We start from the raw sequence: 71,760 nt of genomic DNA on the forward strand, positions 1-71,760 counted from the left end.
CGGTACTTTACATTTTGAAAAGTCATGAATGGTGTCGTTCTGGTCATGCTTCCTTTGGTAGGATGACTGTCTTAAAATCTTCTTAGACTTTTTCCTGTGTGTTTCAGGCAGACCTGTGTACCGAAAGCCAATAACCACACCTGTGGTTACAGTGGTTATCCTATTCTAAATGAGCCATTGTGTGTCGTGCTATGGGATAGAGGCAGATAATTTGTCTTTTGGGTTTCTAAGTCTCGGAATTGCAGAAATCCATATTCAAAACTGATGTAGAGACTAGCACACGTCGCTTCTTAATATAAAAACTACTATGCACTGCTAGAGAACCTAGCATTGCAGTTTGATACCAGGACTGGACAGGACTTTGGGGTTGTCTTCCTTAGGGAATAAGTAAGTGTATTTTGCCTGTGGGAGCCATGGTTCTTCTCAACGTCAACCTCACAGCAATAATTTGGGTCTATATATTATTTGTGGGATGTTACAGCTTTAGTCCTGATTTTTCTCTCACTCTTACCTGAGCCAGTTTGCGCCCAGTTTGAATGACTTTTTGAAGCCATAACTTCAACTACACTTTTGCCCTACAATGACTTATTCTATTCAGAGGAACTGACAATGGACATGACTGCCCTATGCTTGATTTTTTCCATGGCATGAGCTGAAGTACTCATCAGTCTTTCTTATATAAAGGTCTTTTACGTTTTGTTTACTTCTTTGGGGAATGAGAAGCAGCTGCCTCTGTCTACCCTGAAAATCCCCACATTTCTGGACTCTCTCCTGTCCATTTCCTCTCTGCTTGCTAACTGGCCAAATCTTTTCCGAACTCACAAATATCTTGTACTATATTGTCAGATGCAGCCAACAGTGGCCACCATACAATATAACAAGCTGTTTTTCAACCCTCTTCCTAGATATGCACGTTTTTAGGGATATAATCTGCCTTCTAAGTTATCACAGGTGACAGTTTTGAGAATATTTTTCCATTTGTAACATAGATTGCCTGCAATAACCTCCTATAAAGTTTCTTCAATACCTATCACCCGGCCACAGAACCAGTGTCACAAGTTTGTGTGTTTTTTTTTGGTTTTTTGTTTGTTTGTTTGTTTTTTTGATGGAGTCTTGCTCTGTGGCCAGGTTGGAGTACAGTGGTGCAATCTCGACTCACAATAACCTCTGCCTCCCAGGTTCAAGTGATTCTCCTGAATCAGCCTCCCGAGTAGCTGGGACTATAAGTGCGAACCACCACACCCCACCACACCAACCCCATTTGTATTTTTAGAAATGGGGTTTCACCATGTTGGCTGGGATGGTCTCGATCTCTTGACCTTGTGATCCACCTGCCACAGCCTCCCAAAGTGCTGGGATTACAGGTGTGAGCCACTGCACCTTGGCCATGTCACAGGTTTTAAGTTTTTACTTTTAGCAGCTTCTTACTTCAGTTTGGATAGACTTGATTCTGCTATGGGAACAAATCAATCCCTGAATACCAGAGGATTAGAGCAATAAAGGTTTGTTTCTCACTCATGCTACTATTGCTTCAGCTGGGGGCCAAGCTTCCTGCCACCTCACCCTGTAACACAGCTCACCCTGACAGAGCAGCCACCATCCTGAACAAAGCTGGTCATTGTGGTTGGTGTGAGGAAAGCTCTGGGGGCTTTCCCATGAGGAATTAAATATTTTGGTTCAGAAGTGACACACATCACTTCTGATTATAACTCACTGTCCAGAACTACTTGCCTGGTGCCACACAGCCCCAAGTGAGTGAGAGAGTAAAATTCTCCATGTTCCTGAAAAGTAGAGAGCTGGAGACATTTGGAAAACAGCATTAATGACTATCACAGGAGGGGAATTGGATGAAGATGCAGGCTGCAAACTTAGGATACTAACAAGCTCCCTTGGGATCCCCCCAGAAGGATGAGGAGTTCGTTATAGATTTATTTCTTGGCATGGATAGTAATTTCCTGAGGCTGTTGATTGGTGTGGCACAGATGTCTAATGCATTTCTTTTCTAATATACAGCCTCACTCAAGTGAAAGCTGTTAGATTTTTCTCTACTGAATTATGGAACATCATCGTCACCATCACTACTTTGTAATTGACGTCATCATCCTCATTAAAAATTGGACTAAGCAGCTAATTATAAATAGTGCTTTTGTATAGCACATGTGTTTGCATTTGCCCCCCTGACTCCATCCACTTGGCCACAGGGGAAGCCCAGGAGGAGGGAAATGGCCACAGTGCATCCAGAGACTAAATGAATAGAAGGGAACTTCAGGTCAAAATGTTGTGTTATCAATGTTGGCAGGGTACATCAATTAGTTTGTGGAACCAGTGGGTGCTACTGCAGGAAATTAACCCTTGAAGTTCAAGATATCTGACTTATTTTTAATGTAACTCTAAGATGACCAAATTTTTGGGGTGTGTGTGTGTGTCTGTGTGTGTGTGTGTGTATAGAGGGAGGGGAACAAAAGGAAAATAGCAGAAATTGACTGCAAAGTATAGAGTTATCCAGCCATCCATTTTTCTCCCTTCCTTCCCAGGATTCAATGCTGTCTTCTCTCTCCAGCAGAAAAAGTAGGAGAAGGTTAAGAGAAGGAGTAAACATGACCCAGGCCCTGGTGTAAGGGGTGACCGAGGGACCCAGAAGAAGGGGATTGGGCCAGGCAGAACACTGTGTTTGGACAGAGGGGCTTCCACTTGGAACACCCTGAAGAACTGAAGCTGGAGGGCAGAGCCTTGCCCAGAGTGAGATGGTGAGAGGAGGGACACAGGGTCAGACTCATCACCCCTGCTTCTCGCTGGCTCTGAGTGGTTTGGATTCCACAGTGGAAAGCTCAAGAGTAGGGTGGGTCATCCTAGGGAGGGTGTGTCTGTGCTTGTGCACGAGTGTTGTATTCTCTCAATAAGAGGTAAGGAAGCTGACTACCTGCCACCCTGTCCTCACAGCAGGGGCCTGTGGGTGACCATGAGGAGAACCATTTCCAGAGGTTACACAGAGAAAGAGGAAAACTTCAGGGATCCTATTACCAGAGTGATGACAAGTGCACACACACACACACGCACACATACGCACACCCACGCACACGCGCGCGCACACACACACGCGCACATACGCGCACACACAGCAAAATAAAAATGTAAAGAAGCCTGGAAGATAGATCATTTATGGTCATTTATGTACCATAAATACATAAATGGAATAGGTACATTTTGGAACCTAGGACAGAGGTCGGAATATAAATGGTTATCACACGATGCTTCACATTATCTGTGCTCATCTTGTTGGGCACATACATCCATTCTTAGGTGGTTCTTCCCATGGATGCCCCCTACGTACTCCTGACCTGTTGTAGATCATGTGTTCCACTGGAAGGCCAGCGTGGGCTCAGGAGGAGGGGGCCCCTGGGATCCAGTCCTGGTTGTTGGTTTCCGGGACCTCTCCATCTCTTGGCTTTCCTTTGACCTCACTGACAACCCCTCAGCCTCCTCTGCTGGCTGCCCTTCCTCTGACCTTGACCAGTAGATTGAAGACTGCTGTGAAGGACTTGGTCCTGGTCATTTCTCTTCATTGTCCATATTCTGTTTCTGCAGAAGACCTTAGTGCCATGAATTTATATATTTCTAGATGTTTTAAATTCATAAATCATAAATTTCTTTTTCATATTCCAGACCTAAATAAATGACCGCTTCCTTGATGTCTTCATTTGCATGTATAATTTCCTTCTCCAGTTTAATACATCTAAAGGTGAGGTCTTGATGCATCCCAACTTGTTTAACCTCTTGTCTTCTCTTTCTTAGTAAAGGGCAATACCTACCTGCCTAGTTGCTTGAGGTTGGCATTGGTGGCTTATTTCTCATGTTCTAGTGATGATCAATTCCTGCTGATTCTATCATCTAAACATACCTCCTCAGTTCTCCTCACCTCCTCTCCACTCTATCTCTACCCACTCTACCCATTCTGCCTTTCTCTGGCCTAAGTCACCATTATCTTTTCCCCAGATGACTGCAATTTCCTGGTCTTTCTATTTCTTCTTCTCCCTCTTCATAATTCATTCCCCTCACAGCCTCTAAGTAAATCACATCACGTCTCTCCTCTGCTTGAAAACCATCATTGGCTTCATACCGCCCTTAAGATAAAAACTGAGCACCTTACCCTACAAGATGGTACCCTTGCTAGTTCTTCAATCTTATCTTGCACCTCCCTTTCCCTTGCCCATTCTCCTCCCAGCACATGGCCTTCTTTTTGACCTTGAACACCCATGACCTTTCTAGCTCAGGGCTTTTGCACTTGTCAGTCCAGAATGCTCTTCCCTGCTTTTGGCACTGTGGCCCCGTTCTCTTATTTATTTATGTTTGAGATAGAGTCTCCCTCTGTCACCCAGGCTGGAGTGCAGTGGTGCCATATCGGCTCACTGCAACCTCCACCTCCCAGGTTAAAGCGATTCTCCTGCCTCAACCTCCCGAGTAGCTGGGACTACAGGCGCCCTCCACCACGCCCAGATAATTTTTGTATGTTTAGTAGAGACAGAGTTTCACCATGTTGGTCAGGCTGGTCTTGAACTCCTAACCTCAGGTGATCCACCTGCCTCAGCCTCCCAAAGTGCTGGGATTACAGGCGTGAGCCACCGTGCCAGGCTCCATTCTCCTCTTTGGATTGTCAGTTGAAATATTACCTCTTCAGAGGGAACTTTCCCAGCTACCCTTGCAAAGTTGAGTCCCCAAGTTCATTTCTGACATAGCATCCCATTTATCCTCCTCAAGGCATTTACTGCAATATGGAAATATCTCCCTTATTGTTTACTGTTAACATTTTCTGTCTATAATGTAATTTATTGATTATGTGAAAATGTATGCTTATCAAAGCAGATATTTTGTGTAGATCACTGCTAAATCCTCAGAACCTGGCACCATGCTGGCACCCAGTAGCTGCTCAATAAATACTTTTTAAATAAACGAATGATCGCTATGACCATGGCAAACATCTGAATCTGGATACAACAACAAAAAATAACAACGCAATCTGTGCTGGCATGAAATTGGTGCTTGGTGAATGCTGGGGAAAAATTACCTGACATTGGAAGCCACTTGGCAGCATCTATGGATAGAGTTGTGTCTTCCTTCACCTGGGAGCTGGCACTTCTGAAGGTGTGATTGTACTCATCCTTAACACACGCTGGGGGGGGAATGATCTAGGCATAGGGTTTTTCTGAAGCTAAGAAATGAGTCTGTTTCACAAAAGAACTAAAAACAGAACTCTGATTCATGCATTTGCCAATGGCTTTTCCTTCTCAGGGGAACCTCCCCGGGCACAGTGAAACCCCTCTTGGGACACAACCTCATGCTTGATGGAAGGTAATCACGGAACATCAACTCTGCCTGTAGGGTGGCAGGCAGCCCAGCCAGGCTTAACCCGAGGGGCACTCCAATGGAGTTTCTCAGCACCTTCTCAGGGTGTGTACACTTCTGCAGAATGAAGGTTCCTTCCCAGGCTTTGCCAGGATTGGTTTTGAAGAATTACTGACCTAGTTGACAGTCTTGTGAATAAAAATGGCAATGATGAAAAAAAAAACCTGCCAAGGAATCATTCATTATAAATTTGAAAACAAAAACAAAAAGAATCATGGGTTAGTCAATTTACGACTCAGAAAATAATGACAGATAACTGGATGAGGGTAAAGAGTATCTTTCGTACTGTATGTGTTGTTGGTTTCCTTTTCTTTTCTTTCAAAACAGTTTTGAAACACAGCAACTTTTACGTGGAGTCTAAATGGCTGAATTACATAGCCTGTCAGTGAGAAAACTCCGCTGGATGACTCTGTGTACTTGCTTTCTCTCCCTTCACTGAGACAAGCAAGGTGAGAGAAGGGAGTGGAAATGAGATAGGCAAGCATGAGATGGGCAAGCTGGCTGCTTTCCTGTTGTGATGTGGTTTGGAGAAAAAAGAACAAAAGTCCCTTACTCAAACTGTAACTCCAAGCCAGTCAACATCAAAAGCCCAAGAAGCTATTAACCACAAATTAATTAATCCCTTGCTGTAGAGATCCAGGGACCTTCCCGAGGTCCTGTATGCCTAGCTAGGCTTAACTTTCACCTCATCGTGAACTTTTCCTTATTTTAGTACTAAAAATCATGCCCGCAGGTGGAGATTTAAGGTGCCAATGAGACATATGTTGTGCGAAGCAGCATCTTAAACCACCACACATGTGCCAGAAAAAGCTCATCTCTATATGCCCTGACTTCCCCTTACTGCAGACCCCCGCAAAGGGAACCCGTGCCTTGACTTTGGAGAGCAACCCACTTCCTTTCTTGCTGTTTGGTCCCTTATGTCCATAAGCTTTCATAAAAAAATCTTTCTCTTTGCTCCTGTATGCTGTGATCTCTTTTGATTTCTATCCCGGGGGATCAAAAAAGCCCACAAGGCGTTGGTGCCAGAAATCAGCTGTGCAAGCACAGAAAGGGAGCAGAGGCTGTTGCCTGGCTCAACTGGTGAGGAGCAAGACTGGAGAATGAGTATGCAGTGAATTCAAAGGCTAGCATCTTTCTTACCCACTCAACACCTGACCCCTTCCCGACACATCTAGAAGCCTTGGTTCTCTCCTTCCTCTAGCCCTCTGAGAGTGAATGCTGCTGAGAACCACTGTGGTTTTAAAATACTCCATGCAACACAAAGAACTCTCAGATGCAACCTGTGGTTTCAGAGCACCTTTATGTGTCATTCTCATCATTAAACTCAATGAATGTGTACTAATCATCTAATATGCACCAGAAGCTACACAAAAACACTTTGTAGTTGTTAGCCAATTCATTTTGGCTACAGCCAGCCAGAAAAGAGGAAACCGAGGCACAGAGAAGCAAATGTCAACCCTACCTGGAAGTGTCAGTCTGAAATGATCAGTTGAGTCTTCCTCTACCAGACCCCAACTTGTCTGGTCTGGCGAAGAAAGACAGAAATGGATGGAAAACCATTCTCATCCCCTTCTTACTGGAGAGTTAGGGAGAGTCAACTGGTCCCTAACAACAAACTCTGTCCTACTCAAATACTGCCAAAGGGGTCTTCGTTGTAACATGGCTTACGAGCAGACGACATCTTTCTGGGAAAGCACCTAGAATGTGACTGGCACATATTCAATGCCCAGTAAACGTAGCTATTATTTTTTCAGTCATCACTCTTACATACCCCTTTTCCATTCACCCTCTTCTCCCCTTTTTTGGCTACCCAATAATCAGAAATTCGAGATGCATCCTCCCAGGTGGCTAGGAGCAAAGCATCCCCAGGAGGCAGTGTTTCCTGGGCTGAGGTATCTCTGAGGTGCTTCCATCTTCCGGGTCCTTCCTCACTGAGGTTGTTGCCTCAGGCTCTCAGGACTCCCCTGAAAAACTTCTGATGGGAAAGGCATTGATCCACTTGCCACCCTTTCTCTACCATCCCTTTGCAATTCTAAGAGAGTTGCAGCCTCACCCTCCCAGGCTTGCAAAGGTAGAGGGAGAATTATATTGGAATTTAAATTGGAAGCTCTCAAGGCATCTCAAAAATACTTTCTCTATTTTTTTTTTTTCCTGTAGATATTGGAGAGGTTGGCAAACGGGTCTTCCTAAAGACAGAAGAATGTATGATTTAATGTTTTCTTTAGATTTCTGGATGAGTGGGTGCACAGTGCTCCGTATTGTGTGGTGGGGCGGGGTGTGTCTTCTTATTGATGAAATACCACTGCGCAGGTCAACTCGGTAAACCGAAATGAGAAAAGCCGATTGCGGGGGTGGAGGGGGTGTGGTATGAGGGTGCCGGCGCTTGTGGAGGGGGGCGCGAATGTGAACGTGTGAAAGCGAGAGGCGTGCCAGGAGAGCGCGGGAAAGCTTACTGGTGAGGCGAGTGTGCGTCTATTTCCATGGCGCCCTGGCTCGCGGCAACCCCTGGCTGGGCGAGGGGTGTGATGTGGGAGTGGGGTGGGAGGGGGCAGCAGGCGGGGCCTGCCACGTCACTTGGAGAGTGTGTGTTGGGAAGGAAGGGCAGAGCGGAGAGCCGAGCCGCTGCAGCTGCGGCGGCGGCAGCGAAGCCTTGAGCGGTGGGGAGGTGGGTCCCCGCGCTGGGGCGCCGGGGCAGCCCAAGGCCCTCTGCGAGGCCTGCGGCGCGGCTCCTAGGGAGGAGGTGGCGGCTGTGGCCGCCGGAACCGCGACCTTGGCCGGACCCAGCCCCGCGGTGGACGCAGGGCGGAGGCCGAGCCCCGCCAGGAGTCTGCCGAGCCGGAGGGAGGCGCATCAGGCGCTTCAGTACCAGCGGCAGCCGGGGGTCCGGAGCGGCTGCAGGAGCGCAGTGGGAACTGGGAAGAGCCAGCCCGGCTGGAGGGCGGACCCCTGCGTCCGGGAGCCGGGTCTCAGGCACCGCTGGGGGAGAATCCACGCGTCTTTTCGGGCAGCCAGTTTCACACGCGCCCGTGTGCGGTTCCGGGCATCCCAGTAAGCTCTAGCACCGGGGCGCGGGTAACGGGGAGCGCAGAACCAAATCCCCAGCGCCCAGGTCACCTCCCCAGACCCAGCCTTGCAGGGACCAGGGCTTTAGGGCTCACGGACCCAACCGCCAGGTCAGACCGCGAACCGGGAGGAGCACGAGCCCCACCCTAAAGAGGGCGCAGCCGGGAGCCGGGGAGCGGGTGCCGCGCTCCAGAGGTTGTGTCGTGGGCGCCGTCCTAGTGGCGGGGAGCGCACCTCCGAGGGGGCATGAGATCGGAGAAATCCCTTACGCTGGCGGCGCCGGGGGAGGTCCGTGGGCCGGAGGGGGAGCAACAGGATGCGGGAGACTTCCCGGAGGCCGGCGGGGGCGGGGGCTGCTGTAGTAGCGAGCGGCTGGTGATCAATATCTCCGGGCTGCGCTTTGAGACACAACTGCGCACCCTGTCGCTGTTTCCGGACACGCTGCTTGGAGACCCCGGCCGCCGAGTCCGCTTCTTCGACCCCCTGAGGAACGAGTACTTCTTCGACCGCAACCGGCCCAGCTTCGACGCCATCCTCTACTACTACCAGTCGGGGGGCCGCCTGCGGAGGCCGGTCAACGTGCCCCTGGACATTTTCCTGGAGGAGATCCGCTTCTACCAGCTGGGGGACGAGGCCCTGGCGGCCTTCCGGGAGGACGAGGGCTGCCTGCCCGAAGGTGGCGAGGACGAGAAGCCGCTGCCCTCCCAGCCCTTCCAGCGCCAGGTGTGGCTGCTCTTCGAGTACCCAGAGAGCTCTGGGCCCGCCAGGGGTATCGCCATCGTCTCCGTGTTGGTCATTCTCATCTCCATAGTCATCTTTTGTCTGGAGACCTTACCCCAGTTCCGTGTAGATGGTCGAGGTGGAAGCAATGGTGGTGGTGTGAGTCGAGTCTCCTCAGTTTCCAGGGGGAGTCAGGAGGAAGAGGAGGATGAAGATGATTCCTACACATTTCATCATGGCATCACCCCTGGGGAAATGGGGACCGGGGGCTCGTCCTCACTCAGTACTCTGGGGGGCTCCTTCTTTACAGACCCTTTCTTTCTGGTGGAGACCCTGTGCATTGTCTGGTTCACTTTTGAGCTCTTGGTGCGCTTCTCCGCCTGCCCCAGCAAGCCGGCCTTCTTCCGGAACATCATGAACATCATTGACTTGGTGGCTATCTTCCCCTACTTCATCACCCTGGGCACTGAGCTGGTGCAGCAGCAGGAGCAGCAGCCAGCCAGTGGAGGAGGCAGCCAGAATGGGCAGCAGGCCATGTCCCTGGCCATCCTCAGAGTCATCCGCCTGGTCCGGGTGTTCCGCATCTTCAAGCTCTCCCGCCACTCCAAGGGGCTGCAGATCCTGGGCAAGACCTTGCAGGCCTCCATGAGGGAGCTGGGGTTGCTCATCTTCTTCCTATTCATCGGGGTCATCCTCTTCTCCAGTGCTGTCTACTTCGCAGAGGCTGACGATGACGATTCGCTCTTTCCCAGCATCCCGGATGCCTTCTGGTGGGCAGTGGTTACAATGACCACGGTAGGTTACGGGGACATGTACCCCATGACTGTGGGGGGCAAGATCGTGGGCTCGCTGTGTGCCATCGCTGGGGTCCTCACCATTGCCCTGCCTGTGCCCGTCATTGTCTCCAACTTCAACTACTTCTACCACCGGGAGACGGAGCAGGAGGAGCAAGGCCAGTATACCCACGTCACTTGTGGGCAGCCTGCGCCAGACCTGAAGGCAACTGACAATGGACTTGGCAAGCCTGACTTCCCTGAGGCTAACCGGGAACGGAGACCCAGCTACCTTCCTACACCACATCGGGCCTATGCAGAGAAAAGAATGCTCACAGAGGTCTGACCAATGAAGGCAGGGCCTGCAGGAGGGGAGCACTGAGCTAACAGTCTCTTAGGCTTCCTTCTCATTTTCACTACTCACTCTAGCTTCAGTTGACTTCTTGACTCTCTCCCCCTCACCCACTACCTGGCATCCAGGACCAAATACCTGGACTATCAACCTTGTTGCTTAATCCCTTGTTGCTTAAGCATTCAAGGTGAATCCATCTAATGACATTTTTAAAATTCCAGCGGTGCCACCCAATCATGCCCATCTTCTGTCATATGGATGAGATATACATTTATGTCTGACCTTCCCTCAAGACTGATTTTTCATGTCTGGGACTTACAATATCTCTAGGAACAGCAATGTCAACAGGATGGAAACCAGCCATACCTAAGTCTTCGCTCCCTCCTTAGTGTTCTTTGCTTTGGGTCATGTGCGCTTCCTAGCTTCAGGCCGCTTGGTAACTGGAAGAAGCTGGAGGACAGAAGCAGTACTCAACTTGCTGTTATTCCGGTGCCCTGTAACACCCGCTCGTCATCCTGCAGATGACCCTTGGTAGAGTCTTCATTTGCACAGCCTCAAAATAGGTTATTCATTTCTAAACTTGGCTGGAATTAGAGAAAATACAATCAAACTTTACCACTTGGAGGACACGGGGGTTAGTCCAGGACCAAAGGGGCCATGGATTTTTCAAAGTGTGGCTCAGCACAAGAGGCACTGGTGTTTGGTCTACATTTGGTCCTCCCTACTCTGATCCCCTGACTCTCTAGCTTCCAGGAAGGTTCCTTATCAGAGCCAAATACTCTTTTTGTGCAAGTGCCTTCCTGAGGAGAAGAACTGGAGAAAGGGAGCCACAGAACCAGGAGGGATGTCTGAATAGAGTCAAGCAACTGGCTTGACCACAGTCTGAAGCAAGGTGCCACTTAAACAGATGCTGTTTTCTCAAAGGGGCAGAGGAATCCTGTTGCAGATGGCAGCCTTTTCTCCCTCATTTCCCCCAAATTTTCTCTAGCCCTCTACCTTGCTTCCTGGGAATCTGATTTAGGATTGCTGTTGAAGGCTTCCTCAAGCAAACTCCAGCTTAAAGCCCTAGACAGGTAAAAGCACACATTGGATGGCAGCATGGGTTTCTTCCCATTTTATGGGCGTGAAATAGGTGGTTTAGAATAAGGAGCAAGTGTTATTCTTTTGCCAACAGCCTCACTCTAAGAGGTTTTTTTGCTGAATCAAGCAAACACTTGCCTGCTCTGCCCCTTGGAGCTGCATTTGGTCTGCTCTCACTGGTAAGGTGACGTGGTGGCGTTCCCACTTGATCTAAGCCATTTTCTTCCAGTGTGAGACCACTGCCATCTATCCACTGGCCCACCTACCCTCTTTTCTCTCTCAGTAACGTTGCCATTTGTTTTTTGCCTTTGATAAACTGTGATGTACTGTTCTGAGTTCTTTTGGGTGCAGTTCGGAAACTGAAAGGACTGTTAACATGTTTTTAATTTTATATCTATGCTTTCAGACTCTCTGATGATAATTTTTTTAAAACATTATTTGCTCGAAGACCAGCTTACGAGAGGACAGCCTTACGAGGGTTTGCTTGAGAGGCAGTGTTGCTTCTGTGACTGCCAGATCTAAATCTCGATCTTGCCATAACTTTACAGGGTAACTTGGGTCCACAGTCCCTCTTTGTGCCTCAGTTTACCCACCCATTAAATGGGAACATTATTGTCTTCCCCTCCCTACCTCATGGGGAATGTCTGGGAAGCTGGGGACATTGCTATGCAAATGTGTGAATCTTAGTCATGGATTTGATTTTTAGTTCTCTCCATACCCCCATAGGCAAGGCCTTCCCCCAGGGTTCCTGCCTTGGATCCAAAGCCTAAGAATAGGCCATTATGGACCATTGGCTCCCGAAATCCCTCCTTGGCCTCTTGGACTGAGCCCCTCAGTCTTTCTTCTTACCCTTCAGAAAGGAGGGTTCTCTTTAGATATGTTCAGGGGGATCCTTCCATGGCTGGAGGTCACCTTGACTAGGAGCTTGGCTTCTCCAAACCTGAAACACAGTAGAAGATAGAGATGTTTATGATGCACAAACCTGCTCTGAGGTCAGAAAGTGCTAGTTTTCCAAATCTCTCCCATTACTGCTGGCTATTTGGGGAAAGAAGAGAAAAGCCCATTCCAGAGGCAGAAGGGAAGCTCCCAGCGGAGGGTGAAAGTTGGGACATGTATGCATGTATCTCTGTATATGTGTATGTAATCACCCTCATCACCATCCCTGAGAACACATTTCCTTTTCAAGTCAGAGCACGCTTGAAAGGGTTTGTGGAGAGCCCAGCTCACCAGGGACTCTGGTTGCCGTAGCAACCTTCCAGACTGTTCTCTCTATCTTCTGCTTTGGGCATCAAGGGAGACCAGGGGACTACATCTTCCCAGCTTCTCAAATGGGAGCACCTCCCACATAGTGGCTTAGGGGCTGGGAGTGCCAGGACAGGGATGTGGGACTTTTGGAAAATGTGGAGGAAGCAGGGCCTCAAAGCTTCCTGTCTGGACTTTTCTTCCTAGTTTCCCCACCCAGTCATTGCAGCTGCCTCATCTTACTCCTGATTCTTCAGAAATTTGAATGTTAAGCAACCAGTTAAGCCAACGTCAGTGTTAATTTTTTCAAGCTGTCGAGGGGAGCCCTTAGAGGGGACAACTTCTCCTTGGAGTGGCAGCCAGGCTGGGCCTCACCAGGTGAGATCACAGTCTTAGGGCTCATGGAGTTCCCGTCTCCGCAGAGGCAGGCTCTTCCCAGCTCCACGAGAGGCGGAGAATTGCAACTTCTTCCTCCCTGGGAACAGTCTATCTAGCTCCTGGGAGGAATCTCAAAGATCTTTCTTCTCAAGACATCGAAGAAAAACGGAGAGGCTGTAGCTCGACCAAGTTTCTGTGAAGAATTTTGTCAAGTGATCCCTCTCTGACCTTAAGTCTCTTTATTTGGATTTTGTGCCCTGAGCACCAAGAGAATATGCACTCTGTGTTGCCTGGACAGCTGGGGTGGTGATTCACAGGAAGGGTCCAAGCCATCGCTACACCTGACTCAAGCTGGAAGGAGCTCCCAGAGGACTTCCTGGAACTGCCAGCCTCAGCCTGAGATGCGGGATATTCATCCCCACGGAGCGAGGAGGGACAGCTCGCCGTCTTTGCAGGTGAGGTGGGTTCTACTGGAGGGGAATTTTGTTTTTGGCTCAGTCCTGCAGGCAAAATTAGAACGGGGTGGGAGAGAGAGAGAGAAGGTGGGGAAGCGTGCATCTGGAGAGATGCAAGGGTTTCATTCTCCTTCCCTCAGGGGCTACCTCGCTTTTTCTGTGTATTTTTCTTTGACTCAATTGACTTCAGTTTTCTTTTTCTCTGTTTCTGTCCCCTTGATGCTGCTGGCCCCTTTAAAAAATTCTCTCTTTTTCTGTGCATTTTTCCCTTTCCTTCTTTTTATTCTTACTGTCTCTGCCTTTTTTCTCCTTTCTCTAGTTTTCTTCCTTCTGGTTTTCCCCCCTCTGTTGTTTTACCGTCTTCTTCCTTCTATGTGTGTCTTCCTGCCTATCTTTCTCCCTCTCTCCACCTTTTCAGTGACTGGGAGCACCTAGACTGTTGACGGCGAGGTCGCACATTGAAATCTAGGACAGCTGTGCTTGCTAAGGTCTGTCTGCCGCAGGAGTATTCCACTCTTTCCTGACTTCTCACTCTGCCATTCTTTCCTACCATGCTTACCTCTGTGGGGGCAAGTCCTGAACCTACCAAGCAAGATGAGACTGCCGTGGGCTCAGAAAAATGTCTCCCAGAAATTTCCTGAACCTGCAAGCATAAATGAGAGAAGGCAGGCTGGGGGGAGAGAATGACCCTGAGAAGTCTCAGACGAATCCTCTGCTGAGTAGCCCTGGACCACCTCAGGGTCTCCAAGCTTAGGAGGCTGGCAGAGAGGTCAAAGACAGAGGAACAGTAGAAATGTCAAATAAACAGACAAAAGAGGGCTTAGGAGGCAGGCATAAGGTTGGAGTTAGCCTGGAAAAAGCCTTACCTCGGGGATGACCTTAGCACTGCCCTTAATTCACTTGAAGGTTTTGTTAGTATCTGGCTGTCTCTCTCGGGTACTGAAGGCAGAACAAAAGGAAAGGACATAAATCTCAGTGGTACAAGGTGCAGGGAATCCTGACAAGGAGGATTAAGATTCACCAGGCAGTCCGCAAGGAGAATTGACGGACTCCTTGCTAGAAGTCTCAGAGCATGGGCTAAGTCCCACCTGCAGCAGGACATCAGGACAACCTGAGGGGTCCCCAGGGGGTGGAAGGTTGTGCTATTACAATTGGCCCCAGATAACTTTTGGGGGGTAATAGAAATGCTCTCAAACAGGATTATGGTAATAATCATACAACTCTAAAAATTGCACCCCCAAATCATTGAATTGTGAAAAAAAGAAAGCAATGAGTCTAATAATCTGGGAGTTTTCCATCTGGGCTGGAAGAACGGTTTGGTCCTATAAATCTAGAAGTTTGGCGTGTCTAAAAATGGACCAGACAATATCTAGAATAGAACGACAGTTTTTTTTTCTTCTGCCACATGGGGACACTTCAGAGCTTACATGCAGTTTATCCTTGCTATTCATGCACAATATCACGAACTGGTGTGTGTGTGTGTGTGTGTGTGTGTGTGTGTGCGCGCGCGCGCGCGCGCGCGCTTCGTTTTGACATCAAATTGTTACGAGAGTTACATGCGTTTTTCTTTTTTCCTCTAAAGATGTGTCATGCCAGTTTTTTGGGTAAGTGCAGGGCATAATTAGCATGCATTGAGCTATGATATATATGTTGAACATTATTCATTATGTAGGACTATGGTCTTGAGCTTGCCCAAGGAACTTACAGTTTGCTGGCAAAAAGAAAAAAACTCCAAGAAAAGTTCCTACAAACCAAAAACCCCACCAAATCCCTACAGCTGTAAACTCAGAATTCCTTAAGAGATTGCATAGGGCCCAAGGTTTTATTGATGTATCTACTATGGTTATTATTTTATTTTTGAATTTTTTGAAATTTTTTTTTGTGGGTACATAAAGGTTTCATTTTTCCTAACCCCCTCCCCACGCTCCCCCTACAGTTGTTATTGATGCTTAACAGCCCTATGATGAGGTCCCAGCAGTCTTTGGTGCTTTGGGTAAACAAAAGAAGTGGGCGGTAACGGCCTTCATTTGTCTTACTGAACCTTTCAGTGATTCTCTCCCAGACTCTGATCTCCTCTTGGCCTTCTTCACCTTGTGCCCACCGGACCCTCCCTTCCCTTCCCTTCCCGTGGTGCTTTCCTCAGATGCACCAGCCAGTCCTGCGGCTTGTCATTTCTCCTCTCCACTGGCTGAGCCCTTGCTTGCGGCAGAATTTCTATCTGCCAGCAACTCGACATCCATTCCAAGATAGATTCCCAGAGAGTGTGGTCCTTCCGGGACAATCTAGCTGGAGCTGCCATCCTGGCTCACATGGGTTTTGACTGTGTGTTATTGCCGTGGGAAGGAAGTGGGGAGGAAAGTGTACTCCAATCCTACCTTGTCACGGTCACTTAGGGGAGGAAAAGAAATCCGTTTACTAGGTGGTAGGAGTTCCTCTCTCCATCTCACTTCGTATTTTGCCTCGGGTTGCACAGAGAGCTCATGGCAGAATAAGGTCTGGAGCTTGGCAGTTGGCAGCGAGAGGGATCTTCCCAGACGCAGGCCGTGGGGAAGGAAGACAGATGGGCTGTTAGCCTCTCATCTTGCCAGGTCTCCTGATGAACCTTCTGTGCTGGGCTGGAGGTCTCTGTGCGGTTGGAGATGGTCATGTTTTTCACGTCCCTTTGCTCTGAACTTGAGAAAGTAGTTCACCCTGCCTCTTGGTCTTCTTGGTCCTCATCCTCCGGCTTCACCTGGTACCCTAAAGGGGGAGTGGAAACCTATCAGCCGCCGCCTTTGAAGGGTTATCAAAGCGGCGGCTGTGTTTGAAGGTGCACAGTAACAACAGGAGAGTGACTCCCTAGTTTTCAGAACAAAAGAGGAAAAGTTCCTACCCTACAGGAAGTATCATTCACACTGATCTTACCTTGGCTATCACTTGACCTGTCTGGGGACTAGCCCTGCTGGGATTTATTACAATTTTTTTTTTAAACCCAACTCCACCCTCATCATTGTTACTCTAAAGAGAGTTCCTCATTCCTCGGTCACGAGCCTCAGCAGATACACTTTACCTCCTCCTAGAACACATTTTGGAATCTTAAGCAGCTTCTGCTGTAGGCTGCAAGGAGCGCAGACAGACCCTGGCTCTTTGGTGAGAGCAAAGCCGACATTTCAAAAGGAAATTGCAGCCACGCAGTCTGCTGGCGCTGCTATTTTTGACATGCTTGCTGTTCTCTCAGGGCTTGACAACCGCTGTCTCCAGGAGACAGACAAACCTGCTCTTGGCAGCAGAGACACTGCTTTGAAAAAGAACATAGGAAGACAGTCCTGCAGCTGGGAGGGGCAGGGAGGACTTACCACTGGAAGTGTGGTACCTGGCTAGCGGGGCTGCAGATCTGAGGCTGCAGGATTTATCCTCACCCAGGGAATCCTGACCCTGCGTTGCATCATTGCCAGTGGGAACAGTCCTAGCAAGAATCAGAATGGCACCATTCATTTACAGAACATTTTCAAACACGTTCAGTGCTTTCAGACATCGTGCTATTTAACAAAGGGGTTAAGAGCATAGTTGCTGGAACCAGATCGTCGCAGCTCAAATCCCTCGTTTGCTGGGTGACATTGGGCAAGTTATGGAACAGTTCTGTGGCCTCAGTTTCCTTTTCTGTCAAATGGAGGCTAATAATCGTACCAATCTGATAGGGTTGTTTCGAAGATTAAAATAATTAATATATGTACAGTGTTTAAATGTACAATGTCAGCTGTTATTATCATCCTATAGCAATGAAATGAGGTGGTAGGCTAGGCTTTGTTTTTTTCTTTGGCAGGTAAGAAAATTGAAGCTCAGAGGGGTTGTGATGTACTTAAAGGCACACAGTAATGTGTGTTTAATACTCTTCAGGGGACATGGAACCGAATGGAATGCAGTGAGGGTCTAACTGTTATTGGGCAAGAAGAGAGAATGAAGCCATATCTCCTAAATGTGTATATAGACTTCTGTTTACATGCCAGCTTGTCTCTGATGGAACAGCAGCAGGTGTCCTGTGCTTTTGTTTCCTATGGGTCTCTGAGTGTGCACACACACACACATATGCATATACACACATAAATATATATACATACATCCACATATATACACACATATATATGCACACAAACCCACATATACACACACATATATATATACACAAACATAAATATACACATGCACATGTATACACACATATATGCACAAACACATATATACACACATGTATGCACAGACTCATATATACACGCTTATACGTGTACTCACATAGATACACACACACGGTGCTCTATATTCTATATGTGTGTAGCGTATATACGTGGAACATCTTTCTATGGAGCCCTTCCTCAGTACCGCCACTGATCTCCCTCTTCCATTGTAACATTCTCAGTGGTTGACACTCCACTCGAGTTTTCCTCACACACCTGCTCATGCCTTCTTCCTTGGGATGAATGCAGGGTCTTACAGTTAGCAGGAGGGACAGAACCCACAAACCAGACCCGGGCCCAGAATTTTCCTACACTGTTCCAGTGGCTTTCAAACTTCCACTGTCCTGGCCCTCATCCTCAGCATGCATTCTGTTCCCCAGTCACCTTCACGGCCCCCTTTGCAGGTGGGGGTACCCCTTAATCTCCCGTGAGTGTGTTTCTGCTTTCCTGGTCCTCCATTAAAGTGGAGGAGACAGGAGGCCCTGGAGTTGGAATAATCCAACTCCCCTGCCCTTGTGGGTCTCCACTGGCCTTCACTCCGCCTAAAGAGCATTTATGACGTCTCTTGTTAGGGGTCTCGGCGTGGGCCAGATTGCTGTCTTCACCCTCATCTCACTGCCATAGCCACTACGGCTTCTTACAAAGGTCCCATCCCAGGGCAAGGCGACGTGGCTGCCCTCATGTTTGAGGATTCTGAGCATGCTGGCTTGCCTGCCTTTGGAGTTGGAGAATTGGTCTGAATCACTGTTTATTAGCTGTACCTCATTTAACCTCTCCAAGCTTCAGTTTCGTCATCTGCAAAATAAGGAAGCTAACATCACTTGCCTTACACAGTTGCTGTGAGATTCAGAAGAGACAGCCAGTTACAGAGTTTAGCAGGAAATAAACTCTTAGCAAAGCATGGCTCTTCCCACTGCCAATCAGCAGAGGGACCCTCGGAGACACCAAACACCCACCTGAGAGTGGGGCCGAAACTACCTGCATGTCAGAGAAAGGCAGGGTCCCTGCTGACTGCAGTTTTGTTCTCTGAAACAAACGTTTAAATGAAATATGACATAAAAAATAGACTCAGGATAGCTAGCTATTTTTACCAGAAGGCTCTTTGCCTAGAGGATTCACAGCAGAATTTCTTTAAATAATTGCACTTACGATGTGATTTAATATACAGAAATATAATCTAAATATATCCTGGAAGAATAGGATGGATACACTGGTAATATGTATATATTTTAACAAAGTTTGTTTCCAGCCAAACTAGAATGAGAATTCTCGCTTAACCCTTCCCTCAAGCCTGGGAGCATTGCAGAGGGTGGTGCTGAGGGTCCCAGATGGAGGGGGCAGTCAATGCCTCTTTACGAAGAAGGAGACTGATGCGGAGAACTGAAATAATTTGCCCAAGATCACACAGGAAATTAGGGGCAGAGCTGTGCTTGGGACCCAAATTTTCTGACTCCAACTCCAGCATATTTTCCCATGGGAAATGGAACTATAAGAAATTATCTAAAAACACACACAAAACACACACACACTTAAAAATAACTATTCATTTTCTGTCCAACCAAACTCCCTAGCAGAGCTGTCCATTGAAAATGGAATTAAGTGATTTTTAGTTTTATCTTTCCCTCCCCTGAGTTTCCAGGGCACAGAGGCAGTGGTCGTAGCTACAGAAGCCCAGAACCAGATGACCAGCTTCTGGATTTTTAAGGAAGTACTAATGACTGAGGACTAGTGCAGACCAAAGGTATTTAGCACTAGACAAAGAGAGGCTCATGTACAGACTCTGGGCTTCTCATCTCACTGATTAAGGGATTCTTTAACCTCTTAAGGCTTTATTTTTTCTGTTTAATTTAGTGACTGGACAGAATAAAACTGTCATAGATTGGAAATCAGGAAAGCAAGGGGTTATCTGAGTCTTCTGTATTTTATAGAGGAAGGAGGGGATGCAGAAGGTCAGCATCTTACCCAGGAGCGTTGACTTCTGATGCCTTGGGAGGCAGAAAGCAGCTTCTAGACTCTTCCCTGCACTTTGTTGCCCTGATAGAGAAAGAGAAGTCGCTGTCAGTTACAGAGCTCTTTCACAAATCACAGGACCAGGGTCAGAAGGAAGAACGTGTCTAGAAGCCCTGGTTGTTGAGGCATAAATCAGCCAGGCACTCCTCAGCTGCTTTAAGGCAATTTGGCATTGGTGGAAAGAGAAACAAGTTCTGATATGGTGGGGAAAATAGCCGTGTTCCCTGCAGAAGACTGCTGTCTGTGCTTCAGGGGAAGGATCACGTTCACCCGGGAGAGCATATGTGTGCACACTCAGGCGCCAGGCACACCCTCCCAACCAGACCCTCTACTCACTTGGAAGTGTGTATGTGTGTGTGTGTGTGTTTGTGTGTTTTGTTTTTCTTTTTTGTGCATCTGCACTCTCCTGGTTTATGGTTTTACATGCCTCCAACAATTCCGAATTGCAATCACAGAGCACCTACCCTAAAACTGGGCAGATTACCTTGTAAGAGGTCCTCAGTTGTCACTTGTGGCTTGGGAGCCACATGGGACACAACATTAAGGACTATTGGAATATTTCACACACACATCTGACTTTTTGGTTTCTCTTCAAAGCAAAGGTCTGGGCTTGTTGATCCCGCACGTTTACTTTCCACCCCCTATCAGCAAAAGCCAAGGGACAGTGGCCCCCTGCAGAAGGACGTGGGTCCTCTTTGCCCAGTGCCCATCACTTCTTAGTCACTGCTGCTGAGGCTGGGCCGTCTGTCATTTTTTTTTTTAAGATGGCGTTTCGCTCTTGTTTCCCAGGCTGGAGTGCAATGGCATGGTCTCGGCTCACTGCAACCTCTACCTCTCAGGTTCAAGTGATTCTCCTGTCTCAGTCTCCTGAGTAGCTGGAATTAGTGCCCGCCACCAGGCCTGACTAATTTTTTGTATTTTTAGTAGAGAGTGGGTTTCCCCGTGTTGGCCAGGCTGGTCTCAAACTCCTGACCTGAAGTGATCCACCCGCCTTGGCCTCCCAAAGTGTGGGGATTACAGGTGTGAACCACCGCCCCCAGCCCGTCTGTCAGTTTTAATTGTGCCCCTAGCCATGTTTTTTCGTAGGTGGGAGATAGTTCTTTCTATGTACATTTCTACCAAAGCTTAGAAAAAGAAAGATGGAAAGAGTATCGTGTTTAGGGAAACCATATCTGGCTTATGTCACCTGGTAACCCCTGGGGATACAGGTGCTTGCGGCCATACTCAGAGCCTTCCTGTGTGACTTCATCTAGTGGCTCAGAATCAATTATCTGACTTAGAAGTAGCAGGTCAGATGGAGATGGGAATATGTGAGTTTGCTGGAAAAAACAGAAATGAGAGCAGAAATGAAGGCTGTTTGCCGGGAGGAGCCGGTTCCAGCTATCCGTGAGAGACGGAACTGTGAGGCTGCACAGTTCCGTCTCTCAGAAGAGAGACACTGGAGAGTAACAAGAGCATGCCATGTTCTGTGTCCAGGTAAGCAGGCAGGGGAATGTGTGATGTGATTCAGAACTCCCAACCGAAATGGTGAAAATGAGAAATCAGGCAAACTTCCGCGTTTGGAGATGTGTCCAATTAGAGAACCGCCTCCTGTTTCTGTGATCTCAGACTGTGGAGCACTACTCCACTCCTGCTGGCTAGGACCGAGTGGGCGTCAGAGCGGGGATTCATGAGTGGCATCGTGTGGCTTTCCTGATGACCACTGGCCACCCAGCCACGGGCTCTGCATCTGTCAGGTTGCTTCTGCGATGCCATGAGGCCCATGGCCATCCCCAGATTCGATCTTGCCTCTCCTGGGTTATTTCCAGCTGGTTTCAGCTCTCAGGTGGAATCTCCTGTCTTTGAAGCTTTTTGGTCAACAGGTAAATGACCATAGATTTGGAACCATGTCTAACATTATTTCCTTCAGAGGGAGATAAGAAAGGTTTTCCTTTTTTTTAAGCTTTATATTTGCCCTTTCCAGGAGGGCAGGAAATGTTCAATCAGGTTGGGGTTAAATAAAATCCATCATGAGCCTCACATTTGAATGCTGGTAGGCTTCACTTTTTCCAACAGATGCATTTCCAAAAAGTTGTTGTTGTTGTTGTTTTGTGTGTGTATAATATAATTATTTTCCTATCAGAGGCGCTGTTTAATAGAAGTGGGCCCTTTCGCATTAAAAAAATCTACACAATATGGTTACACTTAAAAGAGAGCATGTAGTCGGTGGAAAAATGAATGTAAACTAGCTTGTAATGTACTTCATGCGCTCGTGATTCCTTCCTTCAGTGGAAGGAAGAGGGATGCTGTGGCATTGGAAATGATGAGGACTGCTGATCAGACTTGAAAGGAAAAAGAACGTTTTTATTTTCATTGTAGGAACTAGGAGACATTTTAAAAAATATATGTTCAAAAATGGGAACTCCAGCTGGGTGCAGCGGCTCATGCCTGTAATCCCAGCACTTTGGGAGGCCGAGGCAGGCGAATCGGTTGATGTCAGGAGTTCGAGATGAGCCTGGCCAACATGGTGAAACTCCATCTCTACTAAAAATACAAAAATTAGCCGGGTGTGGTGGCGGATTTCTGTAATCTCGGCTACTTGGGAGGTAGAGGCAGGCAAATTGCTTGAACCAGGGAGGTGGAGGTTGCAGTGAGCTGAGATCGTGCCACTGCACTCCAGCCTGGGCGACAGAGTGAGACACTGTCTCAAATAAATAAATAAATAAATAATAAAATTAAATTAAATGGGGAATTGCAAGAAACTCTATCATAATCTCTCTTTTTCTTGCTGCATGCAGACTGTAAGTGATGCATTTGCAGGTGGGCAACACTGTGTTTCCCACACCTGTAGCTGTGTCAGGTGAGGCAGGACAGGAGACATGAGGACATGGTTCTGAGCCTCTTAGTCTATCTGTGAACAGTGTAGACAGAGGGTGGTATCTGTCCACCCTGAGGGAGTCAACTCCCAGTGCTGTTCCCCACTGGTGTCTACCTGTGTGACCCAGGGAGAATTCAGAATCTCACTGAGCCTTGCTTTTCTCCTCTGTAAAACTGGGCCATTAATAGACATCGCACATGGTGGCCAGTGAATCGGTGGAATTAAAGCAGGTAACGCTAACAGGCCTGGTATGTGGTAAGCATTCAGTAAAAGTTATCATTTCATGGTCTATTTCTTATTTGCCCACTTTGACAGAGTACTGAGGCATAGGCAAGGCCTCTTCTCCAAACGTTAGGTACAGTTAAAACCACTCACAGCTCTCCTAAATCAGTCTTTTGGGAAATATGTCTACCTAGGTAGACATATTTCTTTCGTTTCGTAGATTTGGACTTTCTGATCCAATAGTGACCATGATTCAGCTATTCAATCACCGAACACTTGGTCATAACAGAAGCGACTCATGTAAAGGGGCTTCCTACCCTCTTAGAGTGAAACTGTTTCCTTGCTAAAAAAGCCAGCAGCAGAGAATATCCAGGGATTTTGTTAAATTCCTAAAGAAAGAACATAAGCAATGAGGTGACTTACCCATTGAGAACCCTGAGATCAGCGAGAACGTCCCGAAAACTTGGGAATCCACAGAGAGATTGAAGGACTGAGTGTGGAAGGCTCGCATGACTCAGCTATTCACTTGGCTGACCTGTGGGCTGCCGTCAGCGGGAGAATGAGCGGGAAGAAATGCACAAGGGTGCGGGTAGGATGCTTTCTCCCCGATGCGTGAGGTCAACACTTTTCTTTGCAATTATAACACAAATCAGTGGAAAACAGACTCAACTTACAGAGGATGCATTGACTTTACCTTCAGCATTTCAGGGATGTATTTAATTTGCAAGCCAGTCAGCTGAACTCACTTCATATATCAATAGAGAATAAGGACAGATGACATGGAATAATTGAGCAGGAAGAGAATTCTAAAAGTCACGGAATTCATTGCCTTGCTGTGCATTAGAAAAATTTCTAGATTATTCCAGGCTTATTCTGAAAAATGCCCAGAGAAAGAGAATCCATAATATAGACTCCTTCAAGCGACTTGTGTTTGAGCACCCTTTGTCAGGGTGTTTTCCTCATTTCTCAGTTACACATCTCCTGCTGCAGTTTAAATTTCCTCCTCCTGTTTTGTCTTCTGCTGACATGGATACTCCAGTGACCATATTACCTAGAATAACTCATGCCAGAGTTCCTCAAATGTGATCTGCAGAACATCAGTCCTACACAGCTTTCCATGGAGAAAGAATCCCCAGGCACTATGTTTCAGAAATGCTGCCTCTTGGAGATGTACAATGCATACGAACATAAAAGTAAAGGCTCTGAGAAGTCCTGCAGCAGTAAACCTATTTCACTTCTTTAACCCAGTGTTTTTCAACTTTTTCGTTTTTAAAACTTTTTTTTACCACAGAATCTCCTTCCCCCTTTTATAGTAATGTCTGCTGACATACCCCCAAAACTCATCCAACAAATACATTTTGAAAAACTCGAAGAGATATGAAGCTTGTTGCGATGGATTTGAGTGCACGGAGCCTCAGCCATTAAAGGTTTTTTGAGTTGGACCATTTTGTGGCTTCTTACCAAGCTTCTTAAAGTTCTTCACGCCCCTCTTGAGTTGTGCAGAAACAGAAATGGTGTTTTGATAAGGCTCTGAATAATGTGATAAAAGACATCCTCTTCCTTATAGTCCTTATAAGTCTTCTTAAATAGAAGTCTTTGAGAAAATAACAGTAAGAGTTGGTCTTGTTAGGTTTAGGGCTACCTTGCTAGGAAATGTCCACAGATCTGATGCACTCTGCCAGGGGAATGAGGACGTCTGCATGCCTTACAGTGTAACAGCCAATTCCTATGCACGTTGTTAACCAAGTCAAAAATTGTAACATGGATTTTTTTTACAATCACTTTTCTAACGAAAACCTATTGATGAAAACATTCATGATAACCTTTACTAACTATCCTATTTATGAAATCTTCCTCACAATCTGAGAAAGATGCAAATACCAGCAGTGAGTTGTATGTAACTGGGTTTTCTCAGTATTCTTTTCCATCTTCGTAAACACTGTTTTCAAGTGTGACATTTGCCCTTTCTCCCTAAGTATTTTTGGTGCTGACACACCACAGTTGGACCTGGTTCCTCTGGTGCTTGGATTTCAGTCCCCTGGAAAGATGTTTTCTGCTAGGCGTTTTTGTTTGTTTGTTTGTTTGTTTTTGTTTTGTTGTTTTGGTGCTGCTGAGGGCTCTTACCTCTGACCCTCTTCTCATCCAGCAAGGCCTGAGGCTTGCTGTCTGCTTCTCACCCACTGGCCCAGGCTGAAATTCCTTCTTCCGTGGTGTCCCTTCTGTGCTCAGAGGCAAAAGCAGAAAGGATGTAATTGCTCTTGTCCTGTTGTTGCCTTTGTACTGATTCCTTTTCTGTACATCTTGAGCCATGAGGAAAAGTTTCTGGTATTAAAGCCACTAAAAGTCAGAAGTGGACTGTGGGGTGGGTGAGGATTGCATCCAATTCTGCGTCTGTCACTAACCTGCTGTGTGACCCTACGCATGTCACCTGCCTGGCCCTCAGCAAATGGTAGCCATTAGTATTGTTCTCCCACCAGAGTCTTCAGTGTAAAGTGAGGTCATTGGATTCGACGACTGGGTTTCTGCTTGAAAATTCTGCAGATACCCAAGTGTATTCATCAGATGTGCAGCTGGCTCCCTGAAAACTTGACAGACTTTATTGCTTGGCTTTTGCCACTGGAGTGATCTTTGAAAAAGAGAGTTGGAGTTACTAGGTTTTCAACTTGATGTAGAATCACTGAATTTCAGAGCTCATATACTCCAGTCTATTATTTTACAAAGATCTGAACTTACATTTAAAAATATACTGAGCAGGTTGTAGCAAAGTTTTGAAAGAGATACAATAATTTTTATCTGCTATCAAGGAATGATGAACGTCTTCCTTTTCCTTCCTTTCTGCCTCTATTCCTTCCTCCCTCCTTCCTTTCCTCCTCTCCTCCCTCCTCCCTCTCTCTTTCCTTCCTTCCCTCCCTTTTTTCCTCCCTCCTCCCCTCCCTCCTCCCCTCTCTCTTCCTTCCTTCCTCCTTTTTTCCTTCCTTCTTTTTCTCCCTCCCTCCCCTCCCTCCCTCCCTCCCTTCCTTCCTTCCTTCCTTCCCTTGTCCTTCCCTCCTCCTTCCCTCCCTCCTTTCTTTCTGTTTTTCTTAGATGAAGTCTATCCTAGTTATTAAGTGATTCCAGATCCTTCTTTATTTCGGCGTTGCAAAATAAACATTCCTTGGTTTTGGCTGTGTCAAGCACCTTGGCATTATGATGGGGAAAATGCTGGGCAAGAAAAGACATTTCTATATTAAGGAGAAGCAGGGGAGTGCAGCCCAGCAGGGATGCGAACCAGTATTCCCTGGGTCTCAGACTCCACACTAGAGGAAGGAGTCTGTAGAAAGGACAAAGGAAAGAAAGGTTGGTGTCACTCTCTGGAATCCTTAGACAAAGTAGAAGCTGACTTCTTCTATTTCTGGGAGACAGCAGTGAGCAGCCCCAAGGGCAGGCATTGGATTGTAGTGCCTGGGTCACCTCCCTGTGCCACACAGTGGCTCTGGGATAGAAAAGTCCCTGGAAAAGTGTCTAGCTCTGCCCTAACAGCTCTGCCCTGGAAAGCTTCCGAGCTGGGGCCTACGCCTGCACAGCTCCACCAAGGTCCTGCTGCTTTTTGGTGTGCGTTCATCATTCTCATCCCTCTCAGCTTTCCTTCCTACTCTTAGTGCAGCCTCATGAAGCCACCCAATCCCTGGACAGGGATAGGAAGCCTGTGTGGACTCCTAATGTGCTGTTTGACCTTGAGCAAGTTACTTCAATTGAACTCTTTATTTTCAGACTCTAAAAGGAATATCTGCTCATAATAGAAAATTACCCCAATTTAGAAAAGTATAAGGAAGAAAATAAAAATCCCATAACCCCACCACCAGAGACACTGAGTGTTGGAACTTTGTTGTATTTTTCCCCCAGACTAACTTTGTCTGTCTGTATCAGTATATCTATAGCGATCATTCAGTATTTCATTGGAAAAGCTTCACGTTATATCTCTAGTTTTCTCATGCAGTTACTACATGGCCGTCATAGAGATGCAGCCTTCTTTTGGTAACCCACTTCCTATTGGATATTCAGGTTGCTTCTAACGAATGGTGCTCCAACAAACACTTGTACGTAGATATTTGTTCACATTTATGACTCCTTCCTTGGCTATACTCCTAAAAGCGTCAAGAGATGTGAACAAAGTGAGCAACTAGTTTTCTAGGTATCACCTTTCTCACCTATAGTAAAACAACAACGGAAACAACAATCAGTGATAGCAGCAGACACTCATGTAGCATCTTGTGTGCCAGGCATGTCTCTAAGGGCTTATGTGTACCAACGCATTTAATCGTCCCAGTTGCCCCGTTATTATCTCCATTTCACAGAATTAGCTTTCCCAGAGTCACACACAGCCAGTTAGTGGGGTGGCAGGATTTCAGCCTAGGCAGTCTGGCTCCAGAGTCGTGCTCTCATCTGCTAAGCTAGTATTACCCCTGTGGGATGAAAGAGCTAAAATGAAGAATCCCTGGGGTCCTGTTACCCGGGAACATCACTAATGTAGCATGGAATCCTGCAAATAATGCTAGAATGGAGTAATGCAGTGGCCTGGTAAGCGTTCACTAGCTCCTGTCATCCTCTTCGTCCTCCCATTTGTGTGTTTGACGAGCTTGGGGTCCCTGTGTTTGTGAGTGCGTGTGCATGGGTATGCATGTGTTTGTATAATTTTATGAAGGGAACAGAGTCAGCAGAGTGTGAAGCAAGAAAGCCTGAACAATCTATTGACGCAACAATAAAGCGCTCGTAATTGACGCTGTTAGTTATAGATAACTCATCATCGTTTCCTTTTTGTCTTAAGGTTCCCAGGCACTTTGGCTGGGAAATGTGTCATTTCATAATTGGAGTGTCCCCCCCGGTGGAGCAGGAATGGGATGGGATTTGGCCGTCTACTATAACCTCATCCCCCCAAAGCATGTCTGTACTTATTGTCTGAGGTGGCTGCTTCCCCTCCTTGAACTGATTTGCCTGTGCTGTCCAGAAGCATTGCTGGATATGATTATCCAGCGGAAAAGGAGCAAGTCGACAGACTTTTCACTGGCATACCATGTCCACCTTGCTCTGATCGCTTGCTAAATATAGAGATTGCCAGGACCCCTTGAAATTTTGATTCAGTAGATCTGGGAGACGCCTGAGAATACGCTTTTTTAAAAAACATGTGCTCGGCGTGATCATCGTCAGGGAGTTTGGGGAAGTTTTAGGTAGCAGGTCTCAACCTTCAGAGGATATCAGCATTGCCAGATTCTTTTGAAAAAAGTACCACTTCCTATCCTTCTGCTGACTGCCTGCCCTAATTTGAATAACTGATCTAGGGTGGTTTCCAAGTGCAGGATTAAAAAAAAAAAGTCTCTAGAGGTACCTCCAGCCTAAGAAGTTCTGGTGATAATATTACACCTATACCTTTCATTGCACTTCACATTTGACAACTCTCTTTCACCATTGAGCATCATAACAATTCACTAAGGTTAGTATAGCAGGCATTATTATATTGCCCTTGGCTGAGAGAGGTTGATTGAATTGCCTAAGGCTGCACAGCTTCTCCCTCAGTCAGCAGCAGCTGTTCTCTACTTGGCTCATGGCCAGTCCTGCCAGTTCTTTTGGGAAGGGGAAGCCTCCTCTCCCCTGAGACTCTCAGGATGAAATCAGTTGCCTCTCCTAGTGCTGATGCTCGCGAGGCTCTTTCTTCCCCTTCTCAGCCACATCCTTTCTACTGCAGCCACTCTTCCTGCTCAGAGGGCCTCTCTCTGAAAGGTGCAGTTGCGTTTCCCTCCCAGGCTCCATCCCACTTAACAGTTAGGTCATGGCACTGAGGGATGGACAGCTTGGAGCCTGGACAGTCCACATCCTCCACTATGGTCTGAGGACACAGACATGCTGCCCCCCAGCTCCAGCCCCTTCGATGCCATCCTGCAGAAAGCACTGCGCATGGTGCATGGCAGGATCCAGGAAAGTCCCATCCCAAACACTGCTGCCCCCAGCTACAACCTCACACCCCCATCCCAAATTCTCACATCCACCACCAAAGCTTCTCTCACCCCTGCATCCCACCCCTAATAACCTGAAAGCCCACCTGAGTCCTTCCTGGGAGGCGGCTGTGTGGGGCTGGAGCCCCTGCAGTGGTGAGTCCCACTCCGGACACCTGGCCAAAGGGAGCTTAACAAGGTGACCAGCGAAAGAGAAACAGAACGAGGTAAGGGCATCCGCCCCTTCCGCCATCCTCCACCCCGCAACCAACTGCAGGCTCAAAATCTGTCCCGATTCAAACCGAGGACTTTAGTTTCTCTTTACTGTTCCTCTCCTTGTCCAAACCTTTTCCTTCACACAGGCTGAATCTTGGAGAGGCTCCCAGTGACTGCAGACTTCCTGTGTCAGAATCCTGCAGCCTCTGTCCCTGGGCTGCTTGGGTGGAGTGGGAGGCGGCGGGAGAAGGCGGGGTTTGCCTTGCAGGCAATGCAGGCAGTGGCGCTGCACCCAGGGAAGAGTTCCAAATGCTGATTCTCTCCATTCCCTTTACCTCCCTACCTATTCAGCAGCCTTGCAACGGAGACGAAGCCACCCCCTAGCAGACTCTTGCAGGATATCGTTCACTTTCCTCTCTCGGGCCCTGCCCACCATGGGTTGTTGGTTTTGTGAGTTGGTGTGGGGGAGTCAGCAGGGTCCTCAGTGACTTTTGATGGTTCAGCACTGACTTTCAGGAAAGGTAAGCTGTCTGCCAACAAAGCTGGTCCCCACTGTGCCTCCTCCTCTTATACAACAATCCCAGGTGGCTTTCCTACCGGGTGAGAGGATTTGGAAGAACTGCGGAGGAATATGGGACCGACGAGCTCTCCTTTCTCAAAACAAAGGGAGCCTTGGTGCAGATGCACACGGTGGTTCTTGAAGTTGCATGTGACCCAGAACGGCTGGCTTGGTGGATCTTTACTGTTCTGGCTGGACATTGTCAGGCAGCTATCAGGGGGTCCAAGAGTCCTTCACAATAACCCCTTATCACCCGCAAACAGCCAGCCAAGATGGTGCTGCTTGACCCCGTCCTGCTGACGGTGGTCTGGACCAGGGTTGAGCCTGAGAGCCAGCCAACATGAGCCTCTTTCCTAAAAGTCGTTAGTCAGGAAGAAAAGGTTCCGGTTCAGTCTGGGCTAGCCTCCCTATAGAAGAGGTGGAAAACCTCCCAGCCATGGGAGCTGGACGGGGTCTGATGCATCCTCCAGCTCCGCTTTCTCCTTTGTAAATGCCAAAAGGAATTGGGGTCCTGAGTGATGACTTGATTGGCCCAAGGCCACACGGCAACTATGACTACTTTATAACAGAGCTGGATTTTGGAGTCCAGTGTGTTAATTCACTTACTCCATTGGCTAAGACACAAAGCTTCTGAAAATAATCTCTTATGAGAGCTTCCATTCAGCTCAGACTTGGAAGAAAGGACAGTTGTTATGTGCTCTATACGGAGAGAACACAGGTCTCAGTATCAGACTGATCTGGGCTCAAAGCTTGGCTCTCCTAGTCACTAGTGTTGAGATCCTGGGTGCATTTCTCACACACCTCGTGTTCCTCCAGTATAAAATAGGGATCAGCCTGGTCTCCTCACAGAAACATGGTGAGGGTGTTCTATTGAGTAGAAGATATACTTAGCAAATACTCATTGCTAAATAAAACAAGGCTTCCTGGTCAAAATGAGTAATAGCTCCCTCCTTCCTAGTGCTCTGATTCTAAAGCTGGCGTAGTTGTGGAATTATTAGTACCCTCATGTTTGTGGTTGGGACCAGAGAACAGGGACCTTTCTCTTGCTTTTCTTCAGACCCCGAGGGGAATGCTCTGCACAGAGCCTGGGTGTCATCAGTCAGCCCATGACCATCCCTTGTAGACTTGGGAGAACTCAGCCAGAGAGGGAAATGTGAGACTCTGGCAACATGAAAAAAACAAGTACCTCTCTATTACTTTTTTTTCTAGCCTTGTGAAGTTTGTTCAGCCTACAACCCAGCATTGATTAAAGGCCTGCTCTGTGAGCCCACCCCAGTGGCAGTGTGCCCACTGGGTAAGATAAAGTGAGAGGTGCAGGGACGCACAGGTAGAAGGAGATCCTTCAGGCCTGGTCACATCTGAGGTTATGGGGCAGTGGCCTGATACTCCTGAGACAATACGCTTCTTGATACTCTTTTGAGGGTGGCTGCAGAGGACATTGACTTGTACCTTTGGCTCCTCTGTTCATTCTTCACCTCATAGAATGAACATTTGCAGGCCTGCACTGAGGCACTGTTTTGTCCTTGTTATGTGCTTCATGCCCTAAGTCACCACATCTGAATTCAGTTCCTAGTCACTCGCCTGTCTTCAGAACAAATCCCTACGGAATATCCATCTTTCTAGACCCAGAGACGGTCCTGCCTCTCTCAACCTTCCCTCTGTCCTCATCACTCTAAATCCTAAATCTCCTTCAAAGACCACCTAGCTCATACCCAGCTTTCTTCATGAAGTATTCATGTGGACTGGACCCCTCCTTTTGCACTCAGCAGAGGTTACCTTGTGTTGCTGTACATTTTTAAACTGTAAGAGTCCTTTCCAGAGATACATATACCACCAAACCCTCACCTCTAGGAGTCAACAACCTAGTTGAAAATACGTCTTAAGTACAGTTGGGCTGCCATTTTTTTTGAAGGTGGAGCCCTGTTTCATCTTTTTTATTCCTCAGAGCACAATATCAGGGAACTATAGGTTGCATATAACAGTGGCATTAAAAAAAAGAGAACATTTTTTATCTCATATGAAATGGAGTCTTGAGGAAGGACAGCTTCAGGATTGGTAATGTATCAGTTGGCTATTGCTCCGTAGCTAGCCAATTCAAAACTGAAGAGTTTGAAACACCACCATTACTTTATAGCTCCCAATTCAAGCAGGTCAGCAATTTTGGCTGGGCTCAGCTGGGCAGCTCTTCTGTTCTCACCTGTGCTTCCTCATGCATCTGTGGTCATCTCTAGGTTGATCAGGTGGTGCTGCTGGGGGTTGTGTGACTGTTGGCCAGGGAGCCTCAGTATCCGGCCTATGTTGCTCCCATATCTCTAGCAGGGCAGCCTGGAGTTTCCCTCTTGAGATGAGATTTGGAGTTGGTGCCGTCACTTCTGCTGCAATGCTGTTGACTAAGACTCAGTAACGAGGACATAGATTCTGTCTCTTGATGGGAGGAGCTTCAAGAGCACATTGCCAAGGGCAGGTGGAGCATTGGAAGCATTTTTTTTTGTAGTGGGTCTGCCATGGCCAATGATGTTAGGGCTTGAAGAAGTCTGTTTTTAGGACTTGCTTGGATTTTTGCCTCATGCTCACAGATGGCAGCAGCAGTTCCAAGCATCATGTCCTCACACAACAGTGTGTGCAGGCAGGAAGGGTTGAGCCTAAGGATGATGAAAACCTCCCCAGCTGTCTCTTATGAGCCTTTCCTTAGGCTGTGGTTAGGGCAGGGCTGTCCTAACCAGAATAGACCAAAGGCTAGGATTACCATGATTAACTTAGAGTCATCCCTAGGCTGGGAGGGACTTGTCTTCTTCTTCTTGTCCTTTTCCTTCTTCGTCGTCTTCTTTTTTTAATTAGAATTTTTTTTTTGACAGGGTCTTGCTCTGTCACCCAGGCTGGAGTGCAGTGGCATGATCATGACTCTCTGTAGCCTTGATGTCTCAGGCCCAAGTGATCCTCTCACCTCCGCCTCCTGAATAGCTGGGACTACAGGCACACCCACCACGTCTGGCTAAAAAATTTTTATTATTATTTTTTGTAGAGACAGGGTCTTGCTGTGTTTCCCGGGTTGATCTGAAACTCCTGGGCTCAAGCAGTCCTCCCACTTTGGCCTCCCAAAGTGCTGGGATTATAGGCATGAGCCACCGTGCCCAGCCAGTCTGTCTTCTTTGAAGGACTTCTTTGAAGTCAAAAGTGTTGGCTTCCAGAAACCTGAACAGAATTGGGGTTCTGAGAGCACAAAGGCAGCAGTGGTGGGGGTGACAGCTGGGTTGGGAACTAGTAGGGTGTGGAAGAAGAAACTTACATGGTGTCTTGTATTCACTTATTTTTTTTAAATAGACATTTATAGTAAGCCTATATGTATGAGGCACTAGAGAATTAAAGGTGAGTAAAACTTTAATCTTCTAAGAAGGTCAAATCTAGATGGCAGATACAAGTCAACAGCTGACTCTAGTACAATGATGGTAAATGGTAGAGGTAGGGGCTTGGGAGTTTAGGGCAGACTTTTAGGGCTTACATGAGGGCCCGGATCTTGCCCTGCTGTTCATGCCTTACCACCAGTGGGTTCTGACAGTAAAGACCAATGCAGGCAGCAAGGCACCACTTTATTCGTATCCAAAGCAGGACCCAGCTACCTGCAATTCAGGGCTCTCCAGTAAAAGACTGAGTTGAAACCCACAACTGGAATTGCAGGCCAAAGTGGGGTCTCTTACTGTCATCTACCTTGGAGCCAAAATCTGTGACAAGCTCTTTTAGAGGCAACTTTCAGGAGGGTAAGAGAACAAGACCCAGAAGTCGTTCTAAGCCCTCTTGCCCAGCTGATTTCATGGAGTGAGAATCATATGGACAGAAAGGAAAGGTGCCTGGTCTGACCCAAGGGGTCAGGGACTGAAAAGTGAACTGGATATGAAGACTGACTTAAGGCACAATAGTTGTGTTAACTGGTAAAATGTAGCCTAACCAATGTATTGGGTTCAACTACTGGGATTAGGAATTTAGCATTCTTGGAGTCTATAGGGGGGAAATTAATAAATGCAAGTATAATTGAGTACTCCCATTTTTCTAAGAAAAAGAGAATGATATTTCTAAATTTTTTTTTTCTTTCCTTTTTTTCTCCATTTCCCCCTGCTCTCCACTTCCTACTTAGCCCTTTGGAAATGTAGTTCTAACCTTTACCTCCCCTTCAGCAGACACTCCCTACAGGGCAATTTCATCTAACTATGCGCTTAGAAGCTCCAGAGTGGAACTCTGCCACCAGGAGACTTCCTCATGGGACAACAGTCAATCTCCAACCCAAAGTTGCCTGTTATGAAACTCTCTCCCACCTGGAGAGTTTTGGTTGCCTTTAACAACCTAGTTCTGCCCACAAAGACATCAACTCAGCTATCTGATTGATAAGGCACCGAAGCCAATATGTGTACCCCCACCTGCTGGCTTCCTCTCCTGCATGTCATTCATGCTAGGCCCCCTTTAAAAAGAACCTTCTTTCTGTTCCAAAGGCAAAGTGGTACCCTTAAGGCAGGAAGCCTATACTTCTTCCTCTAAGGTAACTATGGAATAAAAAGTCACTCTCTTTTTTTTTTGAGATGGAGTTTCACTCTTGTTACCCGGCTTGAGTGCAATGGCACAACCTTGACTCACTGCAACCTCCACCTCCTGGGTTCAAGTGATTCTCCTGCCTCAGCCCCCTCCCGAGTAACTGGGATTACAAGTGCCTGCCACCATGCCTGGCTATTTTTTTTTTTTTTTTTTTTTGTATTTTTAGTTGATATGGACTTTCACCATGTTGGCCAGGCTGGTCATGAACTCTGACCTCGGGTGATCCACCTGCCTTGGCCTCCCAAAGTGCTGGGATTACAGGCACGAGCCACCACGCCTGGCCAAAAGTCACTGTCTTTATACCAGACCTCACTCTTGTTAATTGGACTCTGCCCACAGCGAGTAGATCAGGTGGACTCTGAAGTAAGTGATACTGTGAAGGCAGGTAGCGGGTGGTCTGGGTAAGTGAGGAAGAGCAACAAATTCTTCCTTGGCACTGGAGGGGGTCAGGGAGGGTTTCTCAGAGGAATTAACACTTCAGCAGGGCCTTGGAAGATGACTTGGAATTTTCATTGTTGAAAATAAAATTTTTAATAAGAGAAATGGCATGGGGCTCAAGCATGGGATGCTGTGTTCAAGGACCCAGGAGCCTGGGTTATATGGAGTAAGAGAAAGGGTGCAGGAAAGGCTAGAAAAATAAGTTGGATTCAAGATTGTGAAGAGTCATGAAGCTGCTTAGAAGTGGGATTCATTCTGAAGGCCATGGGAGCAAGCAGGAGTTTTAGATCAAAGTGACATGCTCAGGTCACATTTAGGAATGATGACTCTGGCTGAAGCAAGATGGGAGTGGGAGAGACTAGCATGGAGGGGACCCAGTGGGAGTAGTGTCTGATATAGCCAGTTGCAGGGAGACATGCCCGGGCGGCTCACCCAGGAGAAATATTTTGTCATTGACATTGCTTATAATTGCTAACTGTGATATTGTGGAATATATATTTGGTCTTCATCTTCTTTCCTGGCATAGGGATCTCCAAAGTGATGTCTTTTTGTATGTCAATGAGTTTACTGATGGCTGGCAGACCCTGGATAGCTTCAGGACAGTGGCTGGTCACTGAAAAGACCAAGGCAGGATTATAGGGCTAGAACTTTCAATCCTGCCCCACCAAGGGGTGAGGGGCTGAAGGTCAAGGCAATCATCAATGGCCAGTGGTTAGATCAATCATGCCTATGTAATGAAGCCTCCATAAAAACTCCAAAAAGGACTGGTTTCAAAGAGCTTCTGGATAGCTGAACACATTGAGGTTCCTAGAAGGTGGCACACCCTGAGAGGGCATAGAAGCTCTGTGCCCCTTCTCCATACCTTGCCCTGTGCATCTCTTCATCACTATCATTTGTAATAAACCCATAAATGTAAGTAAGTTTCCTGAGTTTGTTGCTCCACCTATGGGAGGCTTTTATGGAAACCCAAGCAGAAGAGGCTACAGTCACTTACTGAGCATCTGCTGGGAGTGCATGGATAGACGGCCTGAGTGTGGGCTCTGCAGCTCAGCGGCGGTTTGAAGAGAACCTTTGTATTTGGGTGCTGCTGCACTAGGCTGTGGAGACGGCTCTCCAAGTGTTCCACTCTGGGTAGAATAAGCACACCCACTAAGAGGGCATAAGGTAGGGAGGGATGGGGTGGCATCATCTGACTGGCCTCGGCTGCAGGGTCCCATAAGTTCCACCTCTTGTGGCCATGGCCACAGTGGCATCCCCTTGACCCTCTCCAGGAGCCTGGGAACTCCTTCCTCTGACTGCTTGGAGGGGGTGGTAAGGAACAGTGTCTCTTTTATTCTTGGAATGACCTCCATAAAAATTTCAGAGCTGCCTGGGAATCAAGTTGAGTGGAGATGTTTGATGAATAGGTTTATTCAGAAACAAACCCTGCAGCATCTGTGGCTCCTGGCTTGTCTAGGAGCCCTGCTCCGTGCCTTTGATACTGAGAGGTGGCAGCATGGCACCTTATACACACTGGGGGCTACCAGTGAGTTTACAGGGTGATACTATTTGCAGAGCAGCGACTGAAGACAACTGCTTTTCTTGATCTCTTATTGCTTTTCAAGTGTAGCCTACATGAAATGGGATATGATGGTCCAGTTTACTCAGTCTCTCTGAAAAGTGAGAAACTTTGTTATGTCTATTTGCTGTTGATCTGCTGCCTGATTTTGAACAGAGCATATAACCTATCTGCATAACTAAATGCCGTACACTTGGAGGCTTCCATAACAGAGACTTATTTTTTAACTGCTGTGGTAGCTAGAAATCCATCATCAAGCTGTCAGCAAATTTGTTTCTGGTGAGGGCTCTCTTCCTGGCTTGCAGATGACTGCCTTCTCACTGAGGATGCACATGGCCTTTCCTCTGTGCATAGAGTGAGAAAGAGCTCCAGTGTGTCTCCCCTTTTTATGAGGTCACCAATCCCATGGGACTAGGACCCCACCCTTATGACCTCATGTAACCTTAACTACTTACTTAGAGGTCCATCTTCAAATATGGGCATTCTGAGATGTAGGGCTTCAGCATATGAGTTTTGGGGAAACACAAACATTGGTCCATAATACATACCCTTAAAGATGTTCTCCTGCTCTGATTGCTTTCAAAGGCTCTCAGGAGTTCAGGCATAATATACATAAAAAAGCAGGCAAACTCTGCTTATGCATAGAATAATAAAGTTTGTGCGTTGAACTCAAAAGCTTAAGGAAGACTTGGTTTAAAGATTTATAATCTTAATAAATTGAATGCAGTTGACCTGTAAACACCATGGGTTTAAACAGCGTGAGCCCACTTATGCATGGATTTTCTTCTGCTTCTGCCACCCCTGGAACAGCAAGACCAGCCCTTCCTCTTCCTCCTCCTCCTCAGCCTACTCGGTGTGAAGACAATGAGGATGAAGACCTTTACAATGATACACTTCCACTTAATAACCAGTAACTATATTTTCTCTTCCTTATCATTTTCCTAACATTTTCTTTTCTCTAGCTTACTTTATTGTAAGAATATACTACATAATACATATAACATACAAAAATATGTGTTAAATGACTTCTTGTGTCATCAGCAAGGCTTCTGGTCAACAGGAGGTTATTAGCAGTTAAGTTTTGGGGGAGTCAAAAGTTATATGCAAAGTTTCAACTGCTCAGGAGTCGGCAACCCTAATTCCCAAGTTGTTCAAAGTCAAATGTATTTATTTATCAAAGCAATGTATTTTCCTTTTTTTTTTTTTGAGACGGAGTCTTGCTCTGTCACCCAGGCTGTAGTGCAGTAGCCGGATCTCAGCTCACTGCAAGCTCCGCCTCCGGGGTTTACGCCATTCTCCTGCCTCAGCCTCCCAAGTAGCTGGGACTACAGGCGCCCACCACCTCGCCTGGCTAGTTTTTTGTATTTTTTAGTAGAGATGGGGTTTCACCGTGTTAGCCAGGATGGTCTTGATCTCCTGACCTCGTGATCCACCCGTCTCGGCCTCCCAAAGTGTAGTATTACAGGCTTGCACCACCGAAAGCAATGTATTTTCTAAATAACTATTCAGGAAACAAAAGCCACCTTGTGGAAACAGAAAACATGCCCATTGACATATACGTATACACGCACAGAAAAAAAGACTGGATGTATATTAATAATAATAGTCATAGCTAGTAGTTACAGAACACTGTGCCTTATATCAACATTATCTTAAATCCTCCCATTGTGGATAGCTTCAATTATAATTTCCATTTACCAGAGGAGGCCACCGAGCAACTGGCCTAAGACCAAGTTTATGTGACTCCAAAGGCAAAGTGCTTGTTTTTTTCTGAGTAGAAGGTACATGCACAATTTTTATTTCTTTTTTATAGTTTTCTGAAGTCAGTGAATTATTCATAATGAGTGTGTACTTTTTTTTTGGAAGAGAAAAAACTTCCATCATGAAAAGTTATAGTGGATGGCTATGGTAAGAGGCAAACAGGGAAAAATCATAAGTTTATGTCATTCCTGAATATTCTAGTTGTAGAAGGAAGCAGTTGATTTGGGCCTAAAATGGTATTTTGTTTGCATTTCATTGATAATTATGATATATATCCTCTTAAAGATAAAGTGACCCTTGAGAGTGTCTGGATAATTTTCCTGTAGGTAACAACCCCATTAAAAAGTGGGCAAGAGACCTGAACAGACACTTTTCTAAAGAAGGCATGCACGTGGTCAATAAGCATATGAAAAAAGCTCAATATCACTCATCATTAGAGAAATGCAAGTCAAACCCACAATGAGATACCATCTCACACCAGCCAGAGCGGCGGTAGCCCTAACTTGTTGCATGCCACTTCTTTACCTCCTGGGAATGAATGCACAGGGCTCTGGTGACAAATCTGAGGGAAGCAGAAAATTTTACCAAGCTCGAGGTTTTAAGGGATGACATGTTCCACATCAATCACAGAAATGGCAGAATGCTTGGGAAACATCTGTTGAGCCTAACTCCAACAAGACTGAGATGGTCAGTGGCACGCACTGGGTCAGCAAGAAGGATGGTTCAGATTCTGGTCCCAGAATTCCCTGCTGATGTGGCATAGCCCAAGCTCTGGGGAGCGGAGCCCACTTAGGGATGTGTCCCTCAATAGCCAGCTATTGCCCGAGACTAACTGGAGGCAGAGGATTGGGTGTTTTTAAAGTGCACACAAGGAAGATTCTCAATTGTATTATATTGCGAACATAAAAATTTAGGACTGCCCATGTTGATTGCAGCTTGTGTCTGAAGGGGAGCTTATTTAAGGAAGACAATCTGATAGTCTTACTCCTTAGAAGGAACTTTAAAGAATATTTGGTTGATCATATAGTCCTGATAAGCAGGAAGAAAAAGAAAGGATGAATTTAAACTCATTTTACTCAGCAAAGGGTGACATTAATATTGGATTATCAGGCAGTACCTAATTGCACAAGGGGTATGAACAAGTGGTGCTCAACATTTGACATTCAAATTTAGAGTCCACTGATGTCCCCATCTTATGCTGAATTTAGAATCGTGTGCATTAGGTGACAGATGAGCATTCTCATGGTGGCCCCATCAGCCAGCCAGTATCACTATCTTTTCTGTATAATAATGCTGTATGCATAATAAATTGGCAATTTATTAAGATTCTAAGATAAATAAGAAATATTTAGTAAGATTTATTTAATCTTATTTTTGGCAATTTTTTGTCCTTATTTTATCAAAGTGAGAAGAAAATAGAGACGTCTGCAGCACAAAGCATTGGTGTTAAAACTTAATAAACTTGAGGCAAGATGAAAATCATTAGATTTGCCTAAAGTGCTCTATCAGATGTTCAGTGGAATTCAGCCAATTGAATATGTATTGAAGTGCAGAGGAAGGTAACGTATTTAAAGATCATGTGTGAAGTGCTGGAAATATACCATCAATGATGATGTCTAAAAGGCAAAGTGTGAAGGAGGGTTTTGTACCATGTTAGCTTGCCGGCATAGAAACCCATACAACACATGACCTTTTGCACCCTTTCTGTCAGTACATTTCCATTTCCAGAAATTTAAATTTTAATCTAAAAATGGGGACTGGTAATATAGAGAGGAGAGAGGGAAACAGGGCATTCAAAGAAAAAACATGCGATCTCCAAGTTGTAGAATTGTAGGGTAGAGATGAGACAGATGAATAAATGTTAATTAAACTAAAGCAATACATACTGGTTGTTGCCACAGGAAAGCCTAGTGTATCATACAAATTTTTCAGCATGTATGTATTGAGGTCCTCCTGTCTTCTAGGCACTGGGAATATAGTGATTAATGAAACAAAAGATTTCTTCCTTTTATGGAGCTTATATGTATGTATGTGTATGTGTGTGTGTGTGTGTGCATGTGTGTGTGTGCTGATGAGGAGGAGTGGAAGGAGATGTTAATCCATTAAGTCAAAATTTAAAATTGCAACTGTGCACATGTTACTGGAAACTGATACCCACAAAACTGCTATGAAAGTCCAAATTAGGGACATTTAACTCAATGACATTTTAGCTGATATTTGAATGATTAACAGGAGTTAAATAGTCAGAGGAGGTAGAAACCACATTCCAGGGAGAGGGGACAGTGTATCCAAAGGCCCCATGATGAGAGGAACATGGTAAGTATGAGCACGGTGAGCTTGGAGCTAGGTCCACAGGTTATGAGTTTTATCTTCAGCCTTGGAGCCACGGGATGAATGCCTTAGATGGGTTTCAAGTGGTGGGGTGGTGAAATGGTTTGGTAGTTCTCACACTGCTATAAAGAGCTACCTGAGACTGGGTAATTTGTGAAGAACAGAGGTTTAATTGACTCACAGTTCCACAGGCTATACAGGAAACATGACCGGAGAGGTTTCAGGAAACTTGCAGTCATGGTGGGAAGGTGAATGAGAAGCAACCATGTCTTCACGTGGCGGCAGGAGAGAGAGAGCAAAAGGGGAAGGGCTACACACTTTCAAACAACCAGATCTTATGGGAACTCACTATCATGAGAACTGCAAGGGGGAAATCCACCCCCATAATCCAGTCACCTCCCACCAGGTCCTGCCCCAACACTGAGGATTACAATTCAACATGAGATCTGAGTGGCAACGCAGCCTAACCATATCCGATGGGGTAATACGATCGGATTTGTGAGTGAAAGTATTGGTCTGGCCACAGTGTAATGGATTGGAGGGACTGGATGGATGCAGGTGGACCAATGATAAAACTTGTGTCCATGGCCAGGTGGAAGATGGGACTAGGGCAGTAGTGATGGAGATGGAAAGAGGTGAATGGGTTTGAGAACTTTGGGAAGGTGAAAGCTTTGGTACTTGGGAATCAATTGGAGGTGGTGGGATAGACAGAAAGGGAGGAAGAGGATGACTTCCAGGCATTAATAATACAAAATAGTAGATAATTCAATAGTCACTTCATTTTGGCATTGGAATGAAATATGATTTGGGTGGAGGGCAAAACAGTAATCATGTTTTTAAAATTCTTTACTTTGTATTAAAGTAATATATGCACACAGTTTGAAAAGACAAGCAATAGTTATGTTAGGCCATTCTTGCGTTGCTATCAGGAAATACCTGAGAGTGGATAATTTATAAGAAAAGAGGTTTAATTGGCTCACGGTTCTGTAGGTTGTACAGGAAGCATGGAGGCGTCTGCTTCTGGGGAGGCTTCAGGGAGCTTTTACTCATGGTAGAAGGCAAAGTGGGAGCAGGCAGTTCACACGGCGAAACCAGAAGCAAGAGGGCGAGGTGGGCAGTGCCACATACTTTTAAACAACAAGGTATCATGAGAACTCACTTGCTATCTCCAGGACAGCACTAAGGGCATGGTGCTAAACCATTCATGAGAAATCCATCCCCATTACCCAATCACCTCCCACCAGGACCCACCTCTAATATTGGAGATTACATTTGACATAAAGTTTGGGTGGAGACACAGATCAAAACCATATCAATAGTATAAGGCTTCCAGGGAAAACCAGCTTGCCCATGTGTCTCTCTCCCTTACCATGAAGCCAGTCCATAGAGGGACCACTTTCAATTATTTTAAGTTTGTTTTCTGAGATTGACCTTTATTTTTTTCTCAGTAAATGCAGATGTTACTCTTTCTTGATTTACTTTTTCATTTAACAATATTTCTAAAACACCTACTATGTGCCAGTCACTCTGTTCTAACCATGGATGCATCAGCAAACAAATTATGGGTACATATAGCAAACAGAATTCCCTGTCCTCATGGTGCTTTCATTCCAGTAGGGAGAATAAACAAATGTTTAAATAAAATATTACTATAACCATCTCGTTATAATGAGGTGGTGCCCTTTGTAGAGATGATTATAAATAATGTGGAGAAAAGTAAACGACAGCAGAGGTAATGTAGGGAATGTCAGGGAAGAAGTACAGTGTTAAATAACAGAGTGGGAGAAGGGGCAGGCTTACTGAGAAGATGGCATCTGAGCACAGAACCTGAAGGATGGGAGGACTGGACCCTGTGGATAATGGGGGAAGGGGCAGGTTAAGCAAGGGGAACAGCTAGTGCAAAGGCCCTGAGGTGGGAGGACATGGGGTAACTGAGGAACAGAACAGCAAAGGGGCCTTTACTGCTGGAGGAAGGTGAATGAGGAGGAGAGTAATTTGGGTGGGGTAAGCCAGGGTGACCCAGATTGCATAGGGCCTTTGGGCTGCCATAAGGACCATAAGGACTGTGACTCTGCGTGATGGTGTACCTCTTGCCTTTGTACATGAAGCCATACTCTACCACTTTCTCTGCCTCCCCCATAATTTTTTGGTTAAATCAGTGTTCAGTGTGTCTGTCACTATCACTATCAAAGACTATTTTCTGCATTGCAAAGCAGTATATTATAATGTTAATTTATTTTATTTTATTTTTATTTTATTTATTTATTTATTTATTTTTATTTATTTATTATTATTATACTTTAAGTTCTAGGGTACATGTGCATAATGTGCAGGTTTGTTACATATGTATACTTGTGTCATGTTGGTATGCTGCACCCATCAACTCATCAGCACCCATCAACTCGTCATTTACATCAGGTATAACTCCCAAAGCAATCCCTTCCCCCTCCCCCTCCCCATGATAGGCCCCGGTGTGTGATGTTCCACTTCTCGAGTCCAAGTGATCTCATTGTTCAGTTTATAATGTTAATTTAATGTCTTGTAAACATTTTGTTAATAATTACCTCATTTTCTTCACCTGCTTAATTTTCAGTGTTCCTGTTTATAATTCTTTCCAGATTTGCCAACGGAGTTGGAAAAAGCCCTCTGAACATGGTTTCCCATGCGATCAGATGCATCAGGCTGTGGACCGTTCAGTTCCTTTCCCCCTGGAGCCTTCCCTCCCCCACTGTCTTGCCTGCTTTCTCTCTGCCCTGGACAGCTGGTGTCCTGGGAATTCTTTTCCTTCCCTTCTACATTGGGTCTTCATTTTTCTGGACTATGTGTTTCTTCTTTCTTGGTTTATTTCTTCTCTGGATTGGACAAACCCTTCAGTAGGGTTAAGAAAGGGTAAAAGGAAAGTAGAGTTTTGAGTTTTCATGCCTCAAAATGCCTTTACCCAGTTCTCAAACTTTATGAATTGCTGGATGGATGTTAAATTCCAGAATGGGTATCGTGGTTTCTTAGAATTTTGAAAGCATTGCTCTGCTGCTTCCTACCTTCCACCCTTGCTGCAAGGAGTCAAGGCTTCTCCGATTTCTTTGTACATGAACTTCTCTCCTGATGGTACCCAAATCTAAACCAAAATTCATTCATGTTTCATATACACTTTGTACACATAGCCTGAAGGTAATTTTTCAATAACTTTGTGCGTGAAACAAAGTTTGTGTACATTGAACTACCAGAAAGCAAAGGTGTCACTACTTCATGTTGGCACTCAACAAGTTTCAGATTTTGGAGCATTTTGGATTTTGGATTTTGGATTTGGGATTAGGGATGCTAGACCTGTAACACACTTACATTGCTTTTTAATTTTTATTTTTTAAGTCTTAGGAAAATTGACTTCCAACTATGGAAGATAAGGATTTACCTTTCTTACACCACCCACCGTTACTCTCCACAATATAGACACACACCCATCTCAACCCACTGTAATATAAATAACATATTTATTAGTTCAGCATTCATCCTACTTTATTATGATGGTGTCAATAGTATTCCTCCTCGAGCCACATAATGTGCAGTGTTGTCATTCTGTTTCCTTTCTTGTACTGCTTTTTGCTTTCTTCTGGGTTACTGAATATCTTCTTTTTCCTTGTTTAGTTTTCTATATACCTATCACTGATACCCAAATGGAGAGTGGGGTTCAGGAAACTTTCCACCAGAAACGTAAATCTCCTCCTACATGCAAACGCAACAGGCTCTCTCTCACCTTCATCTTGACTTCTGGGGCCACTCTGTCCCCCTGCTTCAGGATGGCCGAGGCCTGTTGCTTCACCATTGTCCTGGAACACCCCTTTACTATTGCCCAAATATTTCCCTCCGCCTCTCTGCTGCAAGTAGTAGCTTTGATGAGGATGGTATTTGAGGTTGAAAACCACCTCCATTGTCTTCTAGTTTCTAATGATGTTTTTGGTAAAATCTGATACCCTAATTTCCAAATTTCATGATGCTATACCTTGATGTAGGTCTATCTTTATCCATTTTCTTGGGTGTTCAGTGGGCACTCTGGGTCTGGAAATGCATGTTTTCAATTCTTGAACATTTAAAAAACTATTTCTTTAATAATGTTCTTTCATTGTTTTTGCCTGTTCTCTTTTCCTATAACTCTGTTATAAGACTTTGGATCCCCTGGGCTGGTTCTCAAATTTCCTTATTTCTTCTCTATTCTTTTCCATTCTACTTTCTGGGAGAGTTCCTCAACTTTGTTTTCTAGCTCTTCTATTGAAGTTTTGATTTTGGCTGTCATATTTTTAATTTCCAAAGAATTATTTTCTTCTCCTTGGGTGGTTCCTTTTTATAATAGCAGCTTCTTCTTGTTTCATGGATAAAATAGTTCATCTTATTTATCTGAGGATTTTTAATATATCTGAAGTTTTCTCTTGCTTCTGGAATTTTCTGTTTTCTCTGAGTTTCTGTCTTTGGTTTTGACCTTTCAGAGGCTTTCCTTAGATGTTTGTAATTTGAGGATCTCTGTTCATTTTCACGAGTGAAGTACTAAGAAGCTTACTGGAATCTCTGTGTCTTTGGAGCTTGTGGAGTGGTGAGCTTATTGCAGAGTGATGAAGCTGGGATCAGGCTGTCTCACTGGGGGCCTCCAGTATCTACAGGCCTTTTTTTTTTCTTGGAATCCTTCGGTTTTTCCATGAAAATACTCTCCAACTTGCCTGTTTGATATTACCCTGGGAGCAGAGCAGGGGAAGTGGCCAAGTGTCTCACCATTCAACATGTGGGATTTCCCCTCACACTTAACTCCTTGCCTTCAGTACGGTTCCTCCAGAGCCTTATATGGTGCCAGCTTTCCTTGAGTCTAGGCCCTTCTGGTATAGTTTCTCCAGAATAAATTTTACATCTTTTGACAAGGTGGTAGGATTAGTAGGTGCTTGGTTTTGTGAGGTTGCAAAGGAGACCTGAAAAGGTGTGTCTAACTGCAACCAGTTTTTAGCTCTGCCCCTCAACCCTGCTTCTGTGGCACCTGACACCCTCAACTCCTGAGCCTTTATAGGTTCCTGGGGGTAAATCAGGTTGTATCTCATTGGCATCAGCAGGGACTCAGGCTCTAAATCTTGCCCCCTCCCAAGTAAAATGCTATTTCTCCAGGGGCTTTCCATCATCTGCAAATTGGTTTTTAATATTTTCATCCACTATTCTGATTTCTTTGTCTACGTAATTTACCTCCTCTCTTCTCTGTAAAAATTTCCTCTGCTGTTATTTTTGTAGGGTTTCAGGAGGTTTTTTTTTTTGAGACGGAGTTTCGCTCTTGTTGCCCAGGCTGGAGTGCAGTGATGTGATCTCGGCTCACCGCGACCTCCGCCTTCCCGGTTCAAGCGATTCTCCTGCCTCAGCCTCCCGAGTAGCTGGGATTACAGGCATGCGCCACCACGCCTGGCTAATTTTGTATTTTTAGTAGAGACGGGGTTTCTCCATGTTGGTCCGGCTGATCCCAACTTTTTAATCAGTCATTTTAAACTCTAGATCAGATGGACTTCCCCAGTGATGTTTTCTTTGGGCTCATATAAAAATTACGGTGCATTCCCTAAGAACATACAGTAGGTGGAGCCATAGAACAGTCCAGGGAGAACGCTCCTGATGTTTAATTTACATTCATAGCAGAATTGAGTCTAATGACCCTTAGCCTTTAGAACTTGTGTTCAGGCACCTGACACAACTCCACATTTATGAATGCAGAAGTGCTTGTACAGGCTTTTCCTCCATCACATGTGCGTGCGAAGAGTAATGAGTTTTCCGTTCATTTCCCTTTGAAACAACCGAAGAAAACTTTGACCCTTTGCTAAGGTCATCTGATGGCCACTTTCATCTGATGGCCACTGGAACTGCACCTAGAGATTTTCACTCTTTTTTTTTTTCTCACCACTTTGCAAGAGCTATTGCACCCTGACGAAGCCAGTGGGAAGCCCCCGGACAATGTCCTAGTGAGTCTGACGCCAGAGAGTCAGTGACAGTCACCAGGCAAACTGCTGTCCTGAACACCAGGCTTTACAGTTAAATTTGTGCTTGAGTAAGATTACCAGTTACTCCATGCCATGGACCTTTGGGCTTGCTCCCAAATGATTTAAATTACAAACGTGAAGTCTTTTCCTTCTGCAGAAGTCCATTGCATGGGCGCAATCATGATATCAACTGGAGTTTATGGAAACCTTATTTATCTTTTGCAAAGCAGATCACAAACACCTTGTTGTTGCTCCTGTTTCACGTGCAGAAACAGAATTGACAATGGTTGCTGGTTTGTTTGGCGACTCTGGCTTGCTCTTGGAGTACTTTCTGGTAGTCACAGAGACACATGCATTGTGTCAGGGATGACAAGTGAGGAGTTTAACTTTGCCCAGGCCACGGTAGAGGCCGATGTTAAACACAGGACTTCGGGCAGCACATCTCACAGGCTTTGCAATAGCGTGTGGGCCAGACGGGAAAGGCAGCAGAGAGATCAGTCATGCAGAGGACTGGTCTGTGTGGGAGTTATCTGCCTCTGATATACACATGACTGGGCAAATATCAAGGGTGGAGTTATTTTTTTACGTGGACTTCCCAACCAAAGGGGCTCTTGGCCGTAGGGGCTCAGCCGGGCCTAGAGGGACTGGACTCAGCATTGTGGGAAGGAGACTCGAGAACATTCTGGCAGTGTAGGGGTTGGGTAAGGAGGAGCCAGGCAGTGGCAGGAACTCTTTCAGAGAGAGAGGAACATGCCTGATGTTGGTCCAGGCTGAGGGTGGGAGAGGGGACCCTTCGACCATGTGGACGGTGGGAGGTGTCAGGGAGCAGCGAGAGCAGCTGGATAGATCAGATGAGACTGTGCTCTCTGGGGCCTGGAAGTCGGGCACACGGGTTGGACTGGACTCTAGAGGGACTTGGGGGCCGTTAAAGGTGAAGAATTAATGACAACAGTATTAAGGACAACATGGGCAGAAATGGCTTCAGGTTGCACAAGCTCACAGTCACTGATTAGTTGCCGGAGTTCGCTGGGTGGCAGTGGGAGGTACAGTTTGAACAGACCAGAGCGCCTAAGGCTGGGGACCCGGTAGGAGATCACTAGGCAAATGCTAGCGGGGTGAGGAAGCACACTGTTGTTTCCAGGTTTCTCAGTTCCATCCCTCATGCGACACACCCTTATATCGCTAACTACACTTCCTTTTGTTCTGGTTCCTCCCTGGCAGGAAAAATGCTGGCAGGTGGTGCAAGCAAGGACATCTACGCATAGAATTCTGACAGCAGCTGAACCCTCAACTTCTTCAGAAGACGAGACCCCCTGCCTGGGTGATCTGGCCTGACATCCCTGTGGAGGCCCCCCACAAGCAGCAACCAAGCCAGAAAAAGCTGAGACCAGACCCGCTGTCCCTAGAGATGGGGTCCAGAATGTTGGGGTGAAGCTGTAGGAACAGGGTGAAAGCTGGTGGGCAAAGAGACCAGCTATGGGGTGGTCAGGGGATTCCGGGAGGTGCATGGTTGTGTTGCAGACCCACCCAGGACAAGGGTGGCTGTGGAAGAATGGCAAATAAACATATGGCAAAATCTCAGAGGCTGTGCATTATGCCGTGAGAAAATATCGACGGCCAAGTTAGGCAGACAAGCCAAGTGGTCTCCACAAGAGTAGGCAGGGATCCGAAATTCAGAGCACCTGCAGCTTTCTGGGCATCCTCACTACACAGGAGGATGTGACGGCCACTCACAGATCACCAGATCTGTGACCACAGAGGGCTTGATCACCCTCTGCCGTGACCCGGCCCACAGACGGGACATTCTGTAAGAAAGTAAGATGCGTAACCCATGATCTTAGAGTTATCTGCCTCTGATACACACATGACTGAGCAAATAAAAAGGGCTGAGTTATTTTTTTTATGTGGACTTCCCGGAGGCCAGATGATGCTGTGTGTGGGGTCTCCCAGACACAGTAAGGGCGTTCTTCCTAGTCACCCAAGTTGTTCTTGTAGCTGACAGCTGTTCTCCCTTGGCCTGTCTTCAGTGGAAGGAGGTCACGTTACTTCTCAGCAATCAAACATGTCCTGTACTCTTCCAGGGTCTCTGGTGGGGGACATTCCCACTGCTAGGCACTCATTCAAATATCTTTTCCTCTTCCTGACGAAATGAAGGATCAGGATGATTTCTTGCGTGGAATCTTCTTTCCTAACGAGTTGTTGCTGGGGCTCCAAGTTGCTTTAATGCCCACACCCTCCCAGATTGTCCTGAGTGCTGGGGCCTCCTGACCATGCTGCAGAAGTCTGGACAGCAGAGACCGTGGCCTTAGCCATGTGTCTAGCAGAGAACCTGATACAGAATTGTCCCTCATACAATGTGTGGTGAATGAATGAGTGAGGAAATAAATGAAGGAATCTGGTTAATACATACAGTTAAAACACTTACATACAAATAATCAGGGACCCACACATTGTTTACTACAAGTGGAGGTGGTTGTCAAACATCCCTGAAAACACACACACATGCACACACCCCTTTTCTCTGCCAGGCTTCTCTAAATAAATCCCATAACTCTATTAGATGAACTCTACCCAATTTCCTACTAAATAAACCCAACAATTCTGACACCTCCTGTGAGGGTCTGTTTCTCAAACTGTGTCTAACATTGATTTGTTCATCATTCAGCAGGCGTTTATTGAGTGCCTACTATGTACTGAGCACTTTTCCAGGTGAATGAAACATTGATTTGTTCATCATTCAGCAAGCGTTCATTGAGTGCCTGAGCACTTTTCTAGGTGAATGAAATGAATAAAAGCAACAAGAGCCCATGCCCCTACAAAGGCTGAGTTCTGGTTGGGGAGAAAGGTGCACAATACAATAAATAACTAAAATACGTTGTATGCTAGGCGAGTATAGGCAACAGAGGAAAATCAAGCAAGGGGGCTAGAGAGTACAGAGAATATAGCAGGAGTGTGCATGTGCCTGTGCGTGTGTGTGTGTGTGTGTCGGGGTTGTGGGTGGACAGCAGCTTAAAGCAGGGGAGACACGGAAGTATGACTTACAAGGTAATGTTTGCATAAAGAGCAGAATGAGGCCAGAGGGAGCCAGGTAGATGTGCGGTGCCCGGGAGGGTTAGAAATGTTCTCGGAGGAGAATTAAGTGCAAAGGCCCTGAGGTGGATGTGTGGCTGGCGTGTTCCAGGAACAGCAAGGAGGGCACTGTGGCATGCGGGGGGCAGTGAGCCAGCAGGAGAGCAGGAGGTGGGACCGGGGACAGCTGAGTGGTGGAGAATGGGGCCCATCAGCCAGGGCTTTGCAGCACTTCGCTTGTACTCTGAGTTGCAGGGGAAGCCATTCTTCCAGGATTTTGAGCAGAGAGGGGATATGACCGGAGGTAAATTGTAACAGAGTTACCAGTGAGGAGGCCGTTTGGATAATCCAGCAGAGAGCTGAGGATGGTTTGAACCAGGTTGTTGCAGTGGAGGTGGTGAGATGCGGACAGATCTGGATCATTTTGCAGAGTGTGCCAACAGAAGGAACTGGATGTGGAGTGAGTGTGAGAGAAAGTGAAGGTCAGGAGGACTCCAAGGTGGTGAAGTTGAGTGGTGGGTGGAAGAAGGGAAAGGCAGCTGAACCAGCAACTGGGCCCTGGAGGCTGGACCCCCCTCCCTGGCTGCTGCTTGAGGCTGGTTGCCACCCCTCCCAGCAGCTCCCAGAGGCTGGTGTGCGGAGCCACCCTAGCCGGTGAAGCAGGCTCCGATGCCGGCCGACCCTCCTCCACGTTTCATAGCAGGTCTAGCGGGGCCTGACTCCACCTTTCTCTCGAGGAAGCCAGTGGGAGGGGGCACTGTCATTGCCCTCTCTGCTTGTCTTCCTGACCCCATGTCGGGGTGGGAGGCATCTGAGCATCTGTGATTCATTCTTAGTCTCTCACCCTTCCTGCCCTTCACACACCCACCCCCCAATTTTATTCACTACCTTCTTCACATACCCACTCCCCACACTCACGCTAGAGCAGGCCAGGTCTGCTTCTTGGCTGACCACGTGGCAGAGCACCCACAAGAAAGTAGCTAGAGAACCCTAAAGTGCCCTCGGGCCAGGGAAATGCCACCAAGTCTGTGGCGACAGAGCAGTAGAGACAGACCATCTGGAAGGTGGTCCTTCCGCCTAGCCACTCCTAGGGATGCTGGGGATATAACTGGCACCGACCCCAGCTGGCAAGTGACATCTGCTGGAAGCTACTCCAAAATGGGAAGCAAGAGACCAGACACGCTGGGATAGAGGTGGTGAGGAAGGGAAAGCTGGGTGTGTGGATTGCCTTAGCAGAAGGCCCTGAAACCATTCTGGAGAAAAGAAGAAAAACCAGTGGGAGGCCGAGAACACATCCATCACAGCTCCTGAGCAGGGGCCAGGGTGGTCTCTTCCAGAGTGGACAGATGATGGAGGATAGCCACCCACCATGATGTGAGCAGGAGGGCTGATGTCCCAGGCTGCCCTCCAACTGTCCCTGCTGTCTGCTGTCTGCTTGTCTTTGGAACGCGTCGCTCCAGGGGTGACTCTTGTCTTTATTTTCAGGGTGAGGTGACAGAGAACCAATTTGCCAGGACACTCTTGGGTGCTGTAGGCTGATATTCGAAAGATTCTGCTTCCAGAGCTCAGTTGGGCTGGCTGATGACTATGGAGCTTCCTGGGTCATTGAAGGGGAGACCTCAGGGGCTGTTCATTCCCTCGAGTACATGGCGGCCACAGCCTGGGAGAGTGGAAAAGCTTTGGGCTGAAGCGTAGAGACTTGGGAGCTAGCCACAGCCCTGCCACTATCTCACTGTGGGATTCACATCAGCACTGCACATCTTCATTCCCTAGTTAGCTCACCTGGGAAATGGGGAAATAGCTCACCTGGGAAATGGGGACACAGATCATCTCCAGTGTCTCTTCCCACTTAGTAATTCTGAGATGAGTAACTGTCACGAGAATAACCAAGGGTGAACCAATTTCTAAGTCCATGCTGGAAAATGGAAGCCCTTTCCTCTTGTCTAGGGAGATCCATGTAAATTCCACACCTATTAAGCATCCATACTCTGTGGCAGGAAGTTATAAATGCCAGGTGACTCTGGCTCTTTTTACAGTGATTCTGGGTCCAGGCAAGAGTGGCAGGTTTTGGGATGACCTGTGACATAGGGTTGCTGTGATGATTAAATGAGTTGCTATAATTATAGTGCTTCCTGTGCCTGCCTGGCAGGAAGCATGCATAAGTGTTAACCATCATCATTATTATCATCACTATTATGGGATGGATCACTTAGACTTTCTCTTTCCGCTGAGGAAGGCTGGAATCCCTCAGCTTCATTTTCATGGTGCTTCTAGGCCAAGCCAGCAGCCCTGATTAAACCCTGGGCCTGAACTGTTTGGCTTTGTGGGCTGCAGAGAAGGATCTGTCTCTCTTAGCTCAGTCTCAGAACACAAAGCCTACCCGGTGGCTGGGGCGAAGTGGGAGGTGAGGATAAGGTGAATCTGATGGTCATCGTGACAGCAACGTGCGGTGACATTCATGAAAGTGTGTTTGGCTGCCGGGCTCCCTCCAAGTGTAGAAGGCCATGAACAGTCCTGCTGGCTGCCTCTTAGATGAACAAGGAGACATGAACTCATTCAGTCATCTCTGTGGAGTCCTCGTGTGTCAGAACGTTTTAGAGACGGGAGGTCAGCTGGTGGACCTGCACACCACACCCCCTAGCAAATGGAGGAAAGCAAGCTTCAGGGAAGGGAGAGTGGTTGGTTCACGGCGAGGCAGGGCTGAAAGTGGCTTCCAAGGTAGGGGAGCAGCACTCCAGGAGCTCTGGCTTCAAGCCTGCCTGTGGCTGCTGGTGAGGCTACAGTCAGACAGACATTGGTCTTTATGGCCAAGACCTCCACGTGCTGGACATGATGAAACAAACAAGCAAGCAAGCAAGCAAGCAAGCAAACAACTTCCTCTAGAAGCTGTGTGTGTGACCTGAGGTCCATGCATGAGAATCTTTGAGCCGCACACATCTGCCCTGTAGCTTCCAGCCGAGCCCTTCCTGCTTTTCTTGAAGATTCCGAGACACATTCGCATTCTGACGACTGTCCATTAGAGGGAGACATCACCACTTGTATTTAATATTTCTCCCTAGACGCTCCGTGCCGCCCTTAGGTAAGCCGTGCTTGTTGGAAGCGCTCTCAGGGAAGGACCAACGCAGCCTGCGGTGTGAATCGACTCGGGGCTGGGAGTCAGCACTGCCTTCCTCGGGGGCTGCCGGAGTCTCTTCCCCTTTGGCAGAGGCGCGGCCAGCCGTCCAGATGTGGCTGGATGACCAGTTAAGGGGCAATCAGCTGCCCTTCTGCCCCACTCTCTTGGAGGTATTGGGTGCAGAAGTGACTGCTCGGGGATTCCAAGTGGATGTAGGGGAGCCGAGGCCTCAAAGGCTCCCGATCTCCTGGCCCGTGAAAGCAAGTGGGCATCTTAGGGAGTCCTTGCTTATGGGTGCCTGCAACTTCCAGGAAGAGGTCGTAGAGGAAGCAGCAGGAAGCAGCAGGAAATGTTCCTGGGAACTCCACGCAGAGGCTGGACGCCCTGGGAACTTTGGCTCAGTTTGCTCTGTGGAGGGAAATTACCTGTAGGGACCAGGATATAACACAGCAAGGAGATCAGGTGTCTTTTGGAAAAATGATTTTCCAGGTCAAATTACATACCACTTGCTTACAGATTTTCTGGAATCTGACCAGGCTAAGAATCAGGCTGAATTATTTTGAACGTCTACCTGATCAGTGGACCCGGAGAGAGGAGGGGAGACATGGAAAGGTGACCTTGTAGGCAACCCTCTTGCCTCTGGTGTCAGTCTTCCACTCAGGGCCTCGGTTTCCCCCTCTGGCAAGCAGGAAGCTGATTTAGGTGATCTCCAAGTTTCCTCCTGCAATGGACAGTGGTATGTTCAGTTTTTCCTGCTGTGTTATGGGTCATTTGTCACCAACTTGCTTCTTTCCGCAGTTTGAAGCATGTTAAGAGTGGCCTCCATCTCCCACATAAGCAAGCAGTTTTTAAAAAAATATCTGTTAAGGCTGGGCGCTGTGGCTCAAGCCTGTAATCCCAGCACTTTGGGAGGCCGAGATGGGCGGATCACGAGGTCAGGAGATCGAGACCATGCTGGCTAACACGGTGAAACCCCATCTCTACTAAAAAATAATAATAAAAAAAACTAGCCGGGCGCGGTGGCGGGCGCCTGTAGTCCCAGCTGCTCGGGAGGCTGAGGCAGGAGAATGGCGTAAGCCCGGGAGGCGGAGCTTGCAGTGAGCTGAGATTCAGCCACTGCACTCCAGCCTGGGCGACAGAGCGAGACTCCGTCTCAAAAAAACAAAAACAAACAAACAAAAAAACCTGTTAAAATAAAATGAGATTGGCCTCTTAGAATCAGTCAGCTCATCAAAATGGTGCTGAGCCCTTCTGAGCTCAATTAATGTTGACAGTAATTGATGCATTTCACAGCACTAGGCTGGAAAAGTGCAAGCACAGGGCTAAGGCTTACATTTCCTGTGTCAACAGTCACTTGCCTGCTGTCTGGTTTCTTTTTGTCGTTTTTGGTCCTGCTTACTTTGTGCCGGCCAGTGCCAGCTCATGGGGCTCTGTGAGGCCACCTCCCCTGCTGGTGACAGAGTCCTCACTGCTCTTAATTTCCAAGTCCTGCTTCATCTCTTGGAGATGCTTCAGTGACTCCCTTCCAAAGTGAGTTTAGATGACAAAGTGGATGACAATGGGAGGAATAGGGGAATCTCCTTAGAGACAAACCAGGGAGAAGGCATTTTTCATTCCAATCAATACATAAATGCTATTGATTGGAATTATATTGGATACATACTGCTTGGAACAAGGAAGAAGTATCTTTCCATTTCTTTTTGTTTAGCCCTTTCATAGGAAAAGTCTCTCTCTCTCTCTCTCTCTTTTTTTTTTTGTTAACGGAGCTTCCCTCTTGTCGCCCAGGCTGGAGTACAATGGCGCGATCTCGGCTCACCGCAACCTCCGCCTCCCGGGTTCAAGCAATTCTCCTGCCTCAGCCTCCTGAGTAGCTGGGATTACAGGCATGCGCCACCACGCCCAGCTAATTTTGTAGTTTTAGTATAAATGGGGTTTCTCCATGTTGGTCAGGCTGGTCTCGAACTCTCGACCTCAGGTGATCCGCCCGCCTCAGTCTCCCAAAGTGCTGGGATAACAGACATGACCCACCATGCCCAGCCATTTCTGGTTATTAATAGGAACAAAATACCAGGGCGTGCTTGGCCTAGGTCAGTCCTCATTCTTCACTGTGGATCAGAATCAGCTGGAGAACTTGTCAAAATTCCTGGACTCTGAACCCCCGAGTTACTGACTCGGCAGGCCTAAGAGGCCTGAGAATTTGCATTTCTATCAAGCTCCCAGGTGATGCTGATGCGTAGGTCAAGGACCACACTGAGTAGCACCAGCCTGGAACACAGCGTTACCAGGTCTTGGTCTCCATCCAATGCGGTAAACGCTATGCAGATAACAACCTGGGGACTCTTGAGCTTATAGGGAACAGTCAATGCAATAGAAGCACGCGCTGCTAGGTCTCCAAGGAAACAGGGACAGTCTCTTCTCCCGCTGTTAGTTAATGAGAGTGTGGTTGTAACTAAACTACTGGCTAATTACCACGATTGTGGGAAGCGTCCCAGGTCGGCGCTGTGAGCTTCTGCCTCTAGGGGGAACCAGGGCTATTTCTCTGCAGGCTGCAGGGTGTGAGAAGAGGAAAAGTACTGAAGAGAGTGAGCAAAGCCTTTCAGAAAATACTGCAACACTGCGTGCCCGAGGCCCCCGCACATCGCTGCAATCTTGATGTGCACAGACACCGTCGAGAACCAAGGCTTGGCAGGGAGGGGGGCTGGCTTATTTTCTAAGTTGCTTGGTTCTCCTCCCTTTCCTTAAAGCACATCCACATTAAGCCCTTCATGCGAGGGTGACCTGTGGTATGAGAAGAAACACAGGTCGCTATCCTGGCTTTGCAGATACAGTAAGCTCAGGAGAGAGAGAAAGGAGCTGGGCAAGATGCCAGGAAGGGAGGGCTGAGCTGGCGGGACCCAGATGTTCCCTGCCCAGGAGTGTCATGGAGGGAAGGGGAGGCAGGCCTGGGGTTTGGACTGGCCAGCTTGCAGGTTGCTGTCAACCCTGAATGCTGTGGCATAGGTCAGGATGAGCTCCCTTGCGGTGGGGAAGGCAGAGGAATTCCTAAGGGAGAAAAATACAGGAAAGCAGGTTTTGAGGCTAAGAAGACAAAATGACTGAGGGTATTTTACCTGCCCTGAACTTGCAAACAAGTATGGATCATGAACTCTTGTGAGTGCTGCCGCACACCCTGTCAGCTGCTGTCTTCTGGGGACATGCATATTCTGACTGCCACAGAGGGCAGCATAGCAGCCACGGCACTCGCTGAGCGGGAACCTGCCACCTAACCTGTTCGTGGCGTCCTTGCCTCGTCCTCTCTCATTAAGCCCTCTTTCCCCGAACCACAGCTTTGGAAACAGCTTAATCTCTAACAAGTGATCTGGCAAGGACTTGCATTTCAGTCCCTAAAAACCACTTTGTTCCCTTTCTTGGCATGACAGTGGCCTTCTAATGGTTTTGGAGATAAGATATGAGCCGAGGTGATGCTGGGACGTGTGGAATCCATGGTGGGCTGCATATGTATTAATTCGAGGAACAAATTTCCATAATGTGTGTGTGTGTGTGTGTGTGTGTCTTTGTGGGCATGTGGGTGTACACCTCAACGGCAAATTATAATAGCAAAACATTAGCTATAAACATTTAGTTTGAGGACTTGGTGTATAGTTCCATCCCCAATGGTCTCATTAGCTTACTAACATTCACGTGTCCCTGTGACCAACACATGCCACTCACTGTTCAGAGGGAGCCCCACCACAGCTACACAGAGGGGCCAGGAGCCTTCCTTCTCAAGCTGCAGCCTGACTTTTCTCCAGCTTACTATGATAGTTTTTTGGCATGAGCAAAATAAGCAGACCCTGTCTCATAATTGAAAATGAAAAGTGTGTGTGTGTGTGTGTGTGTTTGCATCCTTTTCATGTTCCTTAAAACATTTTTAGCAGCTAAAATCATGTCTGTATGCTATTTTCTCACTGCCAGCCACAGAAAGGATCTTACACAAAGAAGTCCAGGGGGCTCCCCTTCTCCTGCACTCAAGTCCTGGATAGGAATTCTGACTTTCTGAGTGACAGTTCCCAAAAGGGGTCCTTTTCACCTTTGTGGAGCGCAGAAGCAGTGGCTCTTCAAGAGAGGGCATCTCCCTCATCCCTTAGTCATTCCGAGCTGTGTGGCTCACAGGTACTTTCAGCATCAGATCTGGTCCTGACTCCAGCTTCCTCTGAGTGCACATGTTTAGGGCCTCTGCAGGGCAGAGCACCCATGCCTGGGAGGCCTCTCTATCCCTGGATCCCTGTGGCCACTCCTCAAGGCTCTTATCGCCAACCCAGGGATCTGCTGCTCCGTGCTGCTCTCTTGAGCACTGGCTGGCTGCTTGGACCAGGCAGGGTCCAATGACCACAAGTCAGGGAATGGAGAGAGGTGTTTGCTGCGGACTGTGATTCTGATCCTTTCCCTGTCCTTGAAGGACCCCCTCCTCCCCTGTCTCCCTCGCAGGCTTCTCCTGTGCCGGAGCTGACCCGGAACATCAGAGACAGGAAAGACACTGCTCCAGTTGAATTTTGCTGCAGTTTCTTTTTTTCTCCCCTAGATGCTGAGAGCTATTTTTAGCCAGGGACTTTTTTTTTTTTTTCCAGGGGATCCACAGTCTATTTTTAAAGGCCTTACGGAGGCCAGATCATTCAGCGTTTCTCACAGGGACGTCAGGGAGAGTTAGGTGGGACAGGCCAGGGCAGTGGGGATGGTGGCACGTTCCTGAGGATGAGAGGGTATCAGGAGAGCCCTGGGGAAGGCTGGGAGAAGCGTGGTTCCCAGGCAGGGCAGAGTGGGGGACTTTCTCATGCTGGAGAGTGTAGGAGGAACCCACCATGTTCCTCCTTCCCATCACCCCAGGCTTCAGGGCCAGAGCCACCTGACTGCCTTCCCATCCCAGCGGCCACAGTGACGTTGCCCTCCAACATGGCAGTGGGTTTAACCGACTGTGCTTTCCTTTCTTCTTCCTGAACTTCCATGTTCAGATCTCTTCCGCATCTCCTCTTTCCGTGGCACTCCCTTGCCTCTGCAAACTGAGCTGTGGAAAGTTTTGGACCATGTCTTGGGCCTGAAGCCAGTCCCAAGTGGGCAAAGCTGAAGTCCTGAGTGAAGAGGGGACCTCGTGTGTCGCAAGATGGGGACCAGGGTGGACAGGCTCCTGCTGCGACAGGGAGGATACATCCAGGAGGTAATTTTGTCCTGGGCTCCCCAGGGGGGAAAGAAGAAGGAGGAAAAGGAGGAATCACAGGAGAGCCATTCAGAGTGACTTGGGCAAAGAGAGTAACAGGCTGTGGTGTCCCCAGAGACTCCCCTAGACCCACCCTTGCTCCCACTCCTGAGTCCAGCCCTTAGTGCATCACTCCAAGGTCTGTGGATTTGGGGTTTGGATTCACAAGACCAGGATAGAGTAGTTAGGGAGAAGGGGCTGGATGGAAAATTCCAGACAGAGTTGGTGAAAATGCTTCCAAACAGAGCTAAAGAGCTTTCCTCTCAGTGAATAGACAGAGGGCTGTCCCCGCAGGAGTCCCACGGCCACCCCATTGGGTGAGCCTCTCACACTTCTCCTTGCTGTCTCCTTGCAGAGCTTAGTCCACAGGGCCAGGGCCTGGAACTGCTCTGAAAATAACTGGGGATTCTTGGTGTTCTCTGAATCCCCCTGCCAATCTTCAGTTGTACCAAGGAGTGCGGAAGAAGGAGGCAGTGAGTGAGGAAGTCTAATTCCAGCTCTTTAGCCAACACCTGCACCGCCCTTCAGAGAAAGGCAGGTTGGGGATGCTGTTTGTGTCCCCCCTTGGGGTGCCAGGACCCCTGGTAAGGCTGCCTGCCTTGGGTGGGAGCTGAGACATAGCCTGGGCACCTTCTGCACGGTGCATGGGCCAGGACAGCCTGGCCTTCCTGGCTCCGTTGGCAGGCGAGGAAGGGGCAAGAGTGCAATGTGTTTCTAGAAAGATTTTTATGCTCCCCACATCAACACCTCCCACCATCATCTTCTGAGAGCCTCAGGCCAAGCTGCAGGACCCTCTTTCCCTGTTCACATCAATCTTCACAGCAATCCTGGGATGCCAGGTCTTCCCTCATTCTGAACTCTCCAGAACCCCCTAACTTTATCAATGATCCGTGTATCGGTGAGGCCCTTCCTGAGCACTCTATTTAAAATAGTCAGTTCCCTCGCTAGCACCCACCCCCCACCCCCTCCTTATCTAAGTTATGGTTTCTCTCATCTGCCATAGATCTCATCATGGATCTCCCCACCTATGGTTTATTATCTGTCTCCCGACATGAGCTCCACAAGGACGGGTTTTGTCTCTTTTGTTTATGGCTAAATCCCTCAGTGCCTAGACCGGTGCCAACATATGTGAAGCACCAAATATATGTTTGCTGAATGAATTAAGAAAAAGAGCAAAATGTGCCACGGTATAATCATCCCTGGGGAAACTTTCCGACCTTCTGGCTCCAGCCCAGCAGAGAACTCAGGGAAAAGAGTGACCTCTCACCCCTTTTGCAGCAGATCAGTTCAGGTCCTGGAATAATCAGCAGTTCAGAACCTCAGCATATCAAAGCAGGAAGGGGGCAAAGAGATCGTTAGATTTAAGCCCCACCTTTTTGTGGAAGAGGGAACTAAATCCCAGAGAGGTGAAGAAACTTTTCTAGAGTCACACAGCCAATTGGTGACAGCAGGTGGAACCCAAGTTCCCTCCTCCCAGGCTAGAATTCCTTCAATAAGCTCAAGTGGCCACGAACCTCTCTCTGCTGAGAAACGTGGAATTAGCCAGGTACGGTGGTGTGCACGTGCAGTCCCAGCTATTTGGGAGGCTGAGGTGGGAGGATCGCTTGAGCCAGGAGTTTGAGGCTGCAGTCAGCTATGATCACGCCACTGTACTCTAGCCTGGATGACAGAACAAGACCCTGTCTCAAAAGCAAAACAAAACCAAAAAAAGAACAGAAAACAATCAAACAAAAAGCCCAGAAATGAGAGAAAGCATTACATTCCCTCCCAGGCCAAGGAAGCCAAAGTCCTCTTGACAAGCAGGATAGGATTATCCTCACACTTGGGGCTAACGAATCCAAAATCCAGAGTGACCAGGCTCTGCCAGCTGGAGGGCTCTGGGAGGCTGTTGAAAAATGTGCCTTGTAAGATGTCTACTGTTAGCAGGACCCAAACTACACATAGGGAAGAAACCACATCAGCAGGGACAGACACTGCTTCGAGAGGCCATCAAGGGCTGGCCGTAACCTCCACCCAGTGGAGTTAATGTATATATGTATTTGCAAGGAAGAGCTAGAAGCTGACCAGAATATAAATATATATATTTCACAAGTCACCCTGAATGGGAAAGCAGACCCAGACCCAAACTCTTTACAGCCTCTCAGTTCATTCCCTTTCCCTACGCAGCACCAAGCAGGAGTCAGGCTCAGGTCCACGAGGCTGGCAATGTGAGTGACATGCCATATCCCTCTGTTTTCCACTCATGCGGCACCATGGCTCCTAGATGGAGAGTGTGTTCAGCCTCCAGAATTAGTTCATTCTCAGTGGGTATCAGTGCCTCATGCAAATCACCTGCTGTGTTAGATTCTCCCCGGTGGGCCTTCAGATATGTGCAGATGAGTCTGAATTTATGTTGAACCCAGTTTTACATCTCAAGCTGATGTTTTGAGATGAGTCCGACTGGGGAGGGAGCTGGCAAGCTAGGGAGTCCAAACACCGTAAGGACCCGTGAAGGGTGTTAAAGGTTGCAATAGAACTGCATTAGAATGTGAAGAGCATTTTTTGACAACACATTTGCTTACACTGGGTCATCCTCTCTCTTTTAAGTCTCCGTGATGATCCACCAGCTCTCCAGGGCAATTTTGCTGCCTTGGCGAGCTCTGGAGTGGATTGGCCCCGCCGTGGGATGGCTGAGACCTGAGCTTCCAGGTCTGAAGATTTGCGGCTTCCAGGAGGAGGTGGTTTCAGAAAAGAACCAAGGCTGAGCTAATAGTAACAAGTGCAGGGTGGAAAAGCCCTAGATTAAGTCTCATTAGTAGAAAAGTCCTTTTGTCTCTTTATGACTCCAAGGCAAGTGCCTTACTTGGCTACTAGTTTATTTATCTGATTATAGTGTGGGGGACTTGCAAAGTCAGAGCTATTAACTGGATTCTAGAAACCTTCAAAACCCGTCTTTGCCAGTGTTGGAGGATGAGGGTGGATGGCACTGAATTATTTCCTGAGACTTTTCTGGTCTGAAGAAATTTCCACAAAGGGCTGAAGAATTCAAAAAGATGCACGTGAAGATACTTACTTACAGCCCAAGATACTTATGTGAATAATGATCTGAGGATGACAATAATAAAGATAAGATGATGAAACTAGTATCAGCAAATGTTTTTTATATGCTGACTGTGTCCTGGGCATTGGGCTGAGTCCTTGACATGCAATAACTCATTTAATCCTTACAATAACCCCAGGAGGTAGGTTCTTCTAGTATTTCCATTTTGCAGATAAGAAAACTGAGGTTCAGAGAGGTTAAGCAACTTGCCTGAGTTCGCATAGCAGGTAAGTGCTGGAGCTGAGCCTCACATGCAAGAGGTCTGCTTCCAGAGTCTCAGGGATGAAGCAGTACCTTCTACCGTGTTTTCAGTTCCTGGTTACCCCTCATGCATTCCAGGTCTGTAATCCAGGTAATGGTCTCAACTCTCCCCTAAGAAAAAGTTAACGCTTTTTCTTAGCTCTTACCCATAAAGGGGACACAAATAGTGTGCAGGCAATAATTAGAACTGCCTAGAGAGCATATATGGAAAACAGCCGCAAGAGGAGGTAGTACACAAAAGAGTGGAAGGAGAAGAAACTAGAGAGGTGGGTTGGCTGAAGAAATGAAGGAGGTTAGGGTTTAACTGCATCCTGGAGGCATTAGGGAGCCATTAGAGGTTTTGGAGCAGGGAAATGATGAGATCATGCTTGTATTTTAGGAAGGTTAACTTCAGTGACTAAGATCTGGATGGCGTGATTTTAGGGTTCTATCTGTATCCCTTCATGTCATAGCAGCAGGAAGGCCCTCTCTTCCACGCACTTCTGAGGCTGTGCGGCCTGTGAGGTGGAAAGCAATGGAGCATCCTCCCATTTTATAGAGAAGGAAGTTGAGGCTCGCTTATGGGTTCCATGTCATTCTGGCTTCCTAGAGCACTGGGAGAGGAGGAAACACACCTGTGCAAGCAGTGGTGTGTGGGTGAATGCTTAGCAACTGACCCTCTGGTGGAAAAAAGCCCTGACTAGAAGCATTTGCAAATTCCTGTGGTAAATACTCCCACTGATGCTAATTTCAAGCTACAATATGATGTCCACTGGGTTGCAGAACTCCTGAAAATTTAACAATGAGTCCTAGCAAATCAGCATGAGCTGGCTCCAACACCTCTGCGTGCAGTCTAGTGGCATCGCCGGGCATGTATTCATGCAGACCTAGAGAGAGCTTGCAGCCAGCTGATGAGAGAGGCAAGGTAACTTGCCCAGGCCACAGCTGACTTGGAGACGCGGGAATTGAATGAGGGGTAGGAGCCGGCATCTTGGTTCCCAGGCCGTGTGTTTATGCAGGCTCTGTTTAGGAAGGCAAAATTTGATCTTTGCCTGGTCTCCCTTCAGAAGAGAAGGGTTAGCAACATTTTTCCTCTGGCTCCTAAGAAATATGTGTCAGCCACAACCTCCTACCAGAACTAGAAAAATAATGTCATGGAATATTTTTAATAGTGAGTACAAATCCCATACAGTGATGGATGAAGTGTGAAGATTCAAGTCCAGAGAGTCTGCTAGAAGATTACAAATCATTTTTCAGTTTGCATCATGCTTCTATTCATTTGCTCATTCATTCAGCCATTTATTCAATCATTCAGCTGACATAAATTGGGAGCCCCGACATGGAGGTTATTAGCAACAGAAGGACCACCAGTCATGTACTGATGAGAAAGCAAGGCCAGTTGGTGGAGGGAGAGTGTCAGAGATCAGAGGTCGGAGGCAGGGGCAGGCAGTTGATGATGAGTCTTTGCGTGCATGACAAAAGTTAAAAAGTCAGCGGTAACTAGAGTTTCAAGAACCAATAGGTGAGAAGCTCAGCACCAGCAGGTGGGAGGGGAGTACTGAGCACCAGTGAGCAGAGAATGTCGCTCTAAGCAGACTTGTCCCAGTCACTGGCACTTACACACTTAAAAAAAAGCAAAACTATTTATTTATTTTGTAAGACAGGGTCTCACTCTCTCACCCAGGCTGGAGTGCAGTGGGGTACCATCTCAGCTCACTGCAGCCTTTATTTCCCAGGCTCCAGCGATCCTCCCACCTCAGCCTCCTAAGTAGCCTGCAATCCTAGCACTTTGGAAGGCCAAAGTGGGTGGATCACTTGAGGTCAGTTGTGTACCACCACAACTGGTTAATTTTTGTATTTTCAGTTAGAGACGGGGTTTCACCATGTTGGCCAGTCTGGTCTCGAACTCCGGAGCTCAAGAGATCCACCAGTATCAGCCTCCCAAAGTGTTGGGATTACAGGCGTGTGCCCCTGCACCCAGCCTACACACTTCTTGTTGGGACAAGAGATAACATCAGGTAGGGGATTGCACAAAGGTGGAACAGGTAAAAGGAAAGGAATAAATGCTTGTAGAGAGACCCTGGCATCCACAGGCACTGTATGAGATTTGTTTTTTCAAGTCTTATCAGCAAAGGGAGATTTTTGTGAGATGTGTGGTATAACTATTCGCTTGAGAAAACTGGCGCTCAGAAAGTTTAAGTGACTTGCCTATGGTCACACAGCTAGTAAGTGGCAGAACCAAGGGGGATGAAATAAGCAGAGAAATACAGATTCAGCCAGATTGGCAGCTGAGTCAGTTAGGTGTCTCCCCTCACATGAGGGCTCTTTGGCTATTGGTGGGTTGGAGTGACTAGGGGCAGACAGGGTTGGAAGAAGGATAGCAATATTTTCATTCTCTCCAGGCCACTAGGAGCAAGGTGTTCACTGTCCTGTCCATGTGTCCTCCCTGGAGGAAGGGATCTGAGTGTTTACACAAGGGCACATTTCTGGTACGCTGAGGAGGGCCAAACTGTAAACGGAGATCGTGCCCCCAGCTCGGCAGATGCCTGAGAATGAGGCGCTCGCTGACATGCTGATGGAGAACAGGGACTTCTTGTTTACCCGGCTCACCATCTGGACTCGTGAAGCAATGTCCAAGGAAGTGGCTGTAACTAAAAGCTCAGAGCTGCCTCCCTGGCTCCCTCCATGCTTGCGCTACTGTCTGTCCAGGCGCAGTGTGGCTGGTAGGGGAGGGAGGGCAGGGGCTCAGAACAGGGGCAGCATGGGGACATTGCCGTGGAGTCTAGGCAGGGTGGATGGTAACTGCGAATGTCTGGGGGTGAGAAGTTGAGCCCATTCTCTCTGAGGACTTATATGAGTGAATGGACTTCTTTCAGAAGAGAAATTTAGATCAGACGAGTGGGAGCACTTCCTCATTAAAGAGTTGGAAAACAGTATAATGTGTTAAGCAGACCATTCAGTGAAATGCATCTTTAAAAATTTTTATTTTAGGTTTGAGGGTACATGTGCATGTGTGTTACAGGGATATATCACATAATGATGAGGTTTGGGCTTCTAGTACATATACCCTTCACCCAAATAGTGAACAATGTACCTAGTAGGTAATTTTTCAACCTTCACCTCCCCACTTTCATAGTCCCCAGTGTCTCTTATTTCCATCTTAATTTCCATATGTGCCCAATTGTTTAGCTTCCACTTATAAGTGAGAACATGCAGTATTGATTTTCTGTTTCTGAGTTATTTCCCTCGGGATAATGGCCTCTAGTTACATCTATGCTGTTGCAAAGGACGTGACTGTATTCTTTTTATGGCTGCATATTATTCCACAGTGTATATGTACCATGTTTACTTTATCTAATCCACCATTGATGGATATTTAAGTGGATTGCATGACTTTGCTATTGTGAATACTGCTGAGATAAACATACAAGTGCAGATGTTTTTCTGATAAAATGTGTCTTTTTGATTTCTTTTCCTTTGGGATTGCTGTGTCAAATGGGGTTCTATTTTTGGTTGTTTGAGAAATCTCCATACTGTTTTCCATAGGGTTTGAACTAATCTATATTCCCATCAACAGTGTGTAAGTTCCTGGATTGCTTTTGGGATTGGTGGAGAGAGACGGCTGGGAGCAGCGCCTCTGACTGGTTGGGAGGAGTACCTGATGAGGGTGACTCTCTCCCAGCCTAGAACATGCAGTTTGGGAGATATCAACTTACTCCACTTGAAAGAGCTGAGGAAACTGGGGAGGGCTTGAATTGTTGCATCCTTTGTGGGGACGTGGGTGTGAAAGTAGGTCACTTGTTCCCTTGCCCTATGCCATTCCTGCCCTTTAAGGAGCACAGTGATCTGGAGAATCCAGAATTGTGAGCAATCCTCAAATTGTTTCTGTTTGATAGCTTTGGTTCAGGCTAATTTGAAAAATTGCTTTCATTTTGTATTGGTCAGGATAGAGTTTCACCAAATGATCCCAAAATCTCAATGGCTTCACTTGATAAATTGTACTTCTCACTCCCGTCACAACTGCATGTGAGTTGGTAAAAGAAGGAGGGCATGGGGGAGGCTGTGTTCTAGTAGTCATTCAGGGATCCAGGCCCTACCATTCCCCAGTCCCATGGGTTTCCACTGCTTGTTGCTGGGAGGTGGGGTAGGGAGGGAGAAAGAGAGTAGGATTTCTCAGAAGATTTTTAGGGACTAGTTCTAGAAGTGACACAAATTATTCATGATTACATTTCACTGATGAGAATCAGTTATATGGTCCCATCTCCTGCAAGAAAGATTAAAAATGAAGCGCCCAGGAGGAAAAGGACACTGGGTTTGGTGAACTCATAGCAGTGTCTCTGGCTCACATGTCCTGAGGTTTCTGGGAGTACAATGCATATTCGTATTCGGGGAATGGGTTGTAAAGTCCTCTATGATTTCCCTCACAGACACAGGCTGAAATAAGCACTGTGTGGATAACTCACAGCTGTTTTAAAAGGGTCATGATGCATTCTCTTGGGAAAGCAGGACTCTCCACTTTGCGTTGTGGAGACACCTTGTACTGGTGGCAGCTCTGTCTTTGTCATTGGGAAAAGGTTGTGAATCTGGGACTTCATATGAATTGAGCCTTTGGAGGGCGTCTCCACGGTGGTTTATTTACAGTTCATTCATCTGAATGACTCAGGCATCAGATCTGGAGACTTTCAGGACCTGAGCTCAAGAACTTTAAGAGGTTTTGCTGGCTTCCTGGGACCATTGCATTGGATTGTATTTGTAAGATAATAGGTCTAAGATCCCTGTAGACTCTAGGTTCCAATCCCCTCCTGTCTACAGGACATCCAGGCCTGTCCATCATGGATTTTCTAGCATTTCTACCTAACTCTACGTAGAGAAGCTCATAGATGTGAAGGAAAAATCCCTTTGACTTTCTGCAACCTATGGATGGCATGATCACTGTCTTGGTTCGCCAGGACAGCCCTGGTTTATGCTTATTGTTCAGGCATAATGTTTTACGGTGCCTGCTTTTATTATTGAAAGTGTACCAGTTTGGACAATAAGTTATGTAGTCACCCTTCTGAGAAGAGACTCATGACCTAGGCTCCATCCTGACTCTGTGATCAGATGCATCCTTGCAAGCAGCCTGCACACAGAGCCTGACGACTCCACCATGATGCTGGAGTTGGGCCTGCATTCCCAATACCCTTGTCATTGTCACCCTGTGACTTCTAGTTTCTACAGGATCTTGGTCTCCTTTCTTTCAGGCCTCAGAATCACAGGTCTGTGCTCAAACAGTATCACTAAGCAGACAATAAAACAAAAGCCCATCATGCTTAGGAGTTGACTGAAGCATGTATTATCAGTTCTAGTTTACAGGACTATAAATATTTAGAACCATGAAGATAAGTGACATTTCCGAAGTCAGACGAAGCCCAGACTCCAGTTCTAACCCAGACATCCTGATTCTAGGTGGCTTTTTCCCCCCCATGCCAGATATAATGTCTCGGATGCCCCTTTCCTAATGGGAGGTCCAAGTTCATACCAGGCAAAGTTCTACAGGAGGGCCAAAAACCAAACTAATAACTAAAAAGGATCTGTGGTATGGTTAATTTATATATATTATTATAACTTTCTGGATCCTCTCTCTGAGTAATTCATCTTTGTCCCCAAAAAGCCTTGTTTGCTTAGAGAAATACACATAGGCCCTAAGCCACATGTGTTCCCGGCTCTGTAAGTGAAAGGCCCACGGAGCACCCCTCTGAAGGTAAGGATGACATTTCTGCTCCATGAAGGAAGAGTAAAATATAAACTCTTAATTAGTTGAATATCAACATCAAATAGAGTCCAGGATTAGTACCATTAGGTGGTAGGGAGAACACGCAGTGGTGTGTAATCTGGTAGTGATGAATGTTGCCGCCAAACCCACATATTAACCAAATTGAGCTCTCCAGATTTCCTCACCTGTTTTGGTTATGGTTTTACATTTAGTTTGGATGGACTGTTTATAAATCTATTTTGGAACTGCAAGTGTGATCTTTGGATGTCTTAGACTGTGCTTTCAGCAATCTGGAGCCTTCTCTGCACAGAGTTTCTAGGAAACAAACAAAAAGGGTGGACCGGAGAAGCAAAGGACATCTATTATACATCTTGGAGTCCATCGCTCGATGTTCCTCTAGTCCTCCTGCTTGATTTCTTTGGGGCCTTGGCGATATCATTCAAAGCTTATTTCATGAAAATACAGATTCTTTGGAACTGGAAGGGACTTTGGAGACTATTCAACAATTACCAGACGTGATATATTGTATCACTGATGGTATGCTAGGAGATTCCAGGAGCTACATAAACTTCAAACATGTATACAGTAAGTCCTCACTTACCGTCATCATCGTCATCAGCAGGTTCCTGGAAACTGCACCTTTAAGGATAAGTGATATAAACAAGAGTGAAGTTCCTACAGTATATTTCTGGTTTCAAAAGAATCAACAAATTTCTAAGTAAAGACCCAAACACTTTTAATATTAAACATTGAAATAAATGTGAACTAGTCATATAATTAACAAAGATTAATAAAAACAAGTAAGATAGTTATTTACCCAGTTATTCCACCTATGTATCACAGGTGGCCAGAGCTTTCAAGAGGTCAAGGTGCCAGGCAGGAATCGACCCAGTGCAGGGTGCATTCACACACGCAGTCATGCTGGGACCATGTGGACACACCAGTTCACCTAACAGGTACAGCTTTGGGATGTGGGAGGAAACCGGAGTGCCCAGAGAAAACCCATGCAGACATGGGGAGAACATTCAGACTCCACACAGACTTCCTTTGTGGGAAGCATTTTTTTGTCTCATCAACTTTATAGGGAAGCAACATAGAATGAAACGACATTATTTGAGGACCTGCTGTATTTCTTGAGTGTTTAATTAAATGTAGCTTAGAAAGAATATACAACTACAACATCAAAGCCATTAGTCTATGAATGGTATTGATTAAGACAAGGCAAGTAGTAAGTAAAACAAAGTCAATTTGAAGAGAAATGACAAAGACATTAAGGTTGACACATAGATATGTAAAAAAAAAAAATTTCAAAGTGATGCCAAATGAATGCATTTTGGAAAATTCTGATTTGGTGTACTTCTCTTGCTTTACAGATGAAGAAATTGAGGACTGATTAAAAAAAAATAGTAGATCCAGGACTGGAACCGTGGTGCCCACCCCTCCCTACACACACCACCTTCCTAGGCATGCTTTCTGGGGACCATTTCCCCCCAGGACTCACAGCTAGAAACTAATGTCCAGTCAGCATTCCCCGACACTCACTGGTAAGGCTCCTCACAGAGAGGTGAGTCACTGTTCCCTCCTAGCATTGAAAGCACTCCCCATCTTCATTCCACCAGACACACATTTCCTATCCTATGGAATATGGTTTATTTTTTTTCTTTTGTGGATCCAAGACAGGAAGGTAGGACCTTGCCTGTAGACTCAGGACCCTTAATGTGGCCTGGATGTTTTAGAAAAAGCAAAGCAAAGATTTCTGTCTGCTCACTGAATGAAGAGCCATGTGCAGAGGCCAAATGCACAAGCAGATCATCAGCTTCAGCAGGGGTTGAGGTCAGGCTCCTCATTGCTAGAGTTCCTCTGCCTCAATCTCCAGCACTGTGATCAGGAATTGAGTCCTGGGAGAAAAACCTGTCGAGCATCTTCTGGAAGAAGGCATTCAATCAGCCACATAGTGGTTTGCATTGGTTTCCTGGGGCTGAGACCTTTTCTCTCTGTTCCAAGGAGCACCCTCCCCACCTACATGAAACTATAAATATCAGTAGGCAGAAGCACTGCATGTGCTTAAGCTTTAGAGCCAGGATCTCTCTTGGCCATCAAGCTCTAGCTGTGCATGGACTTGCAGGCTGGCAGGTGTCTGCAACACTCACGCTGTCAAATCCCCCATCTCCGGATGCAGACTGGGGGCTCTAACAGCTTTCATGAGCATCGAAACTTCTCTTCAAGCTTCCAGTTTCAATCTGGATATTTGGATATATGTGTCATGTGGCCACACTAGCATTACAGAACCCAAGACCTTGGTGGAGGAGAACGAACGAGGAAAAGAACAGCCTAATGTGATGGAAAGAAGAGTAACAGCAACAGAGCAAGGCTGAAAATGAAGGGGTGGAAAATGCATGCCAAGCAAATACTAACTAAGAGAAATCCAGGATGGTCATATGAATACTAGCCAGAAAAGATCCAGGAGGAAGACAGTCTTGAAGTTAAGAGTCATTCTTTAATTACTAAAGGAATAATTCATGAATAACATATAATAATTCTGGGTTGAACTATACCTAACAATTCAAACTAAAACTATATAATGCAACTATTGCCAGCGTTATAAGGAAGAGTTGGCAAATACATTTAAACACATCTTTCTAAAAACTAATAGATCGAGAAGGCAAAAAAAAAAAAAAATAACATAGAGAAGATTTGCACACCATGGTTAGGAAACTTTGCCCAATGTAAGTGTGTAGAATCTGGCCCTCCAAAATTAGAAAGGTCAGTCTTCTCAATCAAACATGGAACAATAGCCAAATTTACTGTAATTTTTAGTTTCCTTTAAATTGATTGACTTTTTTTCTAAAAAGTTCCAGATGTTTTAAATCACAACTTCCTTTCAGGTAGCAGGTGCAAATTAATTGACTTTTGTCTTTTAATTGATTACTTGTCATTTTATAAGGAATACCACTGATAAACTGTTAAATTTGATGTGATAGTTATTATATTTATATCGAAGACATATTTTATTATGTAATAAGTAGTACACATGTAAAAGAAGTGCTCCTCAGAATTTGCTTTTATTCTACCCATCATATATGTAAGAAATATGTAACAATGCTGAAATTAATGAAATAAGAGTCCAACTCCAGAAGTTATAAAAGAACACTGAGTAATCTAATGGAAGTAGAAAGAGAAAATAGTAAAGATAAGAGCAAAATGAACAAAACAAGAAAATACAGAAAGAAATGACTAAAAAAGTTGGTGATTTGAAATAAGTAACAAAATAGGCAATCCTTAGGCAATATTGATGAAATAACAGAGCACATAAATACAAAATCATAGAAATGAAAACTGAGAATTAATTCCATTTACAGTATAGATTTTAACATTATGAGATAACTGTAATTAAATGTATGACAATACATTTGAAAATCTAGGCAAAATATTAGGATCACTTATCAAGATTGAGTAAATAAAACAATAGGTCACATGAGTAGATCTAAAACTATTAAAGTGCATCAGTAGTTAAAAAGTTACCTATGAAACAAGTAAACAGCAAAACACCATGCTCAGATAGTTTTACATTAAATTCTACCAAAGCCACAATGAAGAAATAATTTATATCCTATATAAATCTTCTCAGAGAACAAACAGGAGAACTGTGCAACCTTGATATCAAAATCAGCTAAGTTATAAGATGGGCAAATTATAGACTACTTTCACTTATAAATAGATGCAAATGGCCTGAATAAAATATTCTCAAGCCAAATCCATCAATGTATTAAAAATACACTGCGACTGAGTTGAATTTATCCGAGGAATTTAAGAATAGTTTACTGAAAGCATTACTAATGTAATTGACAACATTAGAGTAATAAGCTATTAGCATCTCAGAGATATAGAAACAGCATTTTAAAAATTCAACACTCATTCTTGATTTTTAAAAAAAACCTTACCAAACTAAGAATTGAACAGAATTTCTTTGATGTGATAGAGTTAAAATTCACAGCAAAATCTTACTTAAAGATCTGATCAAATAAGCATTATCTTGAAAGTTAGAAATAAGACAAGGATGCTTGCTATTGCCACTTCTATTAAAAGTGATGTTTACACAAGGAAAAAGAAAGAAAGAGAGAAAGAAAGAAAGAAAGAGAAAGAAAGAAAAGAAAGGATATAATGAAGAAAGGAAGGATGGAAGGAAGGAAGGAAGGAAGAAGGATTGGAAGGGAAGAAGAAGTTTCTCATTATTACAGATGAAATAATTGCCAGTATAGAAGATAAAAGTAATCTGTAGACCAACAATTATAAATAAGAAGTATTCATCAAGGTTATTGGATATAAGAGCAGTACTCAAGCCAATAGTATTTACATCTAATCAACAACAAATGATGAATATAGTTTAGTAAATGAAATACTATAGAGCAGATGAAAGAAATGAATGAGATCAGCCTGTATCAACAGTGATACGTCTCAATTACCAAACCATACTGACTTTAGAAAAGCAAGTTGCATACTGATATGTACAGCACGATACCCTAAATACAGCAAATGCATAAAGACATGCTTAGGAACGGTAGAAACCTTTCAGGGTAGTGGTATGTCTGGGGACAGAGGGAAAGAGATGGAGGGTAGAGATTCTGCAGAACTCTTAATGTTCTTTGGAGAGGAGGTTTGAAGTGAATAACACAAAATGTTTGATTTTAGTGTCTATTCTATTATTTCATTACATTTTTACATATTTTTAACATTCCATTATTAAATCTTCAAAAGGAAAAAAAATCTCTAGTGGCAAAACTTAAGGCATGGCTCCAAGTAGGTGCTGGGAACCTTCACCAGTAGGCCTGGGGCAGTTCACTTCCTGGAAGGAGTACGGCTACATGGAAGATATCGCTTGGACTTCCTGGCCACATCTGCCACATGAAATGAGCAGAATGAGCTTACCTGCATTGCAGCAGAATGCTTCCCCACACCATCCCCCATTCCAAACTCCCACCCCCCTGGGACTCATGTCTAACAGGGGAAGCTACTGCACTCTGTATTCTGTAGCCAGAGGATATTGTGAATCTGTTTTAGACTAAGACAGGTGCTGTAAAACATAGCCCAAGGCAACCAATTATGGGATTGAGT

At 46.3% G+C, this 71,760-nt stretch overlaps 1 protein-coding gene and 1 long non-coding RNA gene across 2 annotated transcripts; one reads left to right on the forward strand and one right to left on the reverse strand.

The window, feature by feature from the left end:
* Positions 1-7,983: 7,983 nt before the first annotated feature.
* On the forward strand, positions 7,984-47,744 carry KCNA6 (potassium voltage-gated channel subfamily A member 6). Its single transcript, XM_009180019.4, has 3 exons — positions 7,984-11,381; positions 12,838-13,463; positions 47,385-47,744. The coding sequence occupies exon 1, from the start codon at positions 8,710-8,712 to the stop codon at positions 10,300-10,302; it is 1,593 nt and encodes a 530-aa protein (XP_009178283.2). The 5' UTR covers positions 7,984-8,709; the 3' UTR covers positions 10,303-11,381; positions 12,838-13,463; positions 47,385-47,744.
* On the reverse strand, positions 15,578-19,811 carry LOC103875579. The gene is made up of 3 exons (XR_002515499.2): positions 19,637-19,811; positions 16,816-16,908; positions 15,578-16,202 (listed from the first exon to the last, which is right to left on the reverse strand). It is a non-coding gene; the product is annotated as an uncharacterized LOC103875579 (long non-coding RNA).
* Positions 47,745-71,760: the final 24,016 nt, after the last annotated feature.

This window comes from Papio anubis, chromosome 9, assembly GCF_008728515.1.
Source record: "Papio anubis isolate 15944 chromosome 9, Panubis1.0, whole genome shotgun sequence".
Classification (NCBI taxonomy): domain Eukaryota; kingdom Metazoa; phylum Chordata; class Mammalia; order Primates; family Cercopithecidae; genus Papio; species Papio anubis.

What these genes read in the sequence shown, in the direction of transcription:
- KCNA6 (XM_009180019.4), top strand. Translation starts at nt 8,710, where the DNA reads ATGAGATCGGAGAAATCCCTTACGCTGGCGGCGCCGGGGGAGGTCCGT.